The sequence below is a fragment of the Punica granatum genome, chromosome 4, assembly GCF_007655135.1.
Source record: "Punica granatum isolate Tunisia-2019 chromosome 4, ASM765513v2, whole genome shotgun sequence".
Taxonomy (NCBI): Eukaryota; Viridiplantae; Streptophyta; class Magnoliopsida; order Myrtales; family Lythraceae; genus Punica; species Punica granatum.
In genome coordinates, this window is record NC_045130.1 from 37,815,981 (window position 1) to 37,886,115 (window position 70,135).

At 38.5% G+C, this 70,135-nt stretch overlaps 8 protein-coding genes across 8 annotated transcripts in view; 6 read left to right on the forward strand and 2 right to left on the reverse strand.

The window, feature by feature from the left end:
• Nucleotides 1–1,725: 1,725 nt before the first annotated feature.
• LOC116203636 lies at nucleotides 1,726–6,702 on the forward strand. The gene is made up of 7 exons (XM_031535455.1): nucleotides 1,726–1,881; nucleotides 2,140–2,755; nucleotides 2,930–4,464; nucleotides 4,695–4,895; nucleotides 5,081–5,251; nucleotides 5,345–5,522; nucleotides 5,606–6,702. The coding sequence occupies exons 2-7, from the start codon at nucleotides 2,161–2,163 to the stop codon at nucleotides 6,490–6,492; spliced, it is 3,567 nt and encodes a 1,188-aa protein (XP_031391315.1). The 5' UTR covers nucleotides 1,726–1,881; nucleotides 2,140–2,160; the 3' UTR covers nucleotides 6,493–6,702.
• Nucleotides 6,703–16,234: 9,532 nt separating this feature from the next.
• LOC116203164 (peroxidase 5-like) lies at nucleotides 16,235–17,989 on the forward strand. The gene is made up of 4 exons (XM_031534827.1): nucleotides 16,235–16,536; nucleotides 16,749–16,940; nucleotides 17,078–17,243; nucleotides 17,357–17,989. The coding sequence occupies exons 1-4, from the start codon at nucleotides 16,327–16,329 to the stop codon at nucleotides 17,761–17,763; spliced, it is 975 nt and encodes a 324-aa protein (XP_031390687.1). The 5' UTR covers nucleotides 16,235–16,326; the 3' UTR covers nucleotides 17,764–17,989.
• Nucleotides 17,990–27,438: 9,449 nt separating this feature from the next.
• LOC116204072 (caffeic acid 3-O-methyltransferase) lies at nucleotides 27,439–30,590 on the forward strand. Its single transcript, XM_031536132.1, has 4 exons — nucleotides 27,439–27,990; nucleotides 29,424–29,734; nucleotides 29,876–29,940; nucleotides 30,028–30,590. The coding sequence occupies exons 1-4, from the start codon at nucleotides 27,557–27,559 to the stop codon at nucleotides 30,328–30,330; spliced, it is 1,113 nt and encodes a 370-aa protein (XP_031391992.1). The 5' UTR covers nucleotides 27,439–27,556; the 3' UTR covers nucleotides 30,331–30,590.
• A 444-nt stretch (nucleotides 30,591–31,034) lies between these two features.
• LOC116204073 (protein DOWNY MILDEW RESISTANCE 6) lies at nucleotides 31,035–36,767 on the reverse strand. Its single transcript, XM_031536133.1, has 4 exons — nucleotides 36,489–36,767; nucleotides 36,156–36,403; nucleotides 31,787–32,111; nucleotides 31,035–31,606 (listed from the first exon to the last, which is right to left on the reverse strand). Exons 1-4 carry the CDS (start codon nucleotides 36,684–36,686, stop codon nucleotides 31,361–31,363), a joined length of 1,017 nt encoding a protein of 338 aa, XP_031391993.1. The 5' UTR covers nucleotides 36,687–36,767; the 3' UTR covers nucleotides 31,035–31,360.
• Nucleotides 36,768–56,494: 19,727 nt separating this feature from the next.
• On the forward strand, nucleotides 56,495–58,966 carry LOC116204448 (protein TRANSPARENT TESTA GLABRA 1). Its single transcript, XM_031536539.1, has 2 exons — nucleotides 56,495–57,653; nucleotides 58,620–58,966. The coding sequence occupies exon 1, from the start codon at nucleotides 56,648–56,650 to the stop codon at nucleotides 57,650–57,652; it is 1,005 nt and encodes a 334-aa protein (XP_031392399.1). The 5' UTR covers nucleotides 56,495–56,647; the 3' UTR covers nucleotide 57,653; nucleotides 58,620–58,966.
• Nucleotides 58,967–59,120: 154 nt separating this feature from the next.
• Nucleotides 59,121–60,336, forward strand: LOC116204449. The gene is made up of 2 exons (XM_031536540.1): nucleotides 59,121–59,848; nucleotides 59,918–60,336. Exons 1-2 carry the CDS (start codon nucleotides 59,502–59,504, stop codon nucleotides 60,060–60,062), a joined length of 492 nt encoding a protein of 163 aa, XP_031392400.1. The 5' UTR covers nucleotides 59,121–59,501; the 3' UTR covers nucleotides 60,063–60,336.
• Nucleotides 60,337–63,904: 3,568 nt separating this feature from the next.
• LOC116204401 (F-box/kelch-repeat protein At3g06240-like) lies at nucleotides 63,905–64,782 on the reverse strand. Its single transcript, XM_031536476.1, has 2 exons — nucleotides 64,241–64,782; nucleotides 63,905–64,124 (listed from the first exon to the last, which is right to left on the reverse strand). Exons 1-2 carry the CDS (start codon nucleotides 64,780–64,782, stop codon nucleotides 63,905–63,907), a joined length of 762 nt encoding a protein of 253 aa, XP_031392336.1.
• Nucleotides 64,783–67,574: 2,792 nt separating this feature from the next.
• The window catches only part of LOC116204402, a 3,033-nt gene continuing 472 nt past the window's right edge, over nucleotides 67,575–70,135 (forward strand). The window contains exons 1-3 of the mRNA XM_031536478.1: nucleotides 67,575–67,949; nucleotides 68,977–69,075; nucleotides 70,124–70,135. The exon at nucleotides 70,124–70,135 is cut by the window's right edge and continues 472 nt beyond it. Of these exons, the coding sequence (XP_031392338.1) occupies nucleotides 67,575–67,949; nucleotides 68,977–69,075; nucleotides 70,124–70,135 (486 nt within the window). The remainder of the gene's footprint in view (nucleotides 67,950–68,976; nucleotides 69,076–70,123) is intronic.

The following is a 70,135-nucleotide window of genomic DNA, read 5'->3' on the forward strand; positions in this document are numbered from 1 at the left end:
TTGATGATAGTGAGCTTCATTGTCGAAAATTAATCGATTGAAGATTGAAGTCTTTTTGCATTTCATTGCAAGAAAATTTCCCTAAGATGCCAACATCTCAATTTGTCATTTGACGGAGTCACAGCCGCCCCACCGACCCGCCACCAGGGGCGAAATGATCTATATCCTGGCTCGCAATGAGTCCAGGCAAGGCCCCCCAATGCCGTTCCTTGGTTTGCTCGGGGCCGTGGTTGGCCCACACCCTGGGGGATGCTCGTGCCTTGTGGCGTGTAGGAGGCCGTCACCGCCGCGTCAGCATTGGCTTTTTGAGGAAACTGTCGAGAATAATTAAAGAATAAAGAAACTTAATTATGTTGATAAATACGTTTTGCGTTACATTAAATTACGGAAAATATTTTAAAAAAAATTAAAATAGTCTAGGACAAAACAAATTCATGATTTCCTTTTCCATTTATTTATGTTATTATGATTTTGTTTTGCCGGATTTGATTTCTAGCTGCCAATAAATAGACTCCCTTATGATCTCAGCTTCATTAATTTTTCGTTTGTGTGGCTACAATTGATCTTAGCATCATTAATGGGGTTTAGATCTATGTCACCTAATGGCCCTAGATTGGAATTAAATTCCAGTGATATCCTCAACTGAAAAGAAAAATTAAAATAATTATTTTTAATGTGATATGGTGAGAAAAATCAATAGAATCATTTCCTCGTGCAAATTCTTACATTATACAGCATCAAACTCCTACAACAATATATTATAAATGCACATTCTTATGTACAAATTTTAAGATTGCGTTTTGTATGATTTGGCGACTTGCTTAAGGGAACATTTTGTCCAAGTCGGACTAATTAGAGAGATCTGGGAGATAAATTTTAAAGTGTTGTCTGCTAATAATTTTTTTAAAAAATAACCTAATAAAATTTGTCTAATGGTCGAAGAACACAATTTCCTTAATAATGATCCAAGCTTAAGTTATTGTGAAACCATGCATGAGCATGACTTTCGTGATTGGAGCTTGTTCATGTGGGTCATGGATTAGGGAAATAAAAATCAGGCACTTATCCGAGGACAACGTGAAAAGACGCTATGACTCCAAAATAATTAATAAGAAGATATAATAAGAAAAAGGTAAATTCCAAAAAAAAAAAAAAACTTTTGAAGTTTTTATTTTATTTTATTTTAACACCAACTTTTAACTTTATCTAGTAAAATTACAAACTTAGTAAATGATTTCACGTTTGGCTTGTTGTGGGTTCACCCGATATTTCTAACGAAAAAAATTTACCTGGACCGTTAACGATGTCGACGTGAATAATGACAGTCCACGACTAAAAATTTGAAAATTTTCCTTTATTTAGGGCTAAAAAGCTCCAAATCTGAGCATTCGTACCATAAATGTCATATAGCACTGTTGTTAGAAATGTTAGGTGAGCCCACAGCGTTATCCACTTCAATAAATATGGACTGTAGTTATCTACGTCGACACCGTTAACGGTCCACATAAGTTTTTTCCGCTAGAGATGTCGGGTGAAACCACAGCTTGCCAAACGTGAAACTTTTTGCTGAGGTTGTGATTTTATTGGACAAAGTTAAAAGTTCGTGTTAAAATTAGAAAATAGTAAAAAGTTTGTGTTCATTTTGGAAATTTATTGTAAATTTAGGCCGACGTCAGGGGCGCAACTGTAATTTCAGAAAGATGAGGGGGCAGAAATGAAACCTCTATTTTCACTTGCCTTCCTCTCTGGTGGGCGTCAAGGACACTTCTTTGCTCTCTCATGCTCTGGTGTTTGTTGGGCTCTGTGGAATTTCTCGCCCTTCTTCTTCGTCTCCGTCTTCCTCTTCGTCTCCGTCTTCTTCACCCTCCGCCTATCCATCAGGTAATGATCTCTGTTGTTCTCCCTGAATCCAAATTCTGCAATCTGCATACCAATTCTATCGTCTGCCCCAGTGATTGATCTTTGATTGGCTGATGATTGATTTCATCTGTTCTTGATCGTTCCCGATGATCATAACCCCTGCATGAGCATCGTATTCACTTTCACCAGCTGATATCGAGATCAATTCACCTCCTTTTGTGTAAATTATGGCGGGTTTTGAATCTTTGATCAGCTTATTTCTCTCTTCGTGTTGAATAGTGGATATAGGATAAAGGGAAGATGAAGAGCTGGCACTGTAATGGAGAATCGTCCTCCTTGTCATCGAATTTATCGGCTTTCGCGCCGCCCTTTACTGTCAGCCCCTTTGCGCCCAGCCCTGGTTCGAACCCTTATGAACCTCTCCTCGGGTTACCCTCCAATTCGTCCCTGAGCAGTTGTATGGGCCCGAACCCACACATGTCGGCATCCGATTGGGCGCCGAACTTGGCGGGCCAAGACTTCGATTCCATGAACTACCTTGGTGGGCATGAATACCCGCCCCAAGCTGTTGTTCCCGAAGTGACCCAGCCTTTTTCGTATGGCCAGTTATCGGATGGGCTGAGAACTAATGTCGATGAAGTGAGACCTTACTATCCTCAGTACTACTACTCCAAGGTCGAGCCTGAGGAGCCCTCGGCATTCACTAATCATCCTGGCTGGGATGGCCGATATTATGACAAGAATCAGGTGGTGTCAGGACTGGACTGTCCGGTCCATGTGGGCGAAACTTTCAGTGATACAGCTAGCAGAGAGCAGCATGAACTGGTTAAACTCGAGGGAGGTTACTGCCCTGAACAGGGAAATGCTGCTGATTCCCATAGCTATATGAACCAAGGTAATTTTTCCTTTATAAAACACGTTTCCTCCCAGTTGCCTCCATGTATATTAGATCCATTCTGATAAAACAAAGACAGAAAGAAATCAATGGGTTCCCCTTTCTTTTCCCTTCTTTTCTGTAGGACTGACTTCTATATTCATGTCAATCTTCTTTCTTTTTCTGCTGGTGCAGGAACTCGTCCACTAGGCTTTGGCATTCATGCGGAAGCTTCTAATGATGTCAATCTGTTGGAAAGGGGAAAGCTTGATGGTCCTAAATGTCAAGGAGCAGCAGATACGAAGTTCTCCCTTCCAAACAATTCGGAGTTCACAGCCATGACTTGTCCAACAACATTGGACTTAAAATACTCACCACTGCTACCAGCAGCACACCCTGAGGCACCACCTCTAGATCTTTTCCTGGATTTGAGAAAGGATACCATGAAGCACAACAACATCGTTCAGAAATGCATGAGACAGTCTGGTTCTAGTCCAGGTGATGAGAATTGGGATGCTGTTTTCCCTGCTCTTTCTACTAGACCACCAGCTTCTGCCCCTGTTATTGAAGTTCTTTCTGGAAATCATGGCAATGGCAGTCTTTCTGCTAGTGGACACTTCAGTGGTAGTACTGTTTGCAGTGTAAGGGATACTGATGCTGCAAAAGATTCTGAAAGAGATATTCTCTTTGATGTAGCACAGAGTAGGTATGGCCACGGAAGAGGTGATGGCACTTTCGGCATATTAAAAGATGAAGATTTTCGGAGTGAAAAAGCTTTTTCCAATGATGCATCAGTTCATCTGGTTAGGGAAAATCCCAGACTTCAAGTCCCTTGTACCAATGTTTATGGTCCCAATGCAAGTTCTTTCGAGGCTTTCAGCCATTTTAACCATTCACTGGATTCGCCATGCTGGAAAGGAGTACCAATTGGACATTTTGGCTCTTCTTTTGATCCTTCAGTTGTCCCTCCAAAACATCTTTCAGGATTCAAGGAGTTTAATGATTTGAATCCCCAGAGGCATCAAGTTTCTGCTCACAATGCCGAATCTGCCTCAAAATTCTCCTCCCAAAGACTTAATGAAGCCATGCTACAAATTGACAATCGGTCCTCAGAAAGGAAATCAATGTTCCATCAGGAGCAACCTTGTGTTTTTAATCCATCGGCCACAGAACAGAACTTTCATGATGCTTTGGAGATCGGTTCCCCCCATTTGAGACAGAAAGATGCTCATTTTAATGAGTTAACCAGTGATTGTAGCTTTGAACTTCCCCGGAACAAACCAAATAGCTCTGAAAATGAACTGAACCCTGAGGAAAGGAAACTATCTGGGCATGAGGGATTGGACACAGGGCGGAATATAAGTGATGACTCTAATAACGGCTTTTCTGATGTCTCAGTCCGATGTGTGGAACATGTCTTGAGTTCTCCTCCTACATTGGAGGCTACCAAGCACAGTGAATGGTCCAGGGAAGAGTTGACTGCAAGAGTAGATGTCTCGATGGTGGTTAGAATGATGCACAACTTGTCTGAATTGCTCATGACCTGCAGCTCTAGTGGTGCCTGTAACTTGAAGGAGCAGGACTGTGAGGTCCTTAAAAATGTGACCAACAATCTGATTATCTTTTGTCTCGAGAATAGGCATCTAGCTACCACAAGGAATTCGAACGAGCCAAAGACCACCTTCGTGCCCGATGGAGTCTTTCTTGGCGAGTTTCCTGGAGTTCATGCGGTATCCATCAGTTCCATTATAATGATATTTTTCAATAACCTTAATCAGTTGTAAGTTTGATTCATTCGTTCGTTTGTATCAACATGCTGGGTTGAAGGAGCGGTTGTTTTGAGTCCTTGTTCGATTACAGCAGAGTTTCTAAATCATTTCGTGCTTTAATGTTTTTGCTGGTGTGGTTCCTTTATTGTTTCTTTTTAAATACCTAATGGGTTTATTTATGTTTTAAGCAGACTCTGGTGGAGGTGAAGAGGCCAGAGCTACTTGGTGAAGTGCATGATGGTCAGGGGAAACCACTGCCAGTGTTGATTCCTCCCTTCGTTGGTAGGGAGAAAAACCACCGTGCTGTGCCTAATAATCCCGATAAAACTAGTTCAGATTTTTCTGTTCTCATTAATCAATCAAATGTGATCAGAGATGACAAAATGATTCAGGTACTTCATCTGTTTTTGTCACTATGTATTTGCCAATACGACTTATTCTACTCCAATAACCATAAATGTTTGTTGCTCTGTATACTCTTCCTCTTCATTGTTCCCACGTGAAGATTCCTGCTGAAATATTTCTCAGGGTTCTTATTTAACATGTAAATACCTCTGCAATATGGTGCCTTAAACAGAGTGGGGTGGTGGAAGAGCAACAAGTATCTGGTGATTCAGGGAAACCCGATGGATTGAATAATAACTCAGAGCAGCATTGCAATGTGCCTGATCGGATATATGAAAGTAGCTCAGATCATACCTCCGTTAGTGTTCTTCCCAACAACATTAGAGATGATAAGATGACTCAGGTAGTAATATGATGATGAATGGGAATAAGATGATGCTAATCTGAAGCAATTAATGTAAGTTCATTATTTTTTGGTTATTGATGATGTTTGTAGGCTATTAAGATGATCCTCGAGGAGAATTTCCATGAAGAGGATGAAGCTGAGCCGCAGGTTCAGCTGTTCAAGAATTTATGGCTCGAAGCAGAAGCTGCATTATGCTCCATGAATTACAGGGCCCGTTATGACCGCCTGAAGTTTGAAATGGAAAAATCCAAAGCACAAAATGAAAAAGGTAATGTTGTTTTTCTGAGCAGAAATCGAACAAGAAGTCTCTAATGGACTAGAGATATTTAGACGAGTTATTTCTCTCTGCAGCTCCATCTAAAAATACAATCGCTGTTGAGGAACTCTTGGATTCTGGGGTATCTGCCAACCTAGGCATCGATAAGAAGACAGCTGATGATGCATCAAAGAATCATGAAAATATGGATATCTCGGCTCAGAAATTCTCCCTTGAGAATGATGTCATGGCAAGATTCAATATCCTCAAAGATCGGGATAGTAAGTCTAATCTTGAAAGCGCTTTGGATGGTGAGGACCTAGCGAGTCATAAAGTTTCCTATGACCTTAATGAAGCTGATGAAGTTGCTTCGGGAACATGTGAATCACCTGCTAGCCCCGTGCCTACCATCTCACCAGTCAAAGGCTCTGCCAACCCAGCAGACAACATGGACTCCTCAATTTTTTCGAGACTTTCAATCCTGAAACAGCGGGAAGAAAATCCAAGTTTGGTAGTCAACCTTGAGCCTGACCTCTCCCAGCATAATTCTGGACGGAGCTTAGTTGGTCGGGAAGACAGCATGGGGGCTTCTGTCTGGGGGAGGTTATCGATCCTAAAACAGCGGGAAGAGCATTCAAGTTCCTCAGAGGTTGAAGTTAAGAAGCCATCTGAGGGTGTCAATCTTGAATCTTCTGTACTCTCAAGATTGAATATTCTGAAACAACGGGATGACAATTTGAGTTCCATGGGATGGGATTGCACCCCACCGGATGTTAATCTCGAATCTGTGGTGAAAAAGGATTACTTCCCCTCCATTGGGGAAACAACTGATACTAAAAAGGATTTCAGTTCAGGTTTCATCAATTATGGGGTTCCTGAGTCTCAGAGGACTGGCGGGTGTGAGAATCCAATGCATGCTGCACGCATCTGCGACTTCAGCTCGTCATCGGACTGGGAGCACGTGCTGAAGGAGGAGGTTTGATTCCTTCAAGTGGGATCCCGTTTTCTGCTATGGACATTCCGTATCCAATGCACTGTTTGCTTTATCTGTTTATTTCTGAGTACTTGCTGTATGGTGAATCGCCTATGTAAATCTCTCGGACCAGACTGCTATTAGCTAAGACCAATGTTTGTACATAAGATTTATGATTTTATGTATCCTTGTACGCAAGTTTATGTGTCTTTCTTTCAATCCTGCTGGTGAACATATACTCATGTGTTCTTCTTCATGCCAGCAAAATTGTGATGGAGCCAAGGTGAGTATTGGCAATTTTGGAGGCTCAAACTCGATGCTGCTTAGAATACATGAGCTTGGAAATTGGAGCAAGCTTGAAGTCGGTTTTAAGAGCTCGAGCTTAATCAAGCATCCACTTCAAGGCTTGAGCACATGGTAAGGGCATACTTGACTGGGCTCGAGCTCCAGCTGAAATCATTCTCGATGTGGTCGAGCTGGTCCGGAATCCTCCATAGGATGGAGCTCTGTTTGGCAGAGTTGATTTTGCGTGACGTCCATCTAAAATCCGGAGCAGGCATTGCATTTGAAAGTTAGCTGTGACCGATAGCTATGATTTTCGATTTAAATTGATGAAAGATGCATCCAGTAAGCTTCAAAACATTGGACCCATGCTGAGCTTGAGTTTGGCTTGGATTACGTAAAATGCTCTGTTTGAACTTGACCGTTAGCTCGAATACCCCATAAAATGGTCCATTCAAACTTGACTCTGGCTCGAACGTACTGAGTCGAATTTGAGCCACCATTTATAAGCCCACTAGCCTTTGACTAGCTTCACTGTATCGCACATATTTATGATCTTATCTTACCAATCAGCGTGGTTTGATGCAAATTTTCTTCTGATAAAGCCTAAATGTGACTTCCTAATTGGCCCGCCGCAGGCATACTGAAGTGCGTAAGTTCTTGGACTTTTCCATGATCCCACTTGATCTCAGAGTGGATCGCGACTTCGATCGCTTTCTTCCTCTGTGTGAAATATAAATATTCGAAAGTTCAATTGAGTCTCAATTAATCCAGTCGAATCGGGTCGGTACACTAAGGGTTAAAGCTTTTCCGTGTTGTGATCACAGATTTCAGATTTTAGCCAATTAAACAAACACATGTTGGGAGGTTTCAAACAAAACAACATACATCACCCATGTTGCTTGCGTTGTAGACTTGTTAACTAATAAAACAAGAAAAATACTAAAATAAGAAATGTTTTTTTCGTGGCCTCCCGGGATTTATGACAAATCGTGTCCGGGAATCAAGCTGATAAATTGTACAGAATATAACCAAAGTAGACCCCAGCGATTTCAATAGAAGAAGATAACAAATAACATGTGATTGGATAAAGTAATTGAAGTCTGAACCAACCATTAATCTTAGAGTTCATCTCGTGATTCCATTCAGAAAAAGCAAGCGATGTTAGATATTATTGTGAAATGTTTGAATAATGAGTAGAGCACGAAATAAAAGAATTTACCAGCATTCCAATATTTTGAGTAGAAGTATGTTTCAAATGATCCTTTCTTCATAACGATGTAGTAATGACTAACCAATTAAATTCTATCATTATATATATATATATATATATATATGGTCCCATTACGCGCAACGCAAATGACCGTGTCCCCGGATTTATGATAAATCGTGTCCGGGAAACAAGCTGATAAATTGTACAGAATTAACCAAAGTAGGCCCCAGTGATTTTAATAGAAGAAGATAACAAATAACATATGATTGCACAAAGTAATCGAAGTCTGAACCAATCATTAATGATTTCATTTAGAAAAAGCAAATGACGTTACATAGTGTTGTGAAATGTTTGAATAGTGAGTAGAACACGAAATAAAAGAATTTACTAGCATTCCAATGTTCTGAGTAAAAGTATGTTTCAAATGATCGTTTTTTTTATAACGATGTAACAATAAATAGCCAATTAAACTCTATCATTATATATATCTATGGTCCCATTACGCGCAACGCAAACGATCTTATCCATTCGTTTTATACTGCAATCATGGTGGCATTTTTTAAATTTTGTGACGATGCACGATTATTAGAGCATGTCCAATGCATGGCATTCAAATGGGTGCTAATGTGAGCCCATTACTTGCCACATATTTGCCACATCAAAAGGCATAGCATTCACATCTAATTTTAAAAATCTCCTCCAATGGTTGGCACTCCATTTGGGTGCCAATGAAGGCACGCTCTATTTAAATTATACATATATATATATATGTATAAATAATTATATATTTGTATAATATAATTGTTAATTAGTTAAATTATGTAATTAATTAAACATTACAAACTAATTATGTTTATTCATTATTTTTAATTATTTTTTACATAATTATCTATTTTTCTATTTTTTAAAAAATTAAAAAATAAAACTGGTCAAAAAGCCATAAATCTATTATTAAAAAAAAAATGAAAATGGGCAAGGCGCGTGGGCTCGGGCATTCCACGCCTGTCCCAATTGGCTCGGGAGTGCTCTGGGAGTGCCAAGGGGAGTACCGCCACGCTGGCCCATGTCAAGCCGGAGTGTTGATATCGATGTCGCCACGTCCCATTTTATCTCCCGCTTGACATGCTCTTATCATAGGTTGGTAGACCCCACTAAAGCAACCTCTGAATTTGTTTAATAAGAATCCATAGTTTTGGACTTAGTCCTTATGTCCCGTGTCTCCCACGTACATGCATGTCTTTCTAAAATTAGGAGCATGTATGCACGAACCCTTGAAGATTTATGGATGCTCGAATCCCGTTATATATATATATATATATATATATATATATATATATATATATGTATGAAAGACCAGCTGAATTTAATTAGAAACTAAACACTGTTTGACCTATCTAAGGAAAAGATTCTTAGTCTAATGAATCTGTTTTAACATATATATTTTTTAATGTCAAATCTCGGTTTAGTAATGTTGGGCCGGTTTCTTTCCTATATGGAGAATGGTGAGTGCGGGTGTTGGAAGTAATCCCACATGGAAAAGTTGAGAGGAAATCCATAGGTTTATAAGAGATAATGGTCTAGTAACCCATTGGCTTAAGCTTTTGGGTTGCGGATGGGTCCGAGTCTGAAGTAAGCCCATGAATTTTTCCCAACAAGTGGTATCAGAGTCTCGGGTTAGAGAAGTTTGAGTTTTTTCGGTGTTTTCGAGATGGAGGAGTCTACAGGATCTATGATCAAGTTGAATGCAACCAACTACTCTATATGGAAGTCTTGGATGGAGGATCTTCTATTTTGTAGGGATTTGTACGATCCCATTGAAGGGGATTCCGCGAAACCCAAAGATAAGGATGACAAGGCTTGGGAACGCACAAATCGGAAGACTATTGGTTTGATTCGGCAGTAGATAGACAATAGTATTTATCATCATGTTGCTCAGGAGACAAATGCGAAAGCTTTGTGGGATAAATTGACAAATCTCTACTCGAGGAAGACTCCGCAAAATAAGGCCTTTCTCGTGAAGAAGCTGGTTCATCTTCGTTACCAGGATGGAGGTGATATGGCTGTGCACATGAGTAATTTCCATGATATTATTAACCAGGTGACGAACCTGGAGATAATATTACCCGATGAGTTGCAGGCTTGTCTACTTTTAGGGACTCTACCAGATAATTGGGACACACTTGTGGTTGCATTAAGCAACTCTGCGCCAAACGGGAAGCTATCGTTGGCTACGGTGACAGACAGTTTATTTAATGAGGAGACTAGAATGAAAGGCACGGGAATTTCCATTCAGTCTGAAGCTTTGGTTACTGAGCAACGGGGGAGAAGTCAAAGCAGAAATTTCTCTTCCAAGCATAGTAACTCACGTGGCAAATCGAGGGGTAGATCAAAGTCGAAGATGAGAAAAGGGGTCACTTGCTATCACTGTGGAAAAGAGGGACACTACAAAAGGGAGTGTAGAGCTTTGAAGAAAAATCAGAATGGCAACGGTGAGAGCAAGAAGGAAGAAGGCACTACAGCAGTAGCATCTGATGGAGAGACCTACATCATTTGTGATGAAGCCTATGTGAATTTCACATGTCAGGACTCTACCTGGGTTGCAGATACAGGTGTCTCGTTTCATGTCACTCCTCATCGGGATTTCTTCTCATCTTACACTACCGGGGACTATGGTTATGTGAGGATGGGGAATGGACAGTCATGCAAGATTGTCGGTACTGGTAATGTCTGTCTAGAGACCAAGCTTGGCTGCAAGTTGCTTCTGAAGAAGGTGAGACATGTTCCAGAAATTCGCCTTAACCTAATCTCGACGGGTCAGCTTGATGATGAAGGCTACAGTAACGAATTTAGCAATGGGAGATGGAAGCTCTCCAAGGGTTCGTTGATTGTGGCACGGGGTCAGAAGACCGACACTCTCTACAGGCTACATGCCAAGCACAATTCCGGTCAAATTAATGTTGTTGAGGATTATCCTATCGAGCTATGGCACATGAGACTTGGGCATATCAGCGAGAAAGGTATTCAAATTCTTGCTAGAAAGCAGTCTTTGCCCGTTAAAGGTATGCACTTGAGCACTTGTAATCACTGTTTAGCTGGTAAGCAGAGGAGAGTTTCTTTTGTTAGAAGTCGTCCCTCTAGGTGCGATCATATACTTGATCTTGTGCATACTGATGTTTGTTTCATGTCGGATAGATCTCTTGGTGGTGCTCTCTATTTTGTGACCTTTATAGATGATCACTCCAGGAAGGTTTGGGCTTACCCTATAAGAACTAAAGATCAGGTGACTGAGATTTTCAAGAACTTCCATGTAGCAGTGGAAAGAGAAACGGGCATGAAGCTTAAATGTGTCAGAGCTGATAATGGTGGTGAGTATAGGGGTCCTTTCGAGAACTATTGCAGGACTCACGGTATCAAACTTGAGAAGACGGTACCGAAGACACCACAGCAAAATGGGCTTGCAGAGAGGATGAACCGCACAATTGTTGAGAGAGTTCGTTGTATGCTTTCTCAGGCGAAACTGTCTAAGTCTTTCTGGGGCGAGGCAATGAGGTTAGCGGTTGATCTTATTAATCTTACACCGTCACTTGCACTTGATGGAGATGTACCCCAGCAGGTGTGGACCGGCAAGAAAGTATCATACAAGCATCTCAGAGTCTTCGGGTGCAGGGCATCTGTTCACATTCCTCGAGATGAAAGATCAAAACTCGATGCCAAGGCAAAACAGTGCATCTTCTTGGGTTATGCACATGAAGAGTTTGAGTACAGGTTTTGGGACCTTGATAGCAAGAAGATCATCAGGAGCAGGGATGTTGTGTTCTTTGAGGACCAAACAATCGAGGATTTGCAAAAGTTAGAGAAGGCCAGAGTAGGCAATCCTCACGAGATCTCTATTCCTGTATCGGTTGATGTAGAGCATCCAGTGGAAGAGGTGCCTAGTGAGTATGAAGAAACCACGACTGGGGGTGAGATTCCTCAGGTAGATGATGATGTGACTACGGATGATACAGGCTCGCAGTTACAGTTAGAGCCTGCAGATCTACCTGGACGATCTGATAGAATAAGACGACCATCTACAAGATATCCGCCTCATGAGTATGTGCTACTGACTGACGGGGGAGAACCTGAGTGCTATGGTGAAGCTGTGGCACATGAGCACAAGGAGCACTGGTTGAAGGCGATGAATGAGGAGATGAACTCCTTGTCTAAAAATCACACGTATGACCTAGTGAAGCTACCGCAAGGTAAGAGATCATTGAAGAACAAATGGGTCTACAGGTTGAAGACAGAGAACTCATGACCTCGATACAAAGCTCGACTGGTAGTGAAAGGTTTCAACCAAAAGAAAGGAGTTGACTTCGAGGAGATCTTTTCGCCTGTTGTCAAGATGTCATCGATCCGAGTTGTTCTCGCACTGGCAGCTAGTCTGAATTTGGAGATCGAGCAGCTCGATGTAAAAACAGCTTTCCTGCATGGTGACTTGGAGGAAGAAATATATATGGAGCAGCCTGTAGGATTCCGAGTTAAAGGTAAGGAGCATTTGGTGTGCAGGTTGAGGAAGAGCTTGTATGGGCTTAAGCAAGCACCTTGGCAGTGGTACAAAAAGTTTGACTCTTTCATGTTGAGCCATGGCTACACACGGACAACTGCAGATCATTGTGTGTTCGTGAAACAATTCTCGAATGGTGATTTTATCATTTTCCTGTTATATGTGGATGATATGTTACTTGTTGGTCATGATATGAGCAAGATTGCAGAGTTGAAGAAAGAGCTCAGCAAGTCCTTTGCTATGAAGGATTTAGGACCGGCAAAGCAGATCCTTGGGATGCATATTTCTCGTGACAGATCAAGTGGAAAAATTTGGCTTTCTCAAGAGAAGTACATCGAGAAGATTTTGGATCGGTTCAACATGGGTAATGCTAAACCAGTTTCATCACCACTTGCTTCTCATTTCAAACTTAGCTCGAAGCAATGTCCTACAAGTGAGAAGGAGAAAGAAGAGATGAAGAAAGTTCCTTACTCATCAGCTGTAGGAAGTTTAATGTATTTCATGGTCTGTACAAGGCCAGATATCGCTCATTCTATTGGTGTGGTTAGTCGTTTTCTCTCCAATCCGGGGAAAGAGCATTAGAATGCAGTTAAATGGATCCTGAGGTATCTCAGAGGAACATCCAAGGTGTGTTTACACTTTGGTACTGGTAAGCCGGAGTTAGTGGGCTACACGGATGCGGATATGGCAGGAGATATCGATTCCCAGAAATCCACTTTGGGATACTTGATGACTTTTGCAGGGGGAGCTATCTCATGGCAATCAAGGCTTCAAAAGTGCATCGCTTTGTCTACAACGGAAGCCGAATATATTGCGGTGACCGAAGGTTGCAAGGAGATGTTGTGGTTGCAAAAGTTTTTGCAGGAGTTGAGCTTGAAGCAAGAAAGGTATGTTCTACACTGTGATAGTCAAAGCGCCATTCATCTTTGCAAGAATCCCACTTTCCATTCGAGGTCGAAGCATATCGATATCAAGTTTCATTGGATTAGAGATGTGTTGGAGTTCAAGCTGGTGAAACTAGACAAAGTGCATACTGATGAGAATGGAGCTGATATGATGACAAAACCTCTTGATAGGGAGAAACTTCATGTTTGCCGAAGTATAGCCGGTATGCTTGAAGCCTCCAAATAGTCGGGAGGGGGAGTTTGTTGGGTATCCCTCCAATTTGGAGGAAGTTGGGCTCAAATCATATTGGGCTTTTATCGGGCTTTAATAGGCCCAAGGACCCACTTTAGTTAGGGTTAATTTTCAGCTAAATTCGCTGGGTAAGAGGCGGCAGAATTGAGCAGCAGATCAGCACAGAATAACAGAGGGGAACAGAGCAGAATTCGGATCAACAGGGGCAGCGCGCAGCTGGAGATCAAACCTCGATCAGGACGTCAAACGAACTCCGATTGGGACAAAATTTTGACAGCAGCTTCACAACACGTGGGGCTAAGTTATGAACGGTCAGAATTTCTATTCGAGTTCTGTAGGTGCTGTTTCAGCTGACTTTGTGAACCACCCGGTGTGGGTGACGAATTTAGTGTTTGGGTGATCCAAGAGAGTGTTTCTCTTGAGTTTGGTGATCCAAGAGTTTATCCTTGATGAAAGACATTGTATAACCTTCATTCATAGTGGATCGTTGATTTGGAGTTGGTCCCGTGGTTTTTCCCCACATCGGGGTTTTCCACGTAAAATTTTTGGTGTTCTTTTACTTTACTGCTTGTTGGTTGATTTGATTAGTTCCTATCTCGATTACACTAGTAGGGGAGGAAGATTAATCCCTGCGTTATTGTTTCGTTGAGTACATCCCTTCTCAACAAGTGGTATCAGAGCCCAAGGTAACAATCCTAAGGAAGTGCACACGCTATGCGTGGAAATCCACACCACACCAAGGCCCGAGTGTGGAACTCGTGGCTGGTGAAGGGCCTAACAATTGGTATCCGAGTCCGAAAGTGAAAGCCCGGCTCGAAGTCCTCCATATAGTCGAGAAGGGGGGGAATTGTTGGGCCGGTTTCTCTCCTATATGGAGAATGGTAAGTGCGGGTGTTGGAAGTAATCCCACATAGGTTTATAAGAGATAATGGTCTAGCAACCCATTGGCTTAAGATTTTGGGTTGCGGATAGGCCCGAGTCTGAAGTAAGCCCATGGATTTTTTCCAACAAGTAAGTGATTTTACACTTAAGCACTCTACTCGTTCAGCTGATTCTATTACGTACAAGACAAAATTAAAGAGAATTTTAGTGAGAAATTATCGAGAAAGAATTCGAGGATGTTTTCACCATCCAAGTTGGCAATGAACGATATCTTTTTACAAATGTTTGTACTTATGATTGATGAATCATTACTGAATTTTCGATCGACTTGAAAAGATTACGTGACGCATGAGTTTGAAAAACTTGGCAATTGCAAGTCATCGTTTTGCATAAGCAAATGTTTGTTATGCCCCTTAACTGTCATCTACTAAAAAGTATAATATTATTTGATCACAAAGGAACCGAAAAGTACACCCAAAACAGATATATGTTTGACTTAATTGGACATTCAATATACGCCGAAATTAAATTGGACAAGATTATGTGAGATCTTAAATTATCATAATCGTCTAATTTTAAAATTAATGTTATTAGATATGACGTGATCTAATTATTTATTATTTATTATCGCCTTTCATGTGTGAATTGGATTAATTTTGATGACTCATCGCGTGAAATTAATTAAAGATGGTATATTTAAATCGATGCTTTAATATCATATAAATTTTTATACAACTGTCTAACATAAAAAGTTAATTTTATTAAATATGACGCGGTATAATTGTTTATTACTCAATATATTTTTGCTCCTTTCCATCTCTATCCTGCAGTGCATGCATGTAACAACTCCAATTGAAATCTTCGATTGTAAAGTCAACTTAGATTTCATTTCGTTGCCCCTTTTGGTTTTAGCGATATAGTACAATATCCACTTCCCGCGAAGAACGTTATGTTATACATATTTAATATAAGCTCATAAAGATATGATGATCGAGAGGAAGGTCAGGAAACAATATAAATCAGTACAATAATTATTTAACATTTAACTAAGTCTGTTGATATAATAAAGAGTCTTGCATAATAGTGCACGTTCTCGTCTAATAATCAAGATATTCCAATTTTAAAACTTATGGTATGACTATTTGTACCATTTATTAGCTATAATTAGGGATATTATTTCATTGTACTATGGTCATGATGAGTTTTTCCTGTAACCGAAAAAAAAATTAAGTCTATTGATGAATCGCAGATCATAGAACAAAAAAATTAAATTTGTTGATGCCTCGCAGATCATAGAACAAAGTACTTCATTAATACATATCATACATAGACCGAGCTATAATGTGTTGCAACGAGAAATTAAGCAAATGTATGCAAGTTAGACCGATCTCATGTATTAGACATAAGTATACAAAACTGTAGATGCGATTGTTATTTTGTTCACCACATTATCGACGTATACTTGATAAGTATAGAGGTTACATGGGCAAATCATTTTCTCGGTCGTTGTCCAAGTATTACATCAACATTCCAGCCTCTGGCTCTCTCACATACCACTTGAAGTGTATAAAATAATAATAATAACAATCGTAAGCCCAACTCATACACGTTATTATGTCAATAAAGTATTCCTTTTATTCCACTATATATAGCTCAGCTTCGAGGGGTTCTTCCAACTTCAAACATATCAACGCATATACTAATAATAATTAGTAACCATTTCGTTTGTGCTCTCGAAAGAGATAGCAAAAGGAGTTGAAAGTGGGTGTCGATCGTCAACAGTATGATGAAGCTAATTTCTCCATTTCGTGTAGTATTGGCACTTCTCTTGGCATCTCAATGCGTAGTGTCTCAACTTCAAGTTGGATTCTACGCGAATAAATGCCCGTTAGCCGAGTTCATTGTTAAGGATGAGGTTAAGAAAGCTTTCTTCAAGGACAAAGGCATTGCTCCCGGACTTGTGAGGGTGCACTTCCACGACTGCTTTGTCAGGGTAAGTCACATAATTATGAACTTAGCTATAGCGCTGTGTATATGGTTCTTGAAAACACGAAAGATCTTACCGGTTTTTAAATGCTTATTTCTTTCTTACGAGTACAAGCGACGAGTTAAGACTGTTAAGTTAAACATATCATATAATTATTATCGTTCACAAAATGTCCAGTCATGATGTGTAAAGGTTATATAATTCTTTTTCTCCCCCAGGGTTGTGACGGGTCGGTCCTGATTGATTCCACTCCCTCGAACACGGCCGAGAAGGATTCTCCACCAAACAATCCCAGCCTGCGAGGATTCGAGGTCATCGACAATGCCAAGGCTCGACTAGAAGCTGCGTGCAAGGGAGTTGTCTCGTGTGCTGATATCCTAGCATTTGCAGCAAGGGACAGTGTCGAAATTGTAAGGGGGACTTATTATCCGAACAAAGATTTGCCGGATCTATATATTTTTTCGTGACTTTTTAAACCAATATACATATAAACACTGTACTATATTGTCATTCTTTCCTTTTTCCTCCAAATTTCGATCATTTACAGACAGGAGGCTTCAGCTATGCGGTCCCAGCAGGAAGGAGAGACGGGAGGGTATCGGTTGCATCAGAGGCATTGGCAAACTTACCTCCACCGTCTTTAAATGTCGACCAACTCACACAAAGCTTTGCCAGCAAAGGTTTCACTCAAGAAGAAATGGTCACCCTCTCTGGTAATTAAAAATAATCGACATTACATAAGTAATTATTAAGTTTTTTCAGGATGTAGTACGTACGTACGTATTTTCATGTGGAATGCTTATAATTTCACTGTATGTGCTTGCAGGGGCCCATACAATTGGCCGGTCTCATTGCACTTCATTCCGCAATAGGTTGTATAGCTTCAATGCTACAATGAGCCAAGACCCGACCTTAGACCCAAGGTATGCGGCCACCTTGAAACAGCAGTGCCCGCAAAACAGTAATGACCCGAACCTCGTGGTCCCCATGACACTCAGCCCAGCAACCACCGACGTTGGATACTACCTTGACATCCTCCTTAACAAGGGACTTTTCACATCCGACCAGACCTTACTGACAAATTCCGCGACTGCTAACCAAGTAATCCAAAATGCGAGGAATCCGTTGCTCTGGAAGAGAAACTTTGCTGCTGCTATGGTGAAGATGAGCAAGCTCAATGTGTTGATGGGCAATGCTGGCGAGATACGGATGAATTGTCGGGTAATTAATTAAAGGCGCTGGCTAAATCAGGGAGTGAGGATTTGGTTTACTTAACACGTTTGATTGCTTGATCTAGGCTTCGTCTTGATGTTCTTTTTTCTATATTCTATTTCCCATAACTATCGAATGCATTTCATTAAACTGTGAACTAAGCAAGCAAAAGCTTCACCGCGGCACTGTAGTATTTGATCAATTGTCAAAAGTTATTATCAAAAGTAACTTGGGAGTGTTATTGATATAATGTTGGTTCGGACCTTGTACCATGTTTTCTTTGTGGTAATCCGTTAACTTCAGTTCCCGGAGAAACCCCCGCTAGTATATCGGTTCGTTATGTACACTACAAGAAATTTGTAATTTACCGTCTTCCGTTGGTTTTTCTTTTTTTTGAAAATCACATTTTCTAGAAGTCCATTTACGATCTCCTTATCAAGAGATTCCTAAATGGAACCATTTCCGATTGCATTCATTCGGTTGTGGAAGTTAGGGCTTAGGAGTATCCAATGTACATCCGTACTTCAAGTCCACCTCAATTCACCTCCGGCCGCACACATAAAATGATCGATCGATAGCTAGCTCCTGTCTATATGTTTCTAATCCCTTGCTTGCTCGAAAAACCGAAATGTGCCGTTTCTCCTGAAAAGGACCATGTCTTGAAGACTATTTCTCTTTTCTTCATTTTGATTAGAATATGGTGATTTAAAAAGTAGAGATTTATTATGTTAATTATATACATGAGTAAAATTCACAATGAGCACATAGACGGAACATAAATATATTGCTAAGGGTATGACCAAAAATCACGAGCCAAAAGTGTATGGCGAAAAGTCACGAGAGTATAAGGGTATTTTTAAAATTATTAGAATTGGAGAAACAACTTGCCAAGGATACAATCAAAAGTCACGACCCAAAAGTATAGGAGGAAAAGTAAAGATAGTATAAGAGTATTTTATTAAAATTGAAGAAACACTTTGAAAGTGCTCGTATTTTATATATATATATATATATATATATAAATAAATAACAATTGATTGCTTCAGTATCAAATTTGAGAAAATACATAGATATCAACTGAATTTACAACGGACCAACTACCATTACCAGATTACAAAACAAACCACAATCATTTCTAATTATAACACAACAGTCGGAACGATAAAAACATGTAATTGGATTGACGCTGTCAGAAAGAAGACCAAAAAAGGCTGAGGCAGATATATATTGAAGCATCCCAAGAATATATACCTGTTACAACAACAAGAGCAATATATCACAGTATGAGATTCTGCGGCTTTCGGATGTTTGATACGGGCAATCAACATCAACAAGAGAGCAACAATTTAACACTATAATAATCACTTTATAAGAGCAATATATCACCTACCTACCTACCACTACCTAAGATCGGGTGATGACGCTGACCTAGTCGACGACTGATTCCGAATCTTGTGAGCTTGTTCGAAGGAGAGCGGGCAGGGGAGGGACCTCGGTTATGGGGGTGGGAGGACTGCTGCCGGACACGGTGGCCCGGGCGGAGGTCGCAGGCGGCTTCTGCGGCCTCCGGCAATCCTGGCCGACTAAAATGGTCTGGGCTTTAATTAGTTTGAGCCCATTATATGACTTTAGAAGAAAATGGGCCTGGGCTTCAATTAGATGGGGGCCATTAATACAATAACCTTTTCTCTCTCTGAATGTTTTATTGTGTTAGGCCCAAATAAAATGTTTTATTGCGTATATATGATTACGGTCATTTCTCTCATCAAAGGCCCACAATCAAAACATCATTCATTCAAGTGAATGTACATACGCATGCATGTTCACGACGAATAAAACATTTTTCCGATAATTTTCTATTTATATTTTCCAAACATTAGCTTCAAGTTTGCGTTCCCAACAAATCGAGAATTTTGGATCCATTGTCTGGGGTCAGGTCTACGGCCAATCATCATAATCATCTGCGAAAAGGTCGTTATTTAAAAATAAAAAGGTCTGGATATTGATTTGAATCTAGATGACTTAGAGAAATATCTTATTCTTCAAATCACCCTTCTTCCCTTATCAAGATTATAATATAGTAACTATATATAGTTTGGACATTGCTTCTTCTACATGATCATGTGCAACATATAGTGGCAATGGGACCGTGCATGTCTTAGATAGTATATACATACTGTGAAGATTGGAATAGTCCAACTTGGTTTTCATTATGTCGAAGAACAAATAAATAGTATGTCCGGTGTTACACAAAAGAGGAAACCGAAAAGTATTCTAGGCTAATATCTAAGGCTACCAAAAACATCAACTAGCAAATATACAAGTTTCCCAATTATACATTTATACAATCCAGAGTATCCATAATACTCCCCCTCAAGTTGGAGTATGAGGATCGCGAATGCCCAACTTAGAGAGAATGAAGCGGAAGCGGTCACGACCCAGTGCCTTTGTGAAGATATCTGCCAATTGTAGTTGGTAGCCACGACACCTAACTTGAGATGTTCACAAACGAAATGACAATCTATCTCAATATACTTTGTTCGCTCATGAAAAACCAGATTAGCTGCAATGTGTAATGCGGCTTGGTTGTCACAGAATAATTGAGTCGGTGTAGTCATATGTATCCCAAGAGAAGAAAGAAGACTCTGCAGCCAAATGACCTCACTAACCGTTGCCGCCATTACTCAATATTCTGCTTTAGCAGATGAGTGTGAGACCGTTGTCTGTTCCTTCATCTTCCATGAAATCGAACAGCCTCCAAGCATAATGAAATAACCCGTAACAGAGCGACGGGTCAAAAGGCAACTTGCCCAATCCGAATAGCAAAAAGCTTCCAGCTTAAGCGAAGGAGGCCGTAGAAAAATTCCCTTACTAGGAGATTGCTTCAAGTATCGAAGAACCCACATAGCAGCATCCCAATGGTCCTGGCGTGGTGCCTGCATAAACTGTGCTAGAATATGAAGAGAATAGCTGATCTCCTTCTTGGTGATGGTCAGATAAATAAGTCTCCCGATCAGACGTCTGTATTTGACAGGATCCGATAATAAGTCACTAAAACTTGTGGACAGTCGATGATGCTGCTCCATAGGGAAAGGCGATGGTCGCGATGCCAACATGCCACATTCAGTCAAAATATTGAGAACACACTTTCTCTGACTTAGGAAAAGTCCAGAATCCATTCTAGTGACTTCAATGCCAAGAAAGTACTTCAGGGGTCCCAAGTCCTTTATGCGGAAGCACTTATCCAGATAACCCTTGAAAGAGTCTTAGTGACTAGGACTATCGTCCACTATGATTAAATCATCAACATACACTAATACGCCAAGGAATACGTCACTTCGAGTGAAAGTAAAAAGAGAATGATCTGCACCTAATTGGATAAACCCATACTGCCGAAGAGCATCAGCAAACTTCGAGAACCAATTCCTCGATGCTTGTCGCGGACCATATAGAGACTTGCGTAGCCTGCACACATTCCCATTCCTCGAAATAGAAAAGCTCGGGGGTAGTTCCATGTAGACTTCTTCGTCTAGATCCCCGTGCAAAAAGGTGTTATTGACGTCCATTTGATGAATATGCCATCCCTTAGCAACTGCAACTGTCAATAAGCATCGCACAGTTACTAGTTTAGCTACCTGCGCAAATGTCTCATGATAGTCAACTCCTTCCACTTGCGTGAAGCCCTTCGCAACCAATCGGGCCTTATAACGTTCTATACTTCTATCGGCCCTGTGCTTCACCTTATATACCCACTTGCACCCGATGGGACGTTTGCCAGAGGGGAGTTGTTCAATCATCCAAGTATTATTCAACTCAAGTGCACGAACTTCTTCCGCCATTGCAGTTCTCCATCTTTGATCCCAGACGGCCTCTCGATAAGTTGTAGGCTCTTTGTTAAAGTCAATGGCAGCTAGAAATACTTTGTGATGTTTAGAGACATTCGAATAATCGATAAATCTCTGAATAGTGTAGAACATACTTGAGGAGTTCAAGGAGGTGGATGGACTAGGAGAGGGGTTCTCGTGGCGAGCAGTGTGGACAATGAAGTCTTTTAAATGCTTGGGAAGAAAAGAAACTCGTTCTGATCGTCGCAAAACCACTTCTTGTGAGATATTCCTCTTATTCATATTTGACTCCGTGACATTCGAATCCCCCAATTTCGTCTACGAACCTTCAAAAAATTCAGCCAATTTTCTAGGGCCATCTGGGCCACTTTCCCTTTCAATTTCTACTCTCTCAAGCCCGCTCCCCCTTATTTATGAAGTCCGACCCCCTTGCTTCTCTCATTGAGCAGTTCCAGGCCTGCTCTCCTTTACTCCCGAAGTCTGGCCCACTCATTTTTCTGCTTGGACAGCTTCTACAATCTGTGGATTTGGACCAGGCCAGTTACTGCCTCTGGGCCTTTCTCTACTCACTGTACTTGGCTCCCGCTGCCTCGCTCTAAAAACTGTTGGGCTAGAGCCGCTCCGACTTGGGCTGGACTGCCACCTTCCAGTTGCCTGACTCGACCCCCTCTATCTCGGCCCATTTTCCGTTGGATTGCGATTATTTCGTTCAGGCCAGCTTATTCTGGACTCACCCTTACCTAGCAAGAATTTTTTGAATGGCCCAATTTCCTACAATTTGTGCAGGTGGGCCTCTTCTCCATCTTCTCTCCACCAATCGGGATTTCCAAATTCCCAAATAGAGTGTTGTTCCTCTGCGCTGCTTCTCCCTTCGCAAGAAACGCAGCTGCTTCAAGGATAGAATCTCGAGCCTGAGCAACAATCTTCTGTTGTTCCTCATTTGCGACCATGTTGTAGACCTTGTTCAGATTCGGCATCGGCTCGATACTGAGGATTATAGACCGAATTTTGTTGAATTCGAAGGTCAATCCCATAAGGAATTGATATGATTTCTCCATCTCCCGCTGTCTTGTAATCGTCGCTCTCGCTCTGCAAGTACAACCCAGAGCTCGAGGTAAAATTCCAGCTCGCCCCACAACAGCTTTAGTTTCCCATAATAATCCTGAATGCTCAAGCACTCTTGCCGCAAGAGACAAATTTTAATTTTAATTTGGAAAACCCTCGTCTGATTACCCTCGGAGTATCTCTCCTTGGGATAATCCCATAGGCTTTTTGCGTCAATAGCATATGCAATTGTAGCCTGAAGTCGTTCTTCCATGGTGTTGAACATCTATGCTATAAGTGTGAAATTGCATCTCTCCCACCTTTCTCTCAAATGGTCATCTTCTCCCGGTTTCTCGAGTGAACCATCGATGAACGGCAACTTGTTTTTTGCCCAGAGAGCAATTAACATTGCACGTGACCACGTCAAATAATTATCTCCGTTAAGCCTACACCCAATGATCTGTGCTCCCGTGCTATCTGCCTACGTGAGTCGAAAAATTGGCAGGATCTCCATGCCTCTGCTTGAGCTATCCCCTGCCTTCTTTCCCTTTGATGAGCCATTGTCCCCTCTCGAGCTTCTCTCACCTTCACTCACATCAGACATCGTGAGAATTCTAATTGGTCCAAGAGCGTAAGCGCTCTGATATCATGTGAAGATTGGAATAGTCCAACTTGATTTTCATTATGTTGAAGAACAGATAAATAGTATGTCCGATGTTACACAAAAGAGGAAACCGAAAAATATTCTAGGCTAATATCTAAGGCTACCAAAAACATCAACTAGCAAATATAGCAAATATACAAGTTTCCCTATTATACATTTATACAATCCAGAGTATCCATAATACATACAGATATATTCATAGATTATCCGCACATGATTGGATCAAATGGTACCACGCCCTTGCGGTGATGGGGAAAGATAATGATGGAAATGGTTGCTTCTTCCTGAAGATTAATCTAGACTAAATTAAAAATTCATCAGTTGACTCGTTGAAATATGTACGATTATATAAATATATAGATACACATATATTATACACACACAAATGAAGTTTTGATGTTGTATGAGTTTGCCAATATATTTTTAATTTCCTTGGAGATAAAGTATTGCATAGCATGGGTTGGTGGGGGATTTGGTGGGGTGGTATGATCAGGACATTGAAATTTCTATGCCCCATTTTCAATATTTTATATATGTATATTTATTTGACAGATAACAAAACACATATTCGAGAAGAATTTGTATATAGTATAGTGATTGGGGTGGGGAGAGAGAGAGAGAGAGAGGAATAATTTAAAAGACAGTCGCAATCATTCTCTCTTCGCTTTCAGTCACCAATTGCTGCGATTATATGTCTATTCCGGGAGTAGGTGCGATGTAATCCCACTAACTTCAAGTCTTCTCTTCCCTATTTCTTTTTTCAATTCAATTTTCAGTTTTGCTTCCAGAAAAGAAAATTGTCAAAATGTGCTCAATGCAAGAAAAAGCTACTTATATATTGATAGATCGTATTGACCTTGAGATGGATATATATAAGATAATGAAATCGGAGCGATGATCGGTATAAAATATAATACGCTGATATACTTGGTATTTCACTATAGAACTTCAGAGAAATAAGAGAATTTTTTTGGAGAAAATACGTTTTGGACATTATAATATGTGTTGGGATTGCAACACGAAGAACTGGCTATAATTGATCATTTCGGGGGCCAATTGTAAATCCCTTTTTCGTTATGCTTCTAAAAGAAAATTCTTATATCTAAATATATAGAGATCATCATCTGTTTAATTTTTAATTTTTCTATAGAGAATAAATTTTATTTTTAGAAATTTTTTCTTTAAAATTACTAAAAAAAGAATCAGTCAAGCGCTCGAAGTTAGCCAATTAATATTTACCGAACCGGCCAAATAATTGTTTGTAATTATGAATTAGGCTTAAGTGCCTTGGAAGCACCGATGACACCTTTATATATCCACAAACATCCAATGAAACACAAAGGAAAATTGCATGATTATTAAGATTTAAATAGTCTCTGTAATTTAAACAATTTGTTGTCGTCATTTGATTGATCCTCTCACCTTCCACGTGGTTAATTTAATCGATTGCAAATTTCTACGATATCACAGGAAGCAAATATCTCCGAATTATTAGTTCTTCGAAACTGTTCAGGAGTAAAATAGGATAAATCCCACATTAAAAAAGAAAAGAAAAATTTATGGGTTAATATATGACTTGAGTAGCACCACTTATTAGCTCGAACTTTTAAGTTGAAATGAACACAAGTCTGTATAAGCCCAATAGAAATTTAATATGGTATCAAAGCCCAGGTTACGCGTATGCGTGCCTACGCGCGTGTGTGCACCCATACCACACCAGACCCAGTATGTCGAGTGCAGCCAAGAGTGCGCCTCGCGTTAGTGTCCCCCCTTGTCCGAGCACGGAAGATGAGCTCCGCTCGAGGTCAATTGTTGAGGGCGAGCCTTTAAAGGCAAGTGACAACGTGTAGGCAGAAATATATCACATCGAAAAAAAAAAAAGAAAATCTATGGGTTAATATATGACTTAAGTACCACCACTTATTAGTTCGAGCTTTTAAGTTGAAATGGACATAAATCTGTATAAATCCAATGGAAATTTAATAGAAACGATCTTGAACCCTATCATTAAGAAATAAGATGCAGTTGTTAGAAACCTCCCCCGACAAATTTCGCCGATTTTAGAGTGTGAGAAATGTCTTTTAGACGCAAGGATATTTTAGAGAATATGGGTCACCCTTCGTTTTCCTTTTTCTTATTAATGAACTGTTCCGAGTGAGCACTGCAAAATGATGGTTTGTGACCGTAGGATCATGAACATCGCAAATTTAGGTCGAAAGTCCTTTCGATGAGATCGGTTTGTGGGGACGCTCTTTGCTTTTTTTCTTTTTTATTTTGGTGGGGACGCTCTCACATTAAGTAATGAACTTAACTTGCATACTTGTCTAACTCCAGAGCCATTTACCAAAGTTGCCGATTGATCGAAAATATTTCCATGATTAGGTGAGTTCCTTCCGTGGAATAGTCAAATTAGGAAGAGTTTGAAAAATGGGACCAAATTAAATATTCGGTCCATGAAGAGCGCACCTTTATATATTATCCACATCCTAATATGAGCTCTTCGATCCCCTCATTTAATATGAATTATAAGTGCTTTCATGTTTTACTTTTTTATTTTCATCCCACAAACCTTCAATAGTATTACAAATTAACTCTTATGTATCGACCAATGAGAAAGGATCACATCATTGACCATAAACCACTCGAATATTTGCAGCCATAGCAACTGTGGTCACAGTAGCAGATATCTTAAAGAACAATGGCTTGGCTGTGGAGCAGAGTCCGGTCTCCTCTTTTTCCTTCTTATATTGATTTGTATTTTCTATGCAGATTTTTAATATAAATTGTTCACCTTTTTACAGAGATAATGACCTCGACTGTTGATATTAGGGATGAAAATAGAGGTCGGTCAGTCCAAAAGGGGGAAGGAGCTTGTCCCCTGTGTTTAGAGTTAGTTGCAGTTAGCTGAGAAATGTAGCTACAACTTCATCGAGTTTTTGGCTCAAAACAAAGCAGAATTTTGGATTAAAATATTGAAAATTCGAATAATTTTCAATATCATTGTTTATAACTAGAATCCTTCATATAAGCGATGGTGTATTTGGCCGAGGGAAAGGTATGCTAACATTCACATTTTCTTCTATAGATTGAGATATTGTAGGGGAAGTCCGAGAAGTTTGACGAGTTAATGGCGCTGCTGCAGCAGAGCAGAGCAAAGACGAAGCTGCCGAAGAAGGAACATAGAGAACCGGATGTAGTTTCAATTTCATTCAATGTTTCTTTGGTTCATATTCTTTTTAGGTTTTAGAACTGTTTAATGACCTTAAAAAAAAAAAAAGAAGGGTAAAATTACATTTCTCTGGAAAATGTACCTGCCCTTTGAAGACCGCTTCTTTACCGGAGGGAAGTCATTTTCTAGATCTCTTCTTCCAGAAGAGCATGCCATCCATGACCGGAATATAATGAATCTACACCTCCCTGTGAAGAATCGAAACAGCCAAGTATTTTCTGGTGTTGGTCGCCGATGATTTATTCGTGTACTTAATACCTACGAGTTACAGCAGGCGAGATTCGTTATACATTTTCTCGAACTTCACATGAGAGGGCAAATCCTTCTTTTTTTGATGCAAAAGCATTGCAAATTGTTTATACAATTGCCCTTTTTTTTTTTTTTAATATCTCTTGCCGGAACCATAATAAGCCATTCACATAAGATTTCCAAACAGTCTGGGCAATCTTTTCTCGATGAGATCACGATGGACCATTTAACTTATAAGTTTGAGCTAGTCCACTCGAATTCCTATTAGGACAACTTGTGACACTGGTTATGAAATATTTGCAGTGCGTATTAAATTCTTCCCTTATAGTTAATTAAAATATGTTCATATGAAGCATAATTTGTCTATTGTACCATGTTTCGAGCACTGGTAGGGCAAACTTTTGATCCTGATAGTTGACTCATAAAAGGAAAGATTTCATACAATCTAAGGATCAATGCCTAAAATACTCCAAAAATTTTACATAATATATATTACTTCTTTTTGAAGTCATCAATCTACTACTTTGAACAAGAACTTATATTATTGGCAATATTTATGTGAAAAATAATATTTTACATTTTTAAAAATAAAAAGTAAAAAGACAATTCTGTACGAAAGTTGGTGGGGGAGACAATACAGACACAGTTAGCATCGTCTGCACTTAAATAGTAAAGAATCTCCCAATCTCCTCTGCCCTGCCTTTCGCCCATCCTCTCCTTTGTTCTTCCCTTCTTCCTCCGCTTCAACCTCTCAGCCTTCTCTTCACTCTCCCTCACCGGAAAATGGGCTCCACCGGGCAATCAGCGGAGACCCAGATGACCCCGACCCAGGTCTCCGACGAGGAGGCCAACCTCTTCGCTATGCAGCTGGCCAGCGCCTCCGTCCTCCCCATGGTCCTCAAGGCCGCCCTGGAGCTCGACCTCCTCGAGATCATGGCCAAGTCATGCCCCGCCAGAGGCGGCTACATCTCCTCCTCCGACATCGCCGTCCAGCTCCCCACCATCAACCCCGAGGCCCCCGTCACGCTCGACCGCGTCCTCCGCCTCCTGGCCAGCTACTCCGTCCTCACATGCAAGCTCAGGGACCTCCCCGATGGGAAGGTCGAGAGGCTCTACGGGCTCGGCCCCGTCTGCAAGTTCTTGACGAAGAACGAGGACGGCGTATCGATCGCTCCGCTCTGCCTCATGAACCAGGACAAGATCCTCATGGAGAGCTGGTAATTTTCTCCCATTCCCCTCCCCTTTTTCTCTCTCTCTTTTTTTTTCCATGTGAAAGGAAAGTTTCACTTGCGCCAATTGAATCCGAAACCGACTGTAAGGACATGCCCGGTGGCAATGACTGGTCATGAATCAGCCCTTGAACCACCTCAACTCCATAGAACCCCTAAGCCAATAATAATGGAGCCGAAGTGGGTCGACTCGGGCCACTGCAACCTTAGCAAGTGGCCGTGACCGGAAGCAATGGTTGTTTTAGTGGGCCAACATTGTCGTGTCTTTATAAAAGAAAAAAATAAAAACAAAGGTAAGAAAAATAATGAATTGCTAAAGGGGGTGCTGCATAATACCGTGTACCATTATTTATCAATCAAGAAGTTACACATTCGATTATCATAATAATACTGTCCATGCCTATATTATAATTTTTATTTCATTATAATAGATTCATGTATCATTGTACAGTACTACTGTTCATGCAGGATTTTTATTTTATTGTAATATAATAAAAAAATCATGAACTGCTATATGGTCGCAACTAGAAAAACGGGATGCCTATTCGAGATTAGTATTTCAACAACGTAATTATATAGCTGGAGAAAATATAATAAAATAATAATAAATTCACCGGAAAATAATAATAATAATAATTTAATGGAGGGGGTGGTTGAGGGACCTGGTTTTGCTGCCATCTGTTGGGGGGGACGCCATCAGCACCTTTATTAGTCTTGTTTTAATTATTCAGAATATGGCGAAACTCATAGCAAAAATTTAGCAAACAATGGTTTTGGCAGGCAGCATATGTAAGTATTTAAATAGCACGAGACGTCAGACTAATAAAGTATTTGCAGAAGATAAGGTTTTTGTGGCACAGCATTTTCATTTGTTCACAGTACCTTGTGTTTGCCTTCACAGTTCGGCATCTTTGGACCAGGTTGCCAATTTTATAGGAGTACCTATCATGGGGATTAAGACTTGATTGTTCAATTGATCTCAACCATTTCGTCTTAATACCGAAGAGAATCCGCACATTGTAGAAGAATTGAATACGCAACTCAAACGATCGATAAAGACTTGGTTAGGGTAGGTTTGGTTTGGTCGAGAGTCCCCCCAAGTCAATGTTGTTATGGAATCTGTCTTGAAAACTACGGTACAGCAACATTAATCTTGTGTGCTGATCATAGGACTTGCTAGCACGAACTAGAGATACGGATATACTTTTGCCCAGTGGACATGATGATCTCTGCATCTTAACATGCCGGAAATGACGGTTTATTTGAAAGAAATGTAATAAAATGACTATGTGACAGTCATGAGAGATTCCTTTCAGGTTCCATTGTGTTTCTCTTTGCCTTTTAAATTTCCTCAAACATTGGATTAATGGTTTTTTTTTTTTGGATAGTTGGATTAATGTGTTGCTGTAATTGATATGCAGGTATCACTTGAAAGATGCGATTCTCGAAGGTGGAATCCCGTTCAACAAAGCCTACGGAATGACTGCGTTCGAGTACCATGGCACTGATCCCCGATTCAACAAGGTCTTCAATAGGGGAATGTCGGATCACTCTACTATTACCATGAAGAAGATCCTCGAGACATACAAGGGCTTTGAGGGCCTGAACACAATTGTCGATGTCGGTGGTGGAACCGGAGCCGTGCTTAGTATGATCGTGGCTAAGTACCCATCGATCAAGGGCATCAACTTCGACCTGCCACACGTGATCGAAGATGCTCCTTCTTTGCCGGGTACTTTCTCATCTTTTACATGGGTCCAACTCCATCTAAATATTTAATCGTAGTTAAGGATACGTGCTACATCTACCATTTGAGATGTCTTTGTTGGGTGACAATGTTGATCTGATGGATCAATTACGGGATATGCTGTAGGTGTGGAGCATGTCGGAGGGGACATGTTTGTCAGCGTTCCGAAAGGAGATGCCATCTTCATGAAGGTGAGCTAGAATAGACCTTTACTGTGAAAGAATCTCGAAATAACAAAGAATGATATTTAAACGATGCCTCTGCCAATATCCTTTCAGTGGATATGTCACGACTGGAGCGACGAGCACTGCCTCAAGTTCCTCAAGAACTGCTACGCCGCGCTTCCCGACCATGGGAAGGTGATTGTGGCTGAGTGCATCCTCCCATTGTCTCCTGACCCGAGCCTTGCGACCAAGGGAGTGATCCACATCGACTGCATCATGTTGGCCCACAACCCAGGCGGGAAGGAGAGGACAGAGAAGGAGTTCGAGGCCTTGGCTAAGGGGGCGGGATTCGAAGGGTTCCGCGTGGCGTGCTGCGCTTTCAACACCTACGTGATGGAGTTCCTCAAGAAGGCTTAAAATTTTCCGGGATTTCGGGTACATATACAAGCATTGATTGCTGGTTCTTGTGGTGGTTAATGGGACGTCTTCTTGCTGATGGAGTTTTCCTATGTATTGGTAATCTTAGTATTTCCTTCTTACAAAAAGAAAAATAATAAGAAAAAGAGTGATTTTTGTGCTGCTTGTGATGAAGAAATGCTCTCGTACATGTGGAATAAACTGAACATGTTAAATTGTAAATTGATTAATGCTAAAATATTTTTCCGGTTAATGCTAAATATAGTTAATCCTTCACGCTAATTTCATATTGAATGATGAATGCTTTCTAAGTTAAAAAATTGGAATTTATCATAGAAATATTTTTTAAAATCATATTCTATTTGACATAATTTTTCTTTTTGGGTGAAATCACGACCGCCATTAAACTATTAGTTAACATTATCGATCGATATTCTTGAGATTTGCGTACTTGTGTGTGCAGGTTCCTTGGCCTGTGATGTAGAAATGTTGTCATACATGTGAAACAAACTATGTCCTAATCCTTAACACAAATTTCAATTAAATGAAAGAATGGCTTCTTACTAGTTGGAAAAGGAGAATTTATCCTTAAGAAATTATCTTTGAAAATCGTAGTTCTATAGTTCTATCTGACAGAATCTTCTTCTTTTTTTTTTTTAAAGATTATAAAGTGTCCTTAAGCTATCGACTGAATCTCGACTTGATACACAAAACAATACAATCATTAATTCATTAAGCTATTATTTGAATCACGACCCTTTACACAATGCAAGTACGGACGGTTCCATGACTAATTTGATTATTCATGTGAAACAATGGGTTTATTGTAAGCTAGAATTGAAGGGGGCCGAGTTGCACAAAGAGAGGAAAACGGGCCGGAATCGAATCCAAATGAAGCCATTGCTATTCCTTCACCCCCCCCCCAAAATCAAGAAAAGAAGAGCTGCCCAAATGAACCATAACAATCTTTTAACATTGGACAGTTTGATGACACCAGTGAGGGTTGATCTTTTGTCAACAAACCTTTGCCTTACTTGTTCTTGAAGAGCTCTAGGCAGTGTTCTTGATCCAAGTTCTGGCTCCAAAACTTCTTGTAGTACTCTGCGTACGTAAAATCCCGGTACACGGCTTTCGAACCTTCCTCGATCAATGATTTCGGCGGGCTGATGAGCGCGTCATCAGCCGGGCAGAGAAATGTAGGGATGGACATCCTATCCCTGTCAGCATTCACCACCGCACGGTGCCACACGCTCTTGTACCTCCCGTTACTCAAAGCCTGCAAAATCGCGATCGACTCGTGAGTTATGCTCCCATCATTTGGCAAGCTATTGATTTTCCTGAAAGTCCAGTGCATTAATGCTTACGAACTAACATCATAAGACCATACTAATGAGTTAAGTAGACTTGGATATGACCGAGTGGTGGTCTCTTGAGAAATTTTACTATCCGAATGTACCTGCAGCTGATCGCCGATGTTTATGACATAGGCATCGGGAATTGGGTTAACGGCGAGCCACTTGCCGTCCTTGAGGACCTGAAGGCCAGCCACCTGCGTGTCTTGAAGCAGAATCGTGAGCGTGTTTGGGTCCGTGTGGGCCGGAAGCCCATAGGTCAGCTCGGGTTCGGGGCAAGCCGGGTAAAAGTTCACTGCCATGTGCTGCCCCTGCTCCCCTAAAACATTCCTTATGTGGTCTTTCTCGAGGTTCAAGCTCTCCGATATCAGTTCCTCCAACCGGTACCCGAGTTCTCGGACTTCCTTGCAGTAGTTACTCGCAATTTCCCTGTCGAGATTCGAGAACATCGACTGGGGTTAGAATTTCTTCCCAAGACATGTTACATGGCCCGGGCCACCATAGATTACTCAAGATATCCATTCTTGGCCCGGCATACCCATTCTGCGTAGGCCTGGCCCAGAACTGTGTTTGGGGTTCAGCTCTTTTCACCAGCCCAAGCCCATGTGAATTGGAAAATTCCACAATGTCTTCTCGATGAAATTCCATACCATCTTGAAATCAAACAACTTTTCTTTTCCGGTCATTTTAAATTTTTTTTTTTTTAAAAAAAAAGCCGATAGCCTAACAGGTGGATAGGAAAGGTAAATAATGGGCTAGGACGGACCCAGTCCTGACAAATGAAAATTACTATTTATTTGATTTTACAATTTATTTTTAATTATATTTCACTTATTTTAAATACAACAACATAATTATTTTTTTTCTTTTTCTTCGATTTTTTTAATCATTTAATTTAATTTTTAATAATAAATTCTCTTAATTATTTATTACTTTTTTTTACATTTTTTCTCATAATTCAACAACACAATCATTAAAACTCAATTAATTTATATATATTCCAAGCTAAAATAGAATTGAATTAAAACTCAACTCAAATGCTAAGCAAAGCGGCTCACTGATAGTGTGTGCTACTGCATTATATTCACGCTCTCTTAAAATTTATTATGATATGAGTTTCATTAGTCTCCAAATTCTACAAATGTTTTGATTTACTTTACGTGACACGTCATCGAGGATGACTTATTTTGCAACAAATAGACAAACAAACAAATAAATAAATAGATAGATGAGGACCAAAATTTTAATATTTTGGAAAGATAGAGGCGGCAGGCACGATCAGTGACTATCATGTGGCCCGGAGACAGCCCGACCCTTCAAACATAATTATTATGATCGACAATATTTATACAATCAATGAATATATAAAGTTACTATACTATGGGGCCAATTCATCATTTGTTACTGAAACTTCGATGAACTCAGGAGTTTTGCGTTTATGTTAAATTTAATTCGATGTGCTATGACGGTATGACCTATTAATATTTTTTTCTATGAACAGCGAAAAAAAAGGGGAGTATATATTTGAAAAACTAAAAATGTAATTTCAAAAGTATTACATCTGCCATCTTGGCAGCATTGACTCCAGAAAAATTTTCCACCTTCCAATCAGTAAAGCTGACTCCTTAGCCTTATCTCTTGTACACTCGTCACGTCTACATATCTCAGCCTTTATGCCAAAGCCTCCTAAATGATATACTTAAATATAAACTTAATTCAAAATCCCACTGACATATATGAAAATAGTCATTGAATATTACACAAATTACAACTCATCCCATTGTAGATGAAATTTTAAATTAAGGAATTACAAAAAATTGATTATTAGAAGGATATAGCAACTCTTGATAAATTATTATGGACAATCCAAATACAAGGTTCTTCCGGCGAAACTCGATTTATTATTAATCTGGGTTCTTAATGGTGCCATATATGCTGACGTGGCACGAAGATAAATTAGTTTACTACTAGGGGTGTAAGTAAATACCCGAAAAAACAGAGGGTCCAAAAAATCCGTACCTATGCAACACTAAAATAGAGGTTCTTCCTCTCACTAAATGGTTTTCAGGTGGGTCTTTGAGGCCAAAGAAAATTGAGACGAAAAGAATGGTCCCCGATCAAAAAACAAGCAGTTCGTAAACAAATTCACTCGGAATTTATGTTATCACTCAATATTCTTAATTTCTTAATTTGTGTGTCATACTTATTTGTTTTGTACTTGTTATCTATAGTGGTCAAACGTTTAAATTTAATTATATTGTTGAGTTTGTTATCTATTAAATTATTTTGAACTTATTTTTTTGTTACGGGTATTTTACACATGCATAATGAAATGTTTAGATAATTTATGTCTTTTTTATAATCTGGAGCCCAAAAGATACACGAAAAAAATGAAATGATGATTCTCGATTTTTTTAATCCTCAAATGGTTTTTCGATTATTTTTATGCTAGAAATCAAATAAAAAAAAGTGTACGAAATTTTATTCAAATAACCGAGCCAACCACCGGGTTCGCTCCTAGTTTACTTTATGAGAGTTGAGATGAACTGTTCTAGTTGTTTACAAAATCAAATTTAATGTTACTTTACTTTTCTTTCAATTCAAGAATATAATCATTATTTTTTTATCTTTTTTTATAATTTTTTTTTATATTTTTCTTATATTATAACAATTAATTTTTTAATATCAAATTCTCTCAATTATTAAACACATTTTTCTCAATTTCAGTACTATTTTCTTAATTCAACACTATCATTACCTTGTCAAGTGGACCTCAGCTGGGGTAACATGGGTTCCGTGGTGATGACGTCAACGCGACCCCCCTTGCTGATGTCACCCACCATGGGGGGAGGGGATCGATAATTGGAGAAAATCGAGAAAAAATAGACAAATGGATCCAAATACGACGTTGGGGGTGATGTCACTCTGCTGAGGTCAGCAGACATCACACTAACTGACCAAAAAAACCCTATAATATAGGCAGAGGAGGCAGCCCCGAACATGATGCTTGCCGGAATCTAAGGGGAGAATCAAATCCCAATTACTATTGGATTTGACCACGGTAAAGACGACAATTACCGAGAAACAAGGAGTGGAGTACCGTTCTTTACGTCTCGCATCAATTACTTCTTCTTTCCAAAAAGGTCATCTTATTAAACCCGTGAGCATTTAAAATCCGATCCTCTTTACCCGTTTAATTCGACGTAGAAGATTTTTAGGGTGTGTTTGAGAGCTGAATTTAGAGGGAGAGGAATGAGGATTTAGACGTAAAATATTTCCCTTATTTGGAAAATTTATTTGAAAGAGAGGGAAAGGAGGAGGAGAGATTTGGAGCGAATTCTCCCCATCTATTTCCCTCAATTATTAGATCTGTTTGATTTCAGAATTAAAATCACAAAAATTTTAACTTTAACTTTAACTCAACACACTATTCAATAAAAATACATATTTCTCAAGTCAAAAATTTTAACTCTAACTTTAACTCAACACACGTTTCCCAAGTCAAATTTATAATCACATCTCATTTATCTTTTTTCACAATCAAAATCAAAATTATTTTAACTCCGAAATCAAACGTATCGTAAAAATCTCCTAACTTTATAAGTGGGAGGAATTTACAGGAATTCATGCATTTTTTAATCTCTCCTTTACACATTTCTTTTATAATAATTTTTCTAAAACTTTTATAATTTTTTTATAATTTTTTTTAAAAAAATTGTTTCTTTCACATTACTCATCCCATCTTTTTTATTAATTACTCTCAAACAGGGGGATTTATTTCCCTCCTTTTGACAAAACAACAGCCCATCAAAAAAGCAAAAAATATTGACAAAACAGAAACGTCCGTTGGCCCCTCGTTTTGCGAAGCAGCATGTCGGCACATGGCCTCGGTAACCAAAACAAACCCTAAAAAAAAAATCTAAAATTAAAAAAAATAAAAGCCACTCAATAATAAAACAAAATAAAAAGTGTGCGGTGCTAGAAGTATCAGGCCTCTGTAGGTCACATAGGTTACGCCGCTCACCTATCAGAAAAGTAATTACTTTTGCTAGAAAAGTAATACATGTGTAATCAACCATCAAGTGGCTTTTATTGCTAGAAAAAAAAATAAAAACTCTCGAAATCAATTGACTTCTGAGCTAATAATCATGTCTAGGTGTAAATTCAACTTAATGTCAACATATGAAAGCCGTTATTATCTGGTCAACGGATCTTGTCTGTTTTTGCGCCGTCGTGTCAGATACTGACACGCGTCATATGGATAGAGCTAGAACTAGTAGCAAAATATCCTAGTACGAGGAATCTCGAATCCCATATCCCTCTCAAAGTTTGAATAAAACACGAAATGAAATGATCGATCTTTTTCCATGCTTATGGAGTTAGAAGGATTAATTATTTTCACTTAATATTTGTGAACGATTAAACTCCTTTTTTTGAATGGGGAGGGGGGAGAGAGAGAGAGAGGAGTCTTACTTGAATGAAGGAGGATTTGAAGGCCACTCGGGGACATACTTGTCGAGGGGATAGCAATGGAGTCTCAGGTAGTCCCTCCAGTTGTGAACCTTCTCCTTGTTCACATTAAAGCTCGTCGACAATCTCATCGTCTTTGACGGGTCGTCGGAGTACAGCTTCATCTTCTCCTCCACCGGCAGCCCGAAGAACTCCCTCGCCACCCCGAACATCCTCTCCACCATCTCCTTCGACACCCCATGATTAATTACCTAAAGAACATTCTAAGTAATATTATTATGCGCCTTTTCCTCGGACTCTCTCGGAGCAGCTGACTGATTACTTGTTTTTACGAACCTGAAAGAAGCCATAGGAAGCGCAAGCGTGACCTATCTCCCGGATGATGCTGGCACGGGCAGGGCAGCCGAGGTCGATGACGGGGACATTGTCGCAGGTGGAGACCTCCGAAAGCCGGGGACGGTCGGACTCCGGCCGGATGTAGCTCTCCGGCAGGGAAGAGTACCGGGTTCCGGTGGATATGACTTTGGCATCCATATATAATTTTGGGGGAGTGGGATGAGGAGAGGGGGCTGAAAGGGGATGTCCTATCGCTATGCAAAGCAGTTTCCCGGAAGTTTACATGTGACGGTTTGTCTATTTATATAATAAATTCATATAATGGAGGAAATAATTAGATTTCGATCGAGAGAAGAGGTCAACAAGACAACTCAATTTGGCAGCGACGTATTTTTCTCCTCAATTCGAACTTTATTTTTTCTTTTATTTGGCTCTTCAAATATATGTTGTGTGATTATTATTACAACTTTGTCGACATGGAGAAGTTTGAAAAAACTCAGAGTGCGTTTGAATTTAGAGTTGAGTTGAGTTGAGTTTTGATTTTAATTGGTTTGTAATGATTGTATTGTTGAATTATGAGAAAAAATATGAAAAAATAATAAATAATTGAGAAAAAGTAATGATTATATTGTTGAATTATGAAAAAGTAATGAATAGTTGAGAGAATTTAATATTAAAAATTGAATTCAATGGTTAAAAAAATTTTAAAAATGAAAAAAAAAAGTAATGATTGTGATGTTGAATTGAAGATAAGTGGAGTTGAATTGAGTTGAGTTCAACAATTTTTTAAAAACAAACACACCCTACAATTTCACATACTGTTATGGAACGGAGACTTATATGTTCGATCGATATGACTTACATGGTATATAGACTAGCTAGTGCTGATGATGATTGAAAATCGAAAATATATTTGTGCTTAGATAAGATTGATTAGGAGATACTTTCTGACATTCACACTTCTTTTCAAACTTTTCTACGGAAACTTTTTTCTTTGGGGTGCATCATTTGGTATACGTATCTTAATAACTTTCACGACTAATTCAATTTCAAGTTGGATAAGTCAATTTAGGGGTAAACCTCTTAGGATCGTCAATTTTTGATGTTCACGAGACTCGAATTCAAAGTCTTACTCAAAAGAAATACGTGTTAAACTATTCGAATTGACTAACGTGAACAGTAATTTATTAAGTCTAAAAGTTTGATTTGTGAGTTATGTTTTTAAAATTTTAACTTTAACTATAACTATGCTCATTACACAGTAAAAATCAACAACACAATTATTATTTTTCTCTTTTTCTTAAATTTTTTTAACCATTCAATTCAATTTTTAATATTAAATTATCTCAACTATTCATTACTTTTTCACAATTCAATAACACAATCTTTACTTACTCCCAATTATTCATTACTTTTTCACATTTTTTCTCATAATTCAACAACACAATCATTACAAATCGATTAAAATGAAAACTCAGTCCTACTAACTCTAAAACCAAACACACCAATGTAATTGCTACATTGAAGTGAATTACTCATAATCATGCTTTGACCCCCATTAACAGCCAACTTAAACAAGGATTTTGTTTTTACTCATAAAAAAAGTAAAGACCCATAAAAAAGAAAAAACAAGGGATTGGTTTTTGGCCAATATAAAAAAGCAACGGTTTGTTTTGTTTATGGGGCATTCAATTACGAATCGTGGGAAATTATGTAGACCGACGATAGATCTTGAATAAAATGAAATCTCATAATTTTTGGCATCGAAAAAATAATTCTTAATACATTTGGAAAAAGAGTTAATGCACAATTTCTTTTAGGGGCGGTTGGTTCGAGTATTGTTTAGATTACGAAAAATGTGAATATTGGAGAGAAAGTTTAACTATGAAATTTTTTCCTGAGTTAAGAGTTTAAATGTGAGATTTTTATGTTTGGTAAATTATATTGTATTACGGAAAATGTCAGTGATAATATAATATATTATTTATTTTTATAAAGATAATTGTGAGTCCCACAAGTTGTGGGCCATAAACGTAACTTCCGTTGTAATCTAATAATTTCACCTATTTTAAATACAAAGTCTTTACCGATTACGGCTATAAAATTCTCTTTCGAGCAAGTGATTATAATTGTTAACTTTTACAATCTCTACAAACAAACGTCGTAAAATACTATATATATAGTTCGAATTTTACATTAAAACAAACGGCCCTTTAATCATTTGTGGGGGCATGAAAGAGGCGACCGTTTCATTGCTGGAGAATCGTATAATTATTGATAGGCTCACGAACCAGAAATTGATAAGAAAGAATGGTGGAGGGTAGAACCAACAAAACTCACTCGATAAGATGACTCGCCACGAGTAAGAAAAGTCAGGTTGATTCGCCACGCTCAAGGAAGAACGATAAGAATCAGGGTTTTCGCCACTAAACAAGGAACTTGTTTAGATAAGAAAGAGAAGAAACGCTCTAAGCAATTTCATTCAAATATTCATCAAAGTCTGTCTTCTTCTCTTACAATAGGTGCATATTTATATAGAGAGAATACACCTCCATTGACTCTAGAATAGGAAACTGACACCTAATAATATAGGAAACTGATATCTGATATCTTCTAGATTACTTTCCTAAAATAGAGTAATGCAATAATCTGAAATAGGAAACTTAAGATTGCTGACTCAAGCTAATATAGGAAATAATATCTAATTAAGGGAAACTATATCATAGCAATATAGGAAACTCAATATCTAATTAAGCTAAATTCTTATTTTTGAGTCTTCTAGAATGAGTGTCTGGACCCGAAAATTCGAATACATGTTGGGCTGCAATCCGAAGCACATCATCCCCTCTCGGTTGGAAAAAGACGCGTCCTCGAGTCTTCGTCAATCTTCTCCCGGTCTTGATTTGTGCGTTTCGCTGCTTCTTAACTTGCCACTTCAACAACATCTTTTCTTTGAGAACTCTTTCCAGTAATTCTTCATAAATTGACTGCTTTGTTTTTCCACGCCAGCCAACTCGTTGCCCGAACTGTTGCTTCCTCGGTGGAGTCGTATATGCTTTAGCAAATTTTGCCTCGATTGGATGAAACACCATCGACGAATCTTCAATAGCAATTACTTCCTGAGGTTCCACTTGGCCTGGGTCTAAAAACAGTTCAGCCTGGACTTTCTCTTCAAAGTTTGAAATTAGTTCCTCTCGAAAAATCTTGTCAATGGCTAAATCCTTCTCGACCAGAACATTATTCTCTTGTGACGTTTGATCTGCTTTATTCTTGGACTCCACTTTTTCTTCTTTAAATTGGTCACCCTTCATTGAAGCATCTTCAAGCTGTACTTTTTTCTCAACATCAACAATCGTCATAGGAAAAGCATTTGTTTTTCCATGCTTAAGAGGATAAGTAGACTTCATGCAACCGTCTTCAGATTCATAGAGGTGTTCTTCGTATTCTAAAGGAAAAAATCTGACCTTCAAGAGTTGTTTTATGTGCCTCCACGTAAATACCAGATTCCTTCCATCTTGAAGACGATTATTTTCCAATTTCTCCCACCAAGTAGACGCTTTGCCCCTTAACCGATAAACAACTCTAACAACTCGACTTCCATAATCGGGGATGCTGTAGTAGTCGAAGAATCGGTCCACATCCGAAATCCACGCCAAGTATTCCTCAGCGCTCATGCTTCCGTTGAAAGTCGGAATTCCCTTTGGGGGATAATCCTTATGTACCCATTGCTACACTCTCTTCTATTCGTTGGAATATGGGGAGCAGGTCTTGGTCGAAGGTAAACCCTCTTGGAACTCGTTCTGGGTGGTCTTTAGCCATTATCTCCGCATATTTAGCAAATCCACTCAATCACACGTGTTTCACTCGGCCAACAAGGATAAAACCTTCGCTCTGATACCAAATGATAGGCTCACGAACCAGAAATTGATAAGAAAGAAGGGTGGAGGGTAGAACCAACAAAACTCACTCGATAAGATGACTCGCCACGAGTAAGAAAAGTCGGGTTGATTCGCCACGCTCAAGGAAGAACGATAAGAATCGGGGTTTTCGCCACTAAACAAGGAACTTGTTTAGATAAGAAAGAGAAGAAACGCTCTAAGTAATTTCATTCAAATATTCATCAAAGTCTGTCTTCTTCTCTTACAATAGGTGCATATTTATATAGAGAAAATACACTTCCATTGACTCTAGAATAGGAAACTGACACCTAATAATATAGGAAACTGATATCTGATATCTTCTAGATTACTTTCCTAAAATAGAGTAATGCAATAATCTGAAATAGGAAACTTAAGATTGCTGACTCAAGCTAATATAGGAAATAATATCTAATTAAGGGAAACTATATCATAGCAATATAGGAAACTCAATATCTAATTAAGCTAAATTCTTATTTTTGAGTCTTCTAGAATGAGTGTCTGGACCCGAAAATTCGAATACATGTTGGGCTGCAATCCGAAGCACATCAATTATGATACTCATAATCGTGTATTAAGGAAACAACATTCGATTGACTCTAAATTAGGAGAAAATATTGGTTGGTCCTACCTCACCAGCAAAGCAATCTACCTGGTGAGTAAGTACTAATAGGAACTTGCCAACTCAGATAGTGGGCCCTCATCAGCCTTTGCGTCTTTTAACGGGGTTTACGATCAACGTTTGTGTTATTATGTTAGGAAAAAATACACGCACACCCTCTCTCCTCATTTACCGTTGCCCTCTAGGATTTCTTCCATTATTCATCTTCCCTCTCTTCCTCCTCCTCTTCTATCTCTCTCTCTTTTCGTCTGCTCTCCTTCGCCTCTCTCTCCCAACGAAATTGAGACACCATCTTGCTGGCGTCCATGGAAGTCTGATTTCGTTGTAACTAATGGAAGCATTGAAAGGTTTTGATCCAACAAACCATTCTTCTGTCCTCCCCTGACTCTGCATGGACGACTCAATTCCTTGCACAAAGTAGAAATATCGAAAATTGCTCCACATAATGAGGGTTAATTATCTTGCAATTGGACAGAACATCAGACTTAAAAAGATGCCCATTTTCCTAAACTCCAAAACTACCGGTGGATCTTTCAGCTTCTCTATTCAATATCTCGATTAATTATTGTCGGGATCCCGAATTAACAACTGTCTAATCCGAGTCAAGAATTTGAATTTGACCCCTTTTGTTATGTCAATGGAGGTTTTTATTTCTTCTTTTGTTTTGAGCTCATGAGTGGAAAGCTTGCAAGACAAAAGAAAACGAACAAAAAAATGGGGATAATATTTATGCATGGGTGTAATGTGAAAATTTTCCGAGCTCTACTCCATTTCCTGAGCCAAAGAGCACTCTGTTTTCGGAGCCACAGAGCACTCGTTTTCCACAGACCCCGATGAGATGGTATTTCCATTTCCTTGGGAGAAAGAGGAGAAAAGAGAAGATGAATAATGGAAAAATCTATAGGAAGGAAACAATAAATGAAGGGAGAGAGTGCTTGTATTTTTTTCTTACAATAACACAAACGATGATCATAAACACCGTTAAATGACATAGACGCTAATGAAAGCCCACCGTCTGAATTGGCAAGTCGCTATTGGAACTTCCTCACCAGGTAGATTGCTTTGCTGGTGAAGAAGGACCAGCCAATATTTTCTCCTAAATTAGATATAATATTGCAAGTGCTCGTTGACACCGCCCCAAAACTTACAACAATATATACCGTTACTCGGCTGCTTAAATTATTGCAAATGATGACAATTCAAAGCATACTGATTGCGACTTCAAAGTGCACCATGTAAATTGAGAACCGGACAAATAAACTATGGCCTTGTTTAGATTTTTAAAAAAAAAATTAACTCAATTCCACTCAACTTTACATATTTTCGATTCAACAACACAATTATTACTTTTCTCTTTTTCTTCAATTTTTAAACCATTCAATTTAATTTTTAATATTAAATTCTCTCAACTATTCATTACTTTTTTTCACAATTCAACAATACAATTATTATTTTCGCTCAACTATTTATTACTTTTTCCACAATTCAACAACACAATTATTAATTTCTCTCAACTATCTATTACTTTTTCACACTTTTCTCACAATTCAACAACACAATCATTATAAACTAATTAAAACAAAAACTCAATTCAACTCAACTAAAAAACCAAACACATTCTCATCTCTCATCATGCTCTCTGCGCCCATAAAAGCAAGCCCTAGCGCCGCAGCCCTAGCCTGCGCATCCGACTCCTGCCGGGCTCATCGGGCGCCCCCACAAGCCCCATCGGAAAGCCTGGCTTCCCCTCTATCTGTGAGTAGTACTAGTTCTCCGTGGTGGCTTTCCTCCCCGTCTCTCTCCTCCTCCACTTCCCTCCGAGTTGGAGCGATGACCGAAGAGGTTTTTGGTGCTGCCAACACTGCTTGTCCGAGCTAACAACATTGCAAAGGATTAGTCTTGGGTCGTCATTGTCGTCTCCGTTCCTCAAATCTGCGATAGAGATGATGTAGACGGTGCCTCAGAGGTCACAGGGGCCTCCTCCTCCTCGCCCTCTTCCATTTTTTCGGAGAGTCAAGTGCGGTGGAAGTCTCCCATTCCCTTCGGTGGTCATTCCCTTTCCCACTCCGACCTATCTGTGGTGGTCAATGGCGGCTGCAGCCCATGCCATGCTGGTTAGCAGCAGCTCTTGATGTACCGACAGTGCCTCCTCAAGGTCTTTTCTGTCCAACTGCCCTCCTCTCATCTTCCCCATTTGGATGCTTTCTGCTCAATTGTGGACTCCCTTGGATCCAAATCGGGCCGATTCATGGCTAGATCTGTGTAGATTTGGCCATAGTGTTTTCTCCCCCGACATCGACACCTTTAATGGTAATAAAATTGGGTGACTTCTTTGTCTTTGGATTATCGCTACACCACCAGTGCCCCTCCGCCCCTTTACGTTAAGGAATTTTCTCCCTTAGTTAGATTTGGACCAGTGCTACATTTTTCCTCTTCGGTGACAAGACTGCTTTTGATTTTGATGTGTTAGCTCAAGGCTCCTTGAGCCTAGCCCCGACTATTTTGTCCGTCTTGTTGCAAAGAGAAGTGGTAGAGGCTAGTTGATGGGCAGCCCGGTGTCTTTCCTAGCACGGTCATTGGTTTGAACCGACTGAGACTGCTATGTTATTCTTGGTTTGACTACTCGAGATTGGGTCTTTAGGATTCCTGACATGGTCACTGATTTGAATAGATCGAGATTTCTTACGGGTTCTTGGTTTGACACTACCGATTGGTCGATAGCCTTCCCCGGCCCGCTAGATTGGTTGGCAGCCTCATGTCTTCCTTAGCTTGCCGAATTGGTCGACAACCCTCCCCAGCCTGGGCCTTGATTTTACTTGTCGATACCGTCCTGTGAAGGATTCCTGGCGCACGAGCACAACTCAAGACTCCTAGCTGCTTTGCTCTGATAATGAGGTCTCCTCGATAACTAATGACCGAGTTCTACATTGATATATGGCTTGAGGACCCTCTTTCAAATTCACGGGGGTCCATGTATGACGACAAAGGGTTTTGATCGAAATTTCGAATAGCTACTACCATTGCTTTTTCACTTCAATTTTTCTATATAGTATGTCTAGGAGGATTTGATTAATCCTGTTCTTGTAATCTTCATTTTCTCGACCATTTTCACCTTGTACTCTTGTGTAATTTTTTTTTTTTACATATTATGAAAGAATCCTCAAAGTTTACGAGAAAAAAGAAAAAAAAAAGAGTGTTCACTGTATACACACATTAGAACCCCGTTCAATTCAAAATGCTTCATTAAATAGAGAAATTAAAATAAAAAAGTAGAAATTAAATATCACGTATGCATGATGTATTCTGATGACACAAAAGCTTCCGTTTCCTTGTATGAGTGTCCCGATGGCCGTACGCTAGTCAAAACGTTAACTGTTAAGTAAGAGAAAACGGTGTGGTTTCCAACCAAAAAATTAGAAAATAGCTAACAACCCAAAATAGAATAACAAGGGAAAACGTGTGAATGAGAAAGACTTGAAAATGTTTTAAAAAATCACGAGCATTGAAGATCTCCATGACATCGTTTTTTTATCGATATTATGTCCAAAACAAAAAATAACGAGATCTAATCAGACTATTAGCTGAAAATAATTCTAATTTATTCACCCAATTTTCTCAATTGTCCATTTTAGAAATCAAAATCTTTTGTTGTTTAAGCCTTAGGTTGTGTTTGTTTACGACTTGATTAAATAAGTACTTAAAAATTAGTTACAAGTTAGTCACATGAAAATATTAATAGGAGAGAAAGAGAAAGATGAAAGATAATTGTTATACCTACTAAATCATTGAGTCAAAACCACTTAATGAGTAAGTAAAAATTTTGACTTAATAAAATAAGTCATTTTTCATTTATTTTTGCTCGCTTCCTCTCACAAAATATTTTTTATCATTATCATTAATTTCCTCTTTGTATATATTTATTTCTTTAACTAATTAAGTGTTTAAGGAAAATTCTACTATCCCTTAAGGAAGGAGTGAATTCACAATTTAGTCCCTGAAAGTTACATCGCTAGAGAAATTAGTTCTTAAAAGACGATGAGTGTACAAATTGGTCTCGCCATTTATAAAATTAGTCCTTTCATCCATGTTTTCATCTAGTCTCTGACGGAAAATGATGACGTGACAAGTTGTTTTAGCCCGTTAAGAGTCATGTTGGCCATGAGAAATCCAAAAATGGCATCGTTTTTCATTTCTTTTTCTTTTTTTCCTTTGTTGTGGGGGGTGTGTGGGATTGGGGCTGGGAGGCCAATCTGCCTCCCCCTTCTCCTACTAGAGGAGAGAAAGATGAGGAAAAGGCAAATCGGAGCATCCCCAACCAGCGACCTCCCACCTATGAGGTGGTTCGCCAACAGGGAGGGCCCAGACACCCCCCAAGGAGAGGGAAGGAGGGAGAGAGAGAGAGGGAGCGGGAGATCGCCTGTCGAGGGGCTTCGACCTGCTTCCCCACCCCTCGCTCTATTTATTTAACCACGAGGATAGGGAGAGGCAGATCAAGGCTCCAGCCAGCGACCTCTCCCCTCTCCCCTCCCTTTAACCAGTAGGAAGAGAGAGGGGGGTTGTGGCCTAGATCAGAGGTCCTCCTAACCTAAGACCTCCAAGCGAGGTTGCCAGTCGAGGGGGCCTCCACTCTGTCCCCTCCTACTCTCTCTCTTCTGGTAGGGGGAGGGGGACAGGTGGCAGCTTGGGCCCTCCAGCAGCAGTTTCAAAAAATAAAAATAAAATTTATAATTTTAATTTTAAAAGAAATTGATATTAGAAACGATGTCGTTTTTGGGACTCTTATAGCCAATTTGACTCTTAATAAAGCAACGCAACAAACAACTTGCCATGTCATCATTTTCCGTTAGGGACTCGATGAAAACATGGACGAGATGACTAGTTTGTATGAACATTTCAAACGGTGAGACCAATTTGTACACTTAATATCTTTCAGGAATTTATTTCTCTAATGAGGTATCTTTCTATAAACAAATTGTGAATTACTCCTTAATGAAGTTCAAAAGTTGCCGTCCATTAAGGGCCAGTTAAAGGACGGTGGAAGCTCCCAGATTGTTTTTTTCTGACCAGTAATGAAAGACACCTCGTTAACAATAATTACTTAACTTTGACAAGGTACCCAAGCCTTTTATTTTATGTTACTAAAATTGAAGTGCAATATCAACTCAATAAGCACCCCATTTGATCAGTAGATTATAAAAGTAGCTGATGACATGACAAAGATATACGAGGTACATGATCTAGAAGGAGAAACAAATGAATAAATAGAGTCTGCTCAACCAGTATAAAGTGTAAATTTGCGTGAAACGTCATGAAAAGTTTATGTAATCTTTGGTCTGGCGTAAATATTTGTCCACACTGAGAGCACTGATAAAGGATTAGTTTGTGTAAGAGCTCATCAAATATCAATTCCAACAAAATGAAGGAAATTAAAATTAAAGAAGGTGTAGCGCAATAGTACATGCTCCTGATAACTAAGAAGTTTCATATTCGATATTCGGTGACAATTTATACTATTCAATTAACTATTAGCATTTATATTTCATTGTACTAGGTCATGAACATCCTTGAAATTGGAAAAAAGAAAAAAGAAAAAAAAGAAGTGAAGTTGAGAAAAGGCGGTTTGGTACCAAAAGTATTGCTCTTTATAGGAGATTATAATATTCATCTTAGGAAATAGATTAGCAAAGAATAATATCGTATCAAATGGATTAGGTTAGTTGAAATCTTTCAGATCTTTCAAAATCTGATTGATATTAGAGGATTAGTTATTTATAATTTAGTCACTGCATTGAACTTATAAATAGGCAAATTATTTCATGCATTTCCCTTTAGTCAGTCTAAATAATAAACTCCTGTGGTTTTGACCTTTGGCTGCCACATTTCGATAGGACCTATTGATCGTAGGACGATGAAGACGAGAACATTGCACCTCTGAAGCCAAAAAGGCTTAGTCGATCTTTGCTAGCTTCTGAAGTCAACATGCTCAAGCTGTTTTCATTTGACCTCTGAAGGTATTACGCCTCAAGTCAATCGTTATTCCTCGACCTCTGAAGCAAAGGAGCCAAGTTGATTTTTCGAAAACTACCAGGCAAAAGAGGCCAAGTCAATTAATGGTTATTATCGTCAAAGGAGCCCATGCCATTGCCATACTCAATCTGCACATACAGTCAAATATTGGAATTAGTTCGCGCAAGACGACCATTTTGATGTAAACTTACTTGTCTCAGGGGTATTGGATATTATAATATTTAATCTTAGGAAACAGAATGTTTGGGAATAAGATCCTATCCGATCGATAGGTTAGTTAAAATCTTTCGAATTTTCCAAAATCTCATCGATATGATAAAATTATTTATTTACTAATTTAGTTAATGTATCAAGCCTATTAAATACTTATTACATGTTCTGGCCTCTGATCGCCACGTTCTAATATTTTCACACTCTCCGTTCTCAGTTTATATTAAATGCATTGGTCATAGGAAAAAAAATGGAGTGTCACTTATAAAATAAAATGGAATGTCCTAGATTTGATAATTCAGCATGAATCTTTATTCTTTTTTGGTGAGGCAGCATCAAAGCAAGCTGGATTGATTTGCAAAGAGGCTGCACACATATAGCATGAATAACTTGTTGTAGGGATAGCACAAATCAATCCAATAATAAGAGGTAAATAGGGAAAGTGTCGCGCAGTGTCCCAGGATTATAATTTTGATGATCGATAATATTGTAATCGTAATTAAATTAATGCTTGATATAACACGTAATCCAAATATACATAGTAATATTAAAAATATTGCGGCACTCTACACTTCATTGTTATTTTTTCACAAATTTTATAGAAAGAGAGGTTCACTTCATTTTATTTTTTGAAAAAATGCATGTGAGTATCAAAATGGTAATCCGCTAAATTTTGTAGGATGTGACATGTTTTATTTAATTATCTAGATAGATAGCTGAATTTGGAATTTTTTGAGTGAATGTAAGGAAAAATATAATGAATGAACAAGAACTAAAAAAGAATTAAAATTTGTAGGTAAACTAAAAAAATGATAAAATAAAAGGTTGAAAATGAAAAAGAAGGAGGAGGCACGTGGCTTTACAAAGATTCCACGTACTTGTAGGGGTGCAAATGAGCCGAAACATTAGCGAGCGGTTCGAGCTCGGCTCAATGAAAGTTCTAATTCAGCTCGCTATCATAAAGTTTGAGCCCAGCTCGGCTTGAGCTCGATAGTTAAATGAGTCAAGCCGAGCTTAATGGTATTCGACTTATGAAACTCTCAAGTTTAAACAAACTTTATATATATATATATTCTTATAAGTTATAATTATATATATATATATATATATTATGAGTTATTACTATAGTCCAATCCAAACCCATGTGAGCTCGAGCTCACGAGCCCAAACGAGTTCAAGCTCACGAGCCTTATATAAGTCGAGCTTTGTTGGCGTGGCGAGCCTATATGAGCCAAGCCGAGCCCAAACTCGAAGAGTTAGGTTCGAGCAAGCTCAAGCTCGAGCCGAGCTCACGAACTAGTAAACGAACCGAGCTCGAGCCTAGTACATTTGGGCTCGGCTCAGCTCATTTACACCCCACATACTAGTAATAATTTTTTTCCATGATAACTAAGATATGACAATCTTAAAATTCCTTTGGAGGATGTGAGGAGAAATCAAAATAAGGGTGAAAATGAACATAATTGAAACTTTGTAGAGAAAAGGGTAAAAATGAAAACAGAAGAAAAAGGAAAATGGGGATTGTTGGCTTCCTCTCTTTGCAATGAACCTACCCCATGTACCCCTAATAGTTTTTTCCATAATAACTAAGATACGATAATCTTGAAATTCTTTTGGAGGGTGTGAGAAGAAATCAAAATAAGGGCAAAAACGAAAATAATCAAAAGTTTGTAGAGAAATATTTAAAACGAGAAAAGAAAATGGTAAAAATGAAAAAAGAAGAAAAAGGAAAATAGGGATAGCTTGCTTCCTCTCCTTGCAATGGACCAAGTCCACGTAGCCGTGGTAGTTTTTTCCATGATAACTAAGATATGATAATTTTGGAATTCTTTTGGAAGATGTAAGAAGAAATAAAAATAAGGAAAAAAACGGAAATAATCAAAGTTTGTAGAGAAATGTTAAAAATGAGAAAAGAAAATGGCAAAAATGAAAAAAAGAAAAAAGAAAAAAAAAGGAAAATGGTGACAGCTGGTTTCCTCTCTTTGCAATGGACCAATTTTAGTTTATTAGTATATAATATAATAGAATATGAACCGATGTGAAATATTACGAGTTTCCGTGAAAGAGCCGATGTTGAAATATTACGAGTGTCCATAAAAATATCGCACAAATGAGTGGAACACAGTGCAATGTATTAATGTCTACAATGACTAAAGTCAGTCGAACCCTAAATAATTAGATCATATACATGTAATGATTGTGAACGCAATCACGAATGGTTGTCGATACTTCACCAGTAATGCCGAGAGAAGTTAAATTTCCATTATAAGGACAACTGTTTTGGAAATAAGTCTGTCGGCTGCTCTGTTATTGTGCGTAATAGGTATAACACGTGACACATTATCATCACACGCATAAAAATATTTATTTTTGTCAATAGTAATTTTTTTGTGATATTATTAAAAATCAAGACAAATTAGGAAACTTCATTAGCTTGTGATATTGTCACGTGATATATTTGTTACATATAAATCTTTCTCATTCTTCTGAAATATTTTACACGGTAATGGAGCCCACGAACCTTCGAATTAATCATTGAGTTTATCATGATATATATGGTTGGTCCATTATAGAGGTTGATCTATTGACTATTTGGGCACATATAGTTATTTTCCAATTTGATAATTCTTTTGAAAAGTACTCGAGTGAACAGCATAGATAGGCATCATTTGTTTTTTCTTATTTCTTTTTTTATATGCATCCCATTTTATTTACCCTAAATTGACCCGGCCTGTAAGTTATCAATAGATGAGCTTTTTTTTTTAATCACAAAATTAGGAATATTTATATAATATCTGAGGTGATTCTCTAGAACCAGACACAATATATATAATTAAGAGCCCCGAGGATTAGTCTCATACTTATAAGGGATATAGTACCTTTAATTATCACATGAGGAGGTTCATGTGCTTAAGAGGATGGACATCAAGAGTAAATTTGTAGAGATAAACTTCCCTATCCTTAAAAGGGAGTGTTTACATAGGCCAGTTAGAGGGTGTCACATCATAAATTGTCGAGTGATTATTGATGTCGAAATAATAAAAAATTTGTTCTTCATAAAAATACTTGCTAATAATAAGAAATTTGTTATTTTGTAAGAAACTTAGAGTTTGTTTGGTTTCAAAAAATTTTCAACTATACTCCACTTATCTTCAATTCAACAACACAATTATTACTTTAGAGTTTTTCTTCAATTTTTTTAACCATTCAATTCAATTTTTAATATTAAATTATCTCAATTATTCATTACTTTTTTCATAATTCAACAATATAATTATTACTTTCTATCAATTATTCATTACTTTTTTTTATATTTTTCTCATAATTCAACAACACAATCATTACAAATCAATTAAAATCAAAACTCAACTCAACTCTAAAATCAAACACAACCTTATTATTTTGAATACAACAAGATTCTTGTTAAATGACAAGTTACCTTTGTTAAATAACAAAAAAATATTTTTTTGGAAGTCTCCTTAAAACCGACCTTTTAAGGAACCTCTATACCCTAGGAGTACCCAAATTTGTACCCTAGCCTTTGTTTATGTCCTTTCTCAGTTTATGTAGGCACCTCATTGGGAGGCAACAAAGAGAGTTCTTCGATATCTCAAGCAGAGTCCAGGCCAAGGACTTCTCTTGGAGACACCATTACACTTGGATTTGCAAGCCTATTATGACGCTGACTGGGCGGGATGTCTTATGATGCGCTGCTCGCTTTTTGGTTATTTCATTACTCTCGACAGATGTCCCGTTTTGTTTAAGACAAAGAAGCACACAATAATTAGTCGTTCTTCTGTTGAAGTAGAATATCACTCTTTGGCTTTTACCATGGCCGAGCTCCTTTGGCTTTGAAGTCTGCTGCGTTCCTTTGGCATTAATCATGATAAGTCAATGGAGTTATTATGCAAAAAGAAGGCTGCCATTCATATAGCCGCAAATCCGGTTTTCCATGACCTAACAAAATACATTGAGATCGACTTCTATATGTACGAGATCATCTCAGTGAAGGTCGGATTTCTACACATCATGTTCCTACCAATCTTCAACTTGCTGACATTTTCACTAAGGGACGTGACCGATTCCAATCTCTTATTGCAACTTGGGTATTCTCGATATTCATGTGCCAACTTGAGGGAGAGTATTGCCAATATTTATGGGATTGGGTATCTTGTATTATCATGTAGCATATTCTGTATAGTAGGAGATGATTTTCTTTCCATGTATTTGTATGCCCACCCTAGGAAAGAGCTCACGGCTCTTGTGTATATATTCCATGTAATTTTTCATTAGTTGAATGAGGAGAAATTGCCTATCATTCTGGCCATCTGATTTAAAAGAAAGTATATCTTAAGATCTAATACATAATACGCGTACTCATCAATTTTTGTATTTTCGTAGTTTGATGAGAAAGATATGAGGCTCCGTCCAAAGAAAAAGGTGGTGACACCGCTTTTTTTTAAAAATAAATTATATAGTTTATATTTTTAATTTTAATCGCCTAGTAAAATAAAATACAAATGAAGTTTCTATATTTTTATTTTTTTATTCATTAAGATTAAATAAAATATACAATATGACGAGTTAAATTATTAAAATAACATAGAATTTAAATGAAAGACTTCTTACTTCTTTCCAATGCTTAAAAGAATACAAATATGTTTTTTCAGATAGATAGATATATAAGCTAAGAAACATGTGTCATTAGATGTTAAGAAAATCCAACAAAACCCCAAAAAGAATTGGAAGAAACCATTTATTCAACATAATTACAACAGCAAATTGATTAATCATTAAAATCACTTAAATCAACTTGAGCGATTTTCTTGAATATCCAACTATAATTACACAATTAGAAATCTTATTTTCAAAACTCAACTTGGTATGGTAAAATTCCTTGTCTCTCCATTGTTCCATGCGGAATTGATTTTATTGTTATTAGGAAATAATATATTGAATATTTGATCGGTCTACATTTTAGATATTTCAATTTATTTCATATTAGTTAGGCATATTTTTTAGATTTTTTATTTTAATATTTTCTACTCACCATTTCGTTGGCCATTATAATCCTTGAATCGATCAATATAATCAATTTCTTAAACTCCTTCAGCTTAAGCATCACCACGTACATTGTCTTCTCCGCTTCATCTTCAATAAATCTTTTTTTCATCTATTCCGTAATATTTCAAGTTTGACATGGTATCGGGATGGTTTTGATTCAAGGGACCTTATCGGCACTTTCTGGCTGAATATAAAACAATTTATTTCCATTCATGGGATATAAGATGATTGTTTGCTTTCCGGCGTGATAAAAACCCTAGGCCGCTTTACCGCAGTATATAAAACGGGAGCTGGCCGCTTAATTTTTGGCGTAATATAAGTGGAAAATTGGCTGCATTTCAACGGAATATATAACGGGCATTGGCCACTTTCCGACGGCCGATTATAAAATGAGAGTTTGAACATTTGCGAAGTTGTCATTGGATCTGAATCACACTAGTCAGCTATGAAGATTAAGATGTCCAGGATGACCATTTCGCAGATTCTGACATGCTCATTTTGAGGGGAGTATCGGTTGTTGATTTTGTTGTTATTATGAAATAATATATTTAATATTTTGTCGGTTTAGATTTTGAATGATTCAGTTTAGTTCATTTCATTCTTTTAGATTTATTGTTTCAATTTTTTCTACTCCACACTTAGTTTATAAATAAATAAGTTGGCTTGTAATCAATTGGTTATATATTTCATACTCAGTGGGACTACCTCTATCCTTTTATTAGTTACTAAGATTTATATTTCATTATATTAACTCACGAATCTCCTTTATAATCAAAAAAATAATTAACTTGTAATTGCTGAGTTGTTCAACATAATCAATATCTTATACTCCCGTTAGTTTGTGTCTACCAATTACAACATGTTTATCTTCTTCATATCATCTTCCACAAATCTTTTTCTATCTCTTTCACAATATTCAAATTTGGCATAACATTGAGCAACTATATGTGTACATGCATGCAGCTGAAGCATTATCGGTTTTATCGTGATAATTCTAACCGTGATATCAGTGGCGGAGCCAATGTATTGGCGAGGGACTGCTCTCTGAACTTTGAATTTTTTAAAATTTTATCCCAAAAGTATGTTTATTTATGATTTTTTTTATATAAAATTAGTATTTTATTCCCCTGAAAAAAAATATTTATATACTATTTATATCGAGTAACATTTTTACCCCTCGATGAAAATCTTAACTCTGCCGGTGCGTGATATGCAATTAAACCGTGGAAAGGGTCAAAATCGACCTGCCACACAGAAGGGACCACATAGACATAGATAGGCTTTAAATTGCCACCACATGTGTCCACAAACTTTTACCGCATTAAAAGCCAAGAGCCCTCCTTTGCTTGCCCAAAATGCACTGCAAGAAGGAGCCCAAGAGATATACATCTTCGAGATCTTTGGTGTCCCGATTTCTTTTCGGTCATGGCCAGCCTTTTGTTCCCTTATAGGGGTCACATCCCGTGAAGAAAACGGCAGAATTTTCTAACGCGGGCTTGAATTTTCTAACGTGGGCTTGTATTGCCCAAGAAAAGTTTATCCGAATCCCGGAAGTTTATACCACAACGTGTTACGGCATCGATTCTATCTTGGACATGCTTCTAAGATACATAGTACTGCTAGGAATGATATACTTCTGCATACTTTAGGGTTCTCGCACCGTTAGGTGGAGGAAACCCCTTTTAGCATGGGATAATCTCCCCCCGATCCAAGTGCGGGCATCCCTAAAATACGATTCATTCGTGTATCGTATAATTTTCACACTATCTTTTATATTCATAATTATAATTTGCACATCTCTATATCTTTTGAACTTTTATTATATTATTATTTCATAAAAAGATCTTAATTTCATAAACCACAAATGAAATACAATTTAGAAAATATTGTGCTCGAGATGAATATATATAATTTAATTCCGCATATAACGCGGTTCATCTCTAGCATACCCAATAAAACAACTTTTAATTATATATATATATATATATATATAAATATATATCATAATGAGTTGGATATGTAACCGAGTTACAAGGACATGCCCCGTTCGGTTGGGCCGTCCTAAAAGACAGGGCGGCCGGGGGCGGGGCCCTTGATCAAGGACGGTGGAGGTGCATTATGATTTGTTGGGTTATATCATGATCAATCATTTGCATTTCCTAGAAAATCTAATAGATGTCTGTTGTCGGATATAGAGATAGAGATAGAGATATATATTTTGTGTATATAGAGATAGAGATGACTTGACCATAAAATTAGGTTGTTCCATGCATGTGCCATATTTCCATGTCCAGTCAAGCTCATGTCGTGTCACTTTTGATGAACCCATATTTGGGGTTGGTCTGAAACTGACGTGGATTTGAGCTATGGAGTTCATTGGAAATAAGTCAAAAGTTGCTTGTAGTCCTTTCGAGAATAATTTCAGAAGAGAGGATTGGGTGAGGATAACTAGGTTGTGGTTGAAAGCTCATTGTTGATCGATATCGCATCGCATTATGGGCATTTGCATATGAGAAGTTATTATCTATTTATGTGACGATACATATAAAAGTTAGTCAAGACTCAGAAGTCTCCCCATGGAAACCTCTCCACCACTTAAAACAGACTGTTGGAAGTAAGTACTGCTTTTATAATGAATGAGAATATGATCCGCGCTATACGCAGAATGAAAAATAATTTTAACTTAGTAATTTTATAAACTGGAGCTAATTGTATTATTGTATGAATTATTTTTTGTTTATTCCCAATGGCAATTATCATCCTTTTAAGATATTAATGAATTATTTTAATATTGGACCATGTATGGTGAATTCTACGTATTTAGCGAAAAAAACAAAACAAAAATTTAAAATTAGATTGGCAAGGAGAGAGAAGAACGTTTGAGAAGGAAGAGAACGGTTATGGGAGAGAGGGAAGAGAATGAGATAATGTTGGGAGGGAGAGAAAGAAAGTGAACTACTTATAATATGAATTTACAATTTCACTCCGAATTTAGTAGTGATAATTATGTACAGTTACTCCAAAGGTAAGTATGGTCTCTAATAAACATTCGTGTTGAAACGGAGCTCGGCCTGTCATATCGGTGCCCACCCTTTAACACACAAGTACGCTCACGCTAGTACAAAAAAAAAGTAAGTAAACAAACCACGATAAGACGGATCTCTGCACAGATGGCAGCGGCGGGGGTTTTAGGTTCCACCACTGATCGATATCGGTGGGCATTAGCTCCATCTGGCCCCGAAGGTGGTCTGTGCCGGGCCTCTTTCGACAACCGTAGTGCCGGTTTAGGCAACCTGCAGTTGTCTAGGGCGGTCGATTAGTGCTGGGCCCTGGGAGAGCTTATTGGGCTTTGTCACCCCGAGTAATGGGAACCTGTTCGGGTGGAGTGGCCCATCTTTCCATCTTCTTTCCTGGAGAGGCCCTATTGGGTTGGGCCTACTATTTCCTCCGCCCATTCCATGTTACCTCTAGGCTCTATATAACTCCCCGTAAGGCCCAATTAAAATCTGATGCAGCCCTGATTTTCCAATCATACCAATTTGCCATTGCTAAATTTTACTCCTCAGTTCCATATATTAGGTGTCAAGACTAGACATTTCGCACCTCCAGCAGATTCAGATAGAGGGAGAAATTCTTTAGTGAATCTATCTCGTTATGTGACGTGAGAATCAATCAATTAGAATGCAGCAAACTCGTAAAATGAGGTGTTAATTACATTGGCAGTTGCTATAATTATTGCTAACCGTAAAAATTTATTGATTTTTTCTCATCACATTACCAGAAGGTAATATCATTTAAAAATTTATAGGACACAGGATATAAAAGATTACAAACAAGAATACGACTCTGAAATATTCACAGTATTTATGGAATTATGTCGAAAATTTTTCATCTAAAATGTCTGTATGAGATTCGAAAGTCTGTACTTTAGTGAATAATCCATCGACCATTTTTATTTTTTCGGTTACAAAGGAGGTCGTGAGTCTAGCTCGATCCACCATTCTTTTATTTACATTACAAAGCACAAACGAAATTACAAAAATAAATAATCTTATTAATTTGGATCCTATACTTTCTGGTCAAAGGTCAAAGCAAACTACCATTCAACTAAACCAACCGCTGCCTTGGCCACAACCACATGCTTCCCATCCAGCGGAGAAAGAAACGTCGTTAGGTAAACGAAAGCCGCCGTTTTGGAACACTCCCCTGTCGTTTCGTTCACGCTTCCTCGCTCACCGGAAAATCCCACCTTCCCGGAAATGTCCCCAACGAACATAAAACCCTAACCTCCGACTCAGTGTTCCTCTCACTCTGCGGCAATGGACAACTCGACTCAGGAGTCCCACCACCTCCGATCTGACCACTCCGCCACCTATGAGTCCCCCTACCCGCTCTATGCCATGGCCGTTTCCCCCTCCCGTCACCACGGTCACAACCACCGCATCGCCGTCGGCAGCTTCATCGAGGAGTACACCAACCGGGTCGACGTCGTCTCCTTCGACCCCGACACCCTCACCCTCAAGCCCATCCCCTCCCTCTCCTTCGATCACCCCTACCCTCCCACGAAGCTCATGTTCCACCCCAAGTCCGACCTCCTCGCCTCCTCCGGCGACTTTCTCCGCCTCTGGGAGGTCCGCGATTCCTCCGTGGAGCCCGTCTCGGTTCTCAACAACAGCAAAACCAGCGAGTTCTGCGCCCCTTTGACCTCCTTCGATTGGAACGAGATCGAGCCCAAGAGGATCGGCACTTGTAGCATTGACACCACCTGCACGGTTTGGGACATTGAGAAGAGTTGCGTCGAGACCCAATTGATAGCTCATGATAAGGAAGTGTACGACATTGCGTGGGGGGAAGCTCGGGTTTTCGCATCGGTCTCTGCTGATGGGTCGGTGAGAATTTTCGATTTGCGGGACAAGGAACACTCTACGATTATATACGAGAGCCCACAGCCCGATACCCCTTTGTTGAGATTGGCCTGGAACAAGCAAGATTTGAGATACATGGCCACCATTTTGATGGATAGTAATAAAGTTGTGATCTTGGACATACGATCCCCTGCAATGCCGGTGGCAGAGCTCGAGAGGCACCGGGCAAGTGTCAATGCGATAGCATGGGCTCCCCAGAGCAGTAGGCATATCTGCTCTGCTGGGGATGATACGCAGGCCCTGATTTGGGAGCTTCCCACTGTTGCCGGACCCAATGGGATAGACCCAATGTCGATGTACTCTGCTGGTTCGGAGATTAACCAACTTCAATGGTCTGCTGCTCAGCCTGACTGGATTGCTGTCTCATTCTCAAACAAAATGCAGTTATTGAAAGTTTGAGGTGTGAAGACTGTTCGTCATATATTTTGATTCATATTAGAGTTTGGTATGTCTTAAAATGAATAGGCTTGCCTGATGTCCAAATTGTGCATCTGCTGTTGTGCTCGCTGCTTGAACTTCGCTATATTTAGGTCCATGAATGCTTGTATTCTCATTAGTTCTATATGTATTCACAGTGTGTTCTGTTAACAAAATGAAATCTTGTCGTCACTTATAAGTAGGCCTTCCTGTTTGCAGACTAATGACTCTTGCCGAAAAAGTGTGGCTTGGCATATCTCTTGTTAATATTTCATGCCTGGATAAGAAAAAAAACAAATAATTAGATCAGTTTCTGGTCTAAGAGAGCATGAAGAAAGTTTTCCAGCCTTTGCTGGAGAAATTCGATGGCTCTGAATGACTGGAGAACTATGTACATAGTTGCAGCAAGTGAGAGTCAGATCATAGTTATATAGTAAGTTACTTTCCAAAGAAAAAACTCATGGACGGGTATGTTGCCCTTATGGGAAACACATGTTTGAAACAGAGCGATGGGGATGATTTTTCTTGCTTGCAATTTGGAAATTGCCTATCTGAAATATGCGTTTGTGAAACATCAGAGCGGCAATGGTACTGTTTCTCACTCTAGTAAATTAGGCTGCAATAATCGCATTTGAATTATTCTTCATTTGCATTCTCTGAAATAGGACGAGTGTGTTATTGTGATGGGTCTGGCATCCCAAGCTAAGTCCTTGGTTCCTGAAGCAATGACTTCTGTAATGGCCCATTCATTTCTTCATTCTTAAAGATACAGGTCTTTTCAAGTCTCTTTCATACAGCTGCTAGTGTCGGATCGGAGTGAAATAATAAGGATTAGCTACTATTTACATTTACTGGCTCCATATAATTGTCTGCAACTTTCTGATGTCGAGGCCCTTCCCTTTACTCTTCATAGAAAGATTTCTCAAATTTTTGCTCTACTTTGTTGCAGATTCCTGGCCATTATTGAAAGGAGGTGGGCGAAATATTGGGTGCTATCTATGCTTCTGTTGAGACTTTTGAAGTTTTCTTCGACAATGAATTGATGACATAGATGGACCTTGCAACCTTCCCTGCTGGCAAATGGTCCCAATGTATAATGCTGTAAATGGCCTTGTTGTTGTGTCAGTGGGTCGCCGTTAACTATCCCCTATGTATTATTTGTACCTTCGAACTTCTAACAAATTGTGGTTTTATCAGTATCAACCAGATCTTACTATTATCCGGGGTCTAGATCACTGTGGATGTGGTGTGTATGTAGATGTTCTTCTGTTTCTTCCCAAGTGAAATTTTGCGGCCTATTTAATGTTGTGCCAACCTTAACTCTTCTGCTGGGAGCATTTGCTCATGCAGCAAAAGTAGGTCGAGAGAGAGACGAGACACAGATTTATGTTTAATTTTATTCAAGACTAGGAGTGCCCTCTTTGGGCTCTTCCCTTGCATGACCAATCAAGCGGCAATCACTTTCCATATACAACAGTCGGTGTATTGGCTGAGACTGATATTCACTCGGGTGTCGGTATTCTGTAGCCACGTCCGTGAGGGGAGGCGTGGGATGGGAGATTACTAGTCAGAGACTTTTGAGAGGGTATGATATGATCCTACCGGAATCGTTGACCTATTCTTTTGACTCTGCATGTGTGTACAAACAAGTGGATACAATTGTTCATAAGTACATCGTGAATAAATGTAGCTACCGAAAATTCGTATATAAATGCACATCTGTATGTATTGGTCACCATAATGCTCTGCTCCCTAGTTAAGGAAGAGCAAATATAAATTCGACCTCTCTCTTCTGCTTCACATCCTTATGTCCTTCTCCTTTCCCGTTTAAATGGGCTTTGCTTGCGGAGGTGCCGCCCTTAGGATATCATTCGCGACACTGCAGCTCCTCGGATTCTCCCTTTTGAAAACCATCTTCCAAATCATAGTCTCTCATCTTGCAATGCCCGACAAGTCGCTGCAGCCTGAAAGAGACGATCATGATCCCCAAGATCGCCCTCCTGCCTCGCTCGCCCCCCTTCCTCCCCGCCTGATCACCGAATCCATCAAGAAGAGACTTCCCTTGACAAGGATCTCCAAGTGCAGGTTGAGCAAAATTTTGACAACGGCCCCACTCTGCGTCGTGTGTATGGATGGCGTGGCTCCAGAGCAAGAGATCCGGCAGCTTTCGAACTGCAGGCACGTTTTCCATGCAGAGTGCTTGGACGCTTGGATCGAGCAGGGTCACGTAACATGTCCCCTGTGCAGGTCTAAGCTTCTGCCTGACAATGGAGATGAAGGAGGAGGCAAAGCCGAGGACCCAAGTCATAGAGGAGATCCGTGGAGGACGGAGAGGATGATTTACTTGTTTGGTGGAGACTCTGAGAGGGGCACTCAAAATTTGTTCTTCTAGGTGCAAATCTATCGAGTGACTACATACTAATACATCGGTAATTAATCGCATATTATTACTCGCCTTGATATGTCTTATCCGTCGTATGCTTGTGACAATATGTGTATTGCCCCATATTGTTACCTTCGGTCCCATCAGTGTGGAAAATATAGAGGATAGGATTTCTAGAAGGTTGTTACCGTACTGATGCTGGCAGTATATGAGTGATAACATGTTTTCCAATATAGCTCGCGAGAGGAAAGAAGCAAAGAAATGATAAAACTTCTAAGAAAAAGAAAAAAAGCAAAAAAAAAAAAAACCAAATGGAAATGCGAGAACAGAATGCATAAGCCATATGAAAGGAGATCTAATTTTATTTGAAGAACAAAAACGATTTTACAGTTCATTGGATTAAAATGAATTTCCATCAAACTTGCGCACAGCAAATTTTCAAAAACCACAGACATGTAGGTGAAAAATTACACCATATTTGTTTCGCTGTAATAGAATGAGACGTGAATGGAATGAATACGTAATATGAATGAACTAATAAGTAATAGAATTATGATTACATATGAGCTTCTTTGATTGTTTGGTTGGAGCAATAGAGGAGATAGGAATTGCAATTCTTAAATTGAGATTTCTTTTTCGACTAGGATAGTCTTTAAAGCTTTCTGGCATGGATAACTATTAAAGCAGAAAGTGAAGATGCTTATGCCCACCAATAATATATGATTAGATATTCTGTGGTTAGAAGCATGGGGTAGTGGTAACATTATTTTATTTGTTGGAAGAAAGACTTTTTAACACTTCATCTGCGATGCTCAACAAGTTTCTGAACTTATTCTATGGTCAAGCAAAATAGCAAGTTATCTATTCAGAACTTTAAACTTGAAGATTTTTAAGATAGATTATTTTTGATGATACCACTTTATATACTTTTATGCTCGGGCAGCATATATATATATATATATATATTTTTTGTGAGCACGTAAAGGGAGTAGGTTAGTGATGCAAAAGAGCAAATATATGCCTTATCCTTATGCTTGAAATGATTCATAAATAAGATCAAATTCTCCGTGTATAAAGTTATGATTAACTTTTATTTGCTCAGCCCACTTATGACAACATGTAGCTATATTAACCATGACTGTGCATATAAGCTTAACCGTAAGCATATGTGTAAACTTTACGATTGTCGATATATGGACCGCCTCCGATTGGATGACCAAGTCGAACGATTGAATTAGATATATTAGTCATTATTACAAGGAGTGCCTAGAGGTGCAGCACAAATGCATGTACGATGTTCATTACTCTTCGTTGAATAAAACATCCCCTCCCTTTTCCTTCATCTCCGAGGGTGGCAACTTTTTCCTGCCGTCCATTACTACCAACCAAAAGAGAGCGAAGACTTCATTGAAAATATTTTGGTTGAAACATCACATGAACTACCTCAAAAAATTCAAACAGCTGTCTCTATTGCATGACGTCGCAAAAGTTGATATGTGTCAATATTGTGTACTGCCCATATTGTTACCTTTGGTCCCATCAATGCGGAAAATATAAAGGATAGGATTTCTAGAAGGTTGTCACCGTACTGATACTGGCAGTATATGAGTGATAACATGTTTTCTGATGTAGCTCGTGTATATATATATAACATCAATCTATGTTTGTCATTTTGTGATATACACCAATTGATATTTGAAAGCTTAATAGACTCTAACTAAACCAAATTCAATAAGGATTGATTCATCAAAAAAATAAAATTTTTTCAATCGTGAATTTTTTTTATTTATGATATTAAAATTCAAGAATTTAGTCACGAAAATAAATGTCAAAACTCATTGAATCAACTCATATTGATCTATATTTACCGTTTTATGTATTATATTCGTCAGGGAAAAAAAGGAGTATTGAAGTGTGTATAATTCTTCCACTGAAAAAAAAATGTATCATTCTTTCAAGTAATTAATTTTGAATATAATCCTGTTGGTAGATAATTTCTAGTGACTTTAATTAGAAGAAAATTTCCAAATGTAAAAGCTTTATATATAATATGAGAGAATCATATCGTGATGGATTATATATACTTCTTTACGTTTTCAATTTGCTTGATCCACCGACCCTTTTATAATAATTAAAAAAAATCATTTGGAACTCGTAAAAAAAAATTATATGGGGGACTCGAATCATTGGCTTTGTTGGAAAAAAAAAAGTATGCAACTTGTGAAAAATTATTATAAAAGAATCATGGGAAGACACTGGAACCACCAGCCGTGGCTGGTAAAATAATCATTCTGCGACATGTGAAGATTTGAAACTATGATTGAAAATTATTGTATGAGAGAAACACGGAAAGTCTCGAATCTAATCGTTGTTGTTGAGAGAGGACAAAATATTTTGCAACTTGTGAAGGATTTTATATGAGACAAGAAGCCTAAACAACCCGCAAGTTTCTGTCCTTTTTCTTCTTCTTCTTCTTTTTTTTTTTTTCTTTTTCTCCCTGCGGAGTAGGTTTATGTATCTTGATGGATCTCAAAATAGAGGCCCCAAAAGTGAGCATGATAGAGTGTAGCCAATAGTTCATTGAAGACAAGCGAGAACAGTTATTCAATTTCAATTTTGAACCTCTTTTCAAGTAAATGGTTAGGGAATATTTATAAATATTTTACAGGTATGTAATTTCTGGCTCACTTTATTCATTATTCATCTACATCTAATTACTCATTTAAGTATCGAAAATGAAAATCGGAATTCCCTCCTGATATTCCCTTTCTTGTAAGTTACCAGAGCATGGAGTCCTTTCTGACAATATCGGGTACCCCGATTCCCGATCCACATCATGTCTCTTTCGTATTTATTTTATTTTTCTTTGAGATAATTTCGGTGGCTCCCCAATCTATTGGGAATTATAGTTTTTGCATCAACTTGCAACATGAGATATTCCTAATGAGTTTTGAATTATTTGCACTACACATTCATCTATTGATAACGCGGTTTTATCAATTATTTCGTACCTCGTGACCTGTCTAATGGAAATTATTCTAGGTGTTTTGTATCTCTATTCTGCGATTAAGATGTTGAATTCAAGTACTGTGAATAAAAAATCTATAATTGGAAGAGTTTATTCAAATTCGTATCAGGATTAATTGGGACAAATTGATTGAGCATTCAAATAACAGCTCCTGTAAATCTCCCAAAAAAAAAAAAGCATATCTATAGATTGCGCTGCTGATATGTAATTCTCTTTTGCTGTATTACAATCAACAGCTTACAATAGATATCGAGCAAAATAAAGAACAACGGATATTTAAATTCCCCCCATTTCTTCTCCTTCTCCTCCATTGAAAATGGCCTTCGCTTGCAGGAAGTGTCGCAATTTCGAGACCTCGGGCAACCATGAACTTCCAAGTCGTGTTATCCAATCCATTGTTATCATATATGTACATATTATATGATGTAATACTATTATTTGAGGCAAAACTTCATATTGTAATCGCACTATCTCATACTAGAGTGTAGAGACTCATTCCATGTCCTGTACCATTGGATGATATCCGCTCGATCCCGTCCTATATCCGAACATTCCATCACGGGATAAGATTGTGTGCCCGGTGCCCCTTCTCACCGGAAACCTTTGCGACCGTCCTTTATTAACCAAATGAGGGCAAATCTCATCAGCGGTTGCAATTAATTGAGACATTTCAACTACCTGCAAACCCTATTAAAATCCAAAATTTGAAACATCTCTCTCTCTCGTGATCATAGTTAGCTAACGGTGACCCACTTGGATTTATTTTGCACAGATATTTTTATATGAGTTATAAGGCGACCCATACTATTGCTATATACCTTAATCAAAGACGAGGTGAAATATGAGCCTTGATATAAGGGATTATGTCAACAAAAGGAACCTCATCATCATAAGGACGCCCAAGAACAAGCTTAATGGTCTTCAAGGTGGTGATATGCTCGGAAGGGTCGTATATGCTCATGAAATTGTTCGCCCAATTGATGAATATAATGGGCTTCCCATCTATTTCTATTGCAATCACCAAAGACCGTAATGGCCGAGTTCTGCATAAATGACGGGGGAGCCACTCTAAAGAAAGACAACACAGCTTATTCCAAGACAAGGACCTTCCGATCGGATCGCCACATGAGGCCTTCATGGCCCAGATCTCCAATGTTACCGCATAAGTCCGATGCGCCACGAGGAATCCTCCTCTGAGACACCCAAATCCACTGATTCTATCTCCCAACGATACCAGCGGTCACAGGGCAGAGGCAGGGCAACTTCATGGAATTTGCCGGTTGCGACATTAAACGCGAGCAGGAGTGTACCACGGTGCTCTAATTTAATAAGGTTGTTGTACATCCAATAAATAGAGCCGTTCAAATACTTCCCGCACGGGCCATGTATATGCGAGTAGTTACTTCTCTGCCTGGTTGTTTTCCATAGACCACTCTTCAGAGAAAAGATCTCGACTTTAGTCGGGTCACGTCTCCTTAGAGTTGCGTAGTTGAGGTCACTACCTTGTACCAATTTGTAGTCATCATATTGAGCATCGTACACGAAACTGTAAAAACAGTTGTACGTCCTGAGAACGGGACTAGGTTCTGGCAGTTCCTTGAGCTCCTCGGTGGTCGGATTATACAAGTAGAACTTCTGACCATGGGCGACCAAGCATACAATCCCATGACATGAGCCCGCAAAGCGTGCCCCATACGGCATCCAGCTGTTGAGCTTTGTAAATGCAGGATATACTCCGCCATTGATCAGTTCTTCGGTGCCTATCGACTGAGGGTGCCTGCCTCGCTCCTCGAGGAGTAGGAGCCTTGTTCAGGGCTTAGGGTTTCCGGCCTGCTGTACCAACATGTTGAGTGGCCGGGCTTTCGCGAAGTTTGGGATTGGAGATCAATGAGTGCCATCGCTTGCTGAGGCACTTGCATCGGATCAAATACTTAGTCGGCAACCTCAATAGTATATCAATCAAAACATCTTCTCCAACATCATCCGAGGAGTGTTCCATTGCTCAGACGTAGCTAGAGATGCAATCAACCACCATATAAATATTATTATACTATTCATAGAGCCCGTGCGTTGCACCGGTTTGAAAAGAAATTGTAAATAAAAATTTTAAAAAGAAATTGCATCGCTTAACAGAAATATTTTGTCATATATAATATATTCTTAAGGTAGAGAGTTGGTCACAGTCGAAATAACATACTCGCATTCTTGAGATTTCTTTTCACATAAAGTTCAGGTCTATGCGAAAATATAAATTCTGATTTTTTAATAATTTCGAAAGATTTTATAACCAAAAATAATTTGATCATATTGCCTTCAATGGAGATCATCATAGTATTAAAAAGAGCTTTTCCTATTTTTGGTTTTTCTTCTAAAATGGAATGTTGTAACTGAAAATAATTTCAAAAGATTTTGTTCATAATTTATAAAAAAAAAATTAAATTTAAAAAATTCAAAAAATCGAAAGAATTTCATTCAAAAATCGAACATTCTGAGATCATTTGGCCAGTCTCACCTTGTCCTTGCTTTCATATAGATATAGATATAGATATAGATATAGATTATTATTATTATTATTATTATTACATAAATAAAAATTTGGGACTTTAATCCACAATGTGATTTCGCTTCTATCTATAGGAGAAGGATATCAAAAAAAGATTTTTCTACATAGATTTTCGCCGTGATATATATTTACATATACGATAATAATTTAAAATCTATTTAAAAATTAACATATCAAAATTGGACAGTTTGGAAAATATATGGTACATATATCTTATTTATGGGAGAAGGTATAATGTCAAATAAGTTTTTTTCCATGGATTTGGCCGTTATGTATTTAGTAGTCTAAAATCTAATTAACAAATTAGAAAGTGGATGGTTTCGAATATATATGGTGCAAATATAGTAATAAATTTTTTTGGGTGAATAGTAATAAAAATTTTAATTTGGACAATTTTTTTAGTAAAACTAATAATATAATAAATTGGCCACATAATTATATAAAATTTTTAATTTGATCCGCGTAGCCAAATCATTTTATCTATATCTATACTATATATAAAAATAAGACGAGTTTTTCCAATTTTTATAATTTCAAAAATACCCCTATATTCTAATGACTTTTTCTCACACTTTTTCGACTAGTGAATTTTACTTGTACACTTTATCTTATAATTTTACATTTTGGTGTCCATTGGTTCACGCTCATGCATCAATTCGCTCTTACTTAGAGAATTACAACCATCAGTTCTCTTTACCTTTAACTTTCTCTATCCCATTATAATTTCTATCACATGTACTTGGGTATGAGTTATGAGAATTATGAGTAAACCGGGACTTATGAAAGAGAGCCCTTGTACCACATTGAAAATATGAAAGGTTTTAAACAGTATATGAGAAACGGACAAATATATAATTGTTTACTATAAAAGGAGCATTAGGCCCCGTTTGAAATTTGGGTTTGATTTAAGAATCGTGATTTTGATTTTAACTCTACCCATAACAAAATAAATTACACTCATCAAAGTCAAAATAATGGGCCCCACCTATAAATATTTACACCACTTCATTTTAATACAACTCCATAATTACAATATTCTCAACGCCATCCATTTATTTACATGTTAAGATGTTCCCCCTCTTTCAGCATGCCATATTTGATTTGCAATAAGGTGGAATCGTGAGGAGCAGCTGTCGTTGACGAAGAAGGAAGAACAACGAGGGGCCGGGGCGACGAGATTTGCAGCGCTCAGGAAGAATAAGGAGGGGGTGGGGGAAAAACTTGGGGTGGGGGCCGTTTGCAGTGCAGCGATGAGGAGGGGATGGGGTTTCAAAAACATTCAACGGTCAAATGAATGTGGGCCCGCAAGTTTGACTAAATACTCCGTAAAATCACAATCAAAGTCAAGTTAAAATCAAACCTAAATTTCAAACGCCACCTTAATTAAATTGTTAAAGTTGTTTTTTCGAGAGAAAATCTATAATAATCCTTAATCGCCCATATATCTCTCTATTTTATCTCTTCTCTATTTTTCTATTAAAAAAGGGTAAATTGCACTAGTGGTCCAAAAAGTTTTACAAGTATTTCAATATGGTACAAAAAGTTTTTTTTTGCTACTTGATGGTACAAAATTTTTCAAAGTTGCTTCAATATAATACAAACCGTCATCTCGTCATTGACTCCGTCAAGCCGATGCTGATGGTGCAAAATCGATTTTTGTGGGACGTTACATGATGGTGCAAAATGTTTTGAAGTTATAATTTAATAGTACAAAATGTTTTACGTAAGTTACATGATGGTGCAAAATTTACAGTCTTGTAAAGGACGGCTGGACGGCGTTAATGGCGAGATGACGGTTTGTACTATACTAAAACAACTTTGAAACATTTTGTATCATCGTAGCAAAAAAAAAATTTTGTACCATATTGAAACATTTATAAAACTTTTGGACCACCAGAGCAATTTATTAAAAAATAATAAAAAATAAAAGATGTTTCCAATACTTTTATATTTCCTAAATTACCCTTTACTCTTTGTTAGTAGCGTTTCGCAGTTCACATGTGCCGTGCAACCCCCGTTGGAGCCTTGGAGGACGCTACTGTTCAGCCAAATAAAACTATCGCTCCATCTTCCCGTCCCAAACTCCTCTTGTTCCCGCCCGACCGCCCGCTGCTCCTCTCCTCCTCAATCCATCGCCCATTGGAGCATCTCAACCACCAACTGCCGTCCTACCAGCCTCCACAGTACGGAGCTTTCACTCTTTGCCCCAGGAGTTACGTCCTTCCTTGTCCATCGATCATCTCCCCGAAAGCTCCTGCTTCCTATTGTCCGCTCATGCCACTCCACCAGATGGTTTAAACGTAAGGTCCTCCCTTTCTGTTCCTTTCTCCCAGTCGGCCCTTCTTTGGTTTCTCTTAACGCCTATAAAGTGTTCCGCAGAATGCCCATGACGGTTTCTTTGCTGTCTCTCGAATACGGTATCCCCTCCTTTCCATCTATTGCTTCAGTCAAGGAATGCGTTTCCCTTCTCTTTCACTTTTAATCAATGGAACTTTAAATAAATATATCCAAAATGATAAACAAATAGTTACATAGATTGACTATGTATTATTACCTCTTGGATAGAGTGGGGTAGCTATTGCAATTAGCCATCAATGGGACATCTGGGTAGTATTGCTTGAGCCATACAACTCCGTATAGTATGGATGATAGCAATGGCCCAAAAATCTACTCATTCAATGTTGAACCTACGTTCACATACTTTCAATATTGTATTTTTTTTAGGGAGAAGTATGATTTATTAAATCTTTTGATTCTTTTCTTTTCTTTTTCTCTTTTTGGAGTACTGGATACTTAATTGGGTTGATCAGATGTTGTGTTCTCTATGCCAGCACGGTGCTGGATTACTTCCCTTATATATCCGCTACTTCTTTTCCTTGTTTCCGTCTCCAACTAATATGCAATAACATTTACCATCTTCCGTTACCTAAGAAAATTACTCTTGTGGAAACCGAATGGTCTGAACAACGATAAAATGTTTGAGAGCCATTTGAAATCCTAGAAAAGTAATGGGCCTCTGTATTGAAATAGAGCATTACTACTCTTACTATATTTTATTTAACATGATAAGATGCTAGCTGAGAAAATGTCCTGCTAATAGTTGCAATTCCTAAAGTCTTAGGCATGGCATAATCTTTATTGTACCGCCTTTCTTCGATAGGATTTTGAAACGCCTTTTTTTTTCCCCTGTTCTCATACAACAATAGTAAGTAAACTTGTTCTGTAAAGCAATTATTGTAATTAATTGATTCGTGTTAGTTGGTAATAAAAGCTTCTTTAATCTCGGCCTCCTTATGTATCTATGTTTTTCAAGAGAATCGCTTATCATGCAGATCATAATTGCATTTTCCATGTTGGACATACACTTTAACAAAAATGGAAGAAAATTACTGCTGCCAAGGAGTCTTTCCCCTTCTACTCTCAGTCATGAGGTACCAGGACTGCCACTTCATCTTGGTTCAAGCCTTTTCTTATTGGTTCTGCTTTTTACTTGTTGCAAGGAACCGCATCCATTTTACAACTTGTGTCTTGATAAAGTGAGTTTGTTAATGGATTTTGACTGATTGGGAGTGAAATTTTCAATCTTTTGTAAACATAAATGGAGATTTTCATGGTTTTGTTATTACCTATTTCTTAAAACTTTTCTTTTCTTGAATAGCTAGGGTAAACTTATCACAGAGTTTTTGTATATAGTGAAGTCACTACTATATTCTCAAAAATTTCCTGATCCTGAAGGAAGTTTAGAGTTAATTTTGATTTAGCTGGTACTGAAATCACTTGTTGGCAATTGGACTTGGTGTTCGATACTTTTCCTCTTTATCATCCTTAGTAATTGCTGAATTTGTGTAATTTATGCAATTTTTCGGTTTGGTAATCTCTTCGGTTGGAATGCACAGGTTTAGTTATTCTGCCTTTTACAAAATTCAAAGATCAGTGCTTTTCCAGCTCTGCATAATTGTGTGAATTTTATTTGATCTTTTATCAAGAATTTTATTTCGTCATTGTGCTTGTGCACTCGTGCATTAAGGTACTAGGTTGGTATTCTGGATGAAATCGAAACAATTTGTACCGAACTCATCCTTTTTAATGCTCTCTATTGCTCTTTTTCTCTTTTCTGGACCTGCATGTATATTATGTGGTCTATGAGATTTGGTTTGTTGCCATGCATTTGCCATGCCTTCCAACTTATCAACTAAGTGCATCTGCCAAGTATTTTCTCAAGAATTGATGCCCGCCCAGTTCATGACTTGCATGCCATTTTTTGTTTCCGTAACTACAAAATAAGAAAATCTTCATACTTTGATTAAATTATTTGGTGAAAAAAGTCTTCTTATTTGAGTGTTTGAGCTGTGGCAGCTTTTCCATCTATATATCTATGTTTTATGGATAACAGCATGGTCTATCTCTCTCTATCTCAGCGGTTCAATTCTGTGTTCGTGATTCTTTGTTTACGAATCTTAAGTTTTCTAATATTTTCAGGCCATTTCCCCT

Excerpts from the sequence above, each read along its gene's own strand:
- LOC116203636 (XM_031535455.1), top strand. The coding sequence starts at position 2,161 with ATGAAGAGCTGGCACTGTAATGGAGAATCGTCCTCCTTGTCATCGAAT. Across the intron at positions 2,756-2,929 it reads CCATAGCTATATGAACCAAG|GAACTCGTCCACTAGGCTTT; the intron begins GTAATTTTTCCT and ends CTGCTGGTGCAG. Across the intron at positions 5,252-5,344 it reads GAGATGATAAGATGACTCAG|GCTATTAAGATGATCCTCGA; the intron begins GTAGTAATATGA and ends TGATGTTTGTAG.
- LOC116203164 (XM_031534827.1), top strand. The coding sequence starts at position 16,327 with ATGATGAAGCTAATTTCTCCATTTCGTGTAGTATTGGCACTTCTCTTG. Across the intron at positions 16,537-16,748 it reads TCCACGACTGCTTTGTCAGG|GGTTGTGACGGGTCGGTCCT; the intron begins GTAAGTCACATA and ends TTTCTCCCCCAG. Across the intron at positions 16,941-17,077 it reads CAAGGGACAGTGTCGAAATT|ACAGGAGGCTTCAGCTATGC; the intron begins GTAAGGGGGACT and ends GATCATTTACAG.
- LOC116204072 (XM_031536132.1), top strand. The coding sequence starts at position 27,557 with ATGGGCTCCACCGGGCAATCAGCGGAGACCCAGATGACCCCGACCCAG. Across the intron at positions 29,735-29,875 it reads AGATGCTCCTTCTTTGCCGG|GTGTGGAGCATGTCGGAGGG; the intron begins GTACTTTCTCAT and ends GATATGCTGTAG. Across the intron at positions 29,941-30,027 it reads GAGATGCCATCTTCATGAAG|TGGATATGTCACGACTGGAG; the intron begins GTGAGCTAGAAT and ends ATATCCTTTCAG.
- LOC116204073 (XM_031536133.1), bottom strand. The coding sequence starts at position 36,686 with ATGGATGCCAAAGTCATATCCACCGGAACCCGGTACTCTTCCCTGCCG. Across the intron at positions 36,404-36,488 it reads CTTCCTATGGCTTCTTTCAG|GTAATTAATCATGGGGTGTC; the intron begins GTTCGTAAAAAC and ends AATGTTCTTTAG. Across the intron at positions 32,112-36,155 it reads TCAAATCCTCCTTCATTCAA|GGAAATTGCGAGTAACTACT; the intron begins GTAAGACTCCTC and ends GAATCTCGACAG.
- LOC116204448 (XM_031536539.1), top strand. The coding sequence starts at position 56,648 with ATGGACAACTCGACTCAGGAGTCCCACCACCTCCGATCTGACCACTCC.
- LOC116204449 (XM_031536540.1), top strand. The coding sequence starts at position 59,502 with ATGGGCTTTGCTTGCGGAGGTGCCGCCCTTAGGATATCATTCGCGACA. Across the intron at positions 59,849-59,917 it reads CGGCAGCTTTCGAACTGCAG|GTCTAAGCTTCTGCCTGACA; the intron begins GCACGTTTTCCA and ends TCCCCTGTGCAG.
- LOC116204401 (XM_031536476.1), bottom strand. The coding sequence starts at position 64,782 with ATGCCGTATGGGGCACGCTTTGCGGGCTCATGTCATGGGATTGTATGC. Across the intron at positions 64,125-64,240 it reads TGGCGCATCGGACTTATGCG|AACTCGGCCATTACGGTCTT; the intron begins GTAACATTGGAG and ends TCATTTATGCAG.